The following is a 72089-nucleotide window of genomic DNA, read 5'->3' as shown; positions in this document are numbered from 1 at the left end:
AATTAATTAATAACATTGATGTTTATATTAATGTATTTAATCCAAAAATGAACACCATCAGATTTTGCCACAAAAAAAAATTATTCTAAAGATTTTTATGTTCTACAACATTCCAACACAAGCTTTTACCCATAAATTGTCAAATACATTATCTTGAAATCTTAGATCTATTCGTCGCATTGAAAACCATAAAAATTGAAGCATTCAAGGATGGAAGTAGGATTTTTTTCAAGTGGGGATAAATTTTATATCAAAAAATTTATGGATGCTAGATATTCCAACATATCAAATATATATATATATATATATATATATATATATATATATATATTGTTTGACATATAAATTAATTTGGGTCATTAATTTATCATTTAATCAATTAAAAATTTTAATGATGGACCTCGGTGAATTAAAGCTTAATAAACTTACAAAAACTGCAAAGAATTGGTCAACAACTTTCAAGATCTATAATGTACGTAGTGTTAGAGTAGGTGTCCGTCGAGCCAATTGTTGGTCGTGGGTCCTTGAGATAACTCTTGTATGACAATCTTTATTTAAATAATATTTGAATTATTTAATTTGACACTTTTTTATTTGTATAATAATGTTAGTTACATAGATAAAGCCCTTGAATATACAAATAGTATAAAGAATATGAGATGATCATGTGATGATTATCATGAAACTCATATTTGGAATAATGCATATTCTAAACCGTTACTAGTCGATTGAGCCGCCACAAAGAAGAATAAATGATGCTCGAGCTTGAGACTAGTTTTGCGATATGAGTACCACATTTCATTAGTAGAGAACATGGTGATGTCTAAGCATGCAAATAAGTGCTCCTTATAGTGCACTGAACAACCCTCTCTAAAGAACTTTTCAAGTGGTTCTCACTTATCGAGTAGAAACCTCCTAGTTTATGGTTGTACACCATTAGTCCTTATGACCCGGGACAACATAAGGACTCTATATGCTAGAGCTTCACGTTGACTTGTTTACCAACTCTACTGGGGTCATCAGGTGGCAAGGTTGAGTGTTGTATAGAAACATATAGGAGTCGATGCATTGTAGTTGGGGATTCACTGCTTACTTTTGGGTATGGATATTCTATGTGATCACATGCATATGTATCTTGAGATCTCTGATCAGAGTAGGTGGTAATTAAGAAAGGAGTTTCTTGAATTACACCTTAGATGCAACTACGTCATGAGACATAGTTATCGATTCTATGACAACTCTCGATAAACCAATGATTGTTGAATTTTTCGGGATATATGAGTTGAAAGGACCGTACTGTACGCTAAGCATAATTGAATGATTCTTGTAGGAATTATCATTTGATACATAGGGAGTCATGTGAGTGATGCTGCTGGACTTTTAACATGACTGGTTGGGTACCATCAGACTTCAGTTTTCTGACGTTCTTATTATCAAGGAGTTGATAAATAAGAATGGAGCTATATAGGGTATGCTCATATAAGGGACTTGTTGATCCCGAATCACATGAAGATGTGAATCCACTGTTAGTTGTATCATTGAACCATTGAGGGTCACATAAGTACTAGATTTCTAGAACCCGTTGAGAATAAAATTAGTTCAATGTATTGAACGGATTATAAATGATTTTATAAGTGAAATAAATTAGAAGTATGAATTCTAAAGGGGAAATTAATTTATAATTTGTGAATGTGTTTCAAGATTAACAGTTGACTTGAATAAAATAATTAGTTTTGAAAATGGTGATTTTTGAAACTATTATTATGAACTTAATTAAATTAATTCAAGAGTTGAATTAATTAAACATTAGTGGACCTAGTTAAGTCCAATTAATTAAATTAATTCAAGAGTTGAAGTAATTAATTAAACACTAGTGGACCTAGTTGAGTCCAAGTAATTAAATTAATTCAAGTGTTGAATTAATTAAATACTATTGGGTCTTGTAGAGCTCAAATATAAAATAGTGTTGAATAATTATTCTACTAGTGGGCTTGAATGAGTTCAAGTTGGATTTAATTAATTGATTAGACTTGAATGAGTTTGAGTTTGATAATTAATTAAATATTAAGTTTGTGGGTCATATATATATATATATTGACATATAAATACATACAATATATAATTGAGAGTGAATATGAAATGTTAAAAGATAAGATGCACATTTTTCAATGCATGCTTTACATTTTTCAAAGCATGCTTTAATTGCATGTTTTATCTTTGACCACGATACATATTTTAAGTACAAGAAAGAAATATTGTCACGCCCTCAACTGATGGGGACGTTACTCAACTAATATGACTTTAATTATAACGGAAGCGCGGAAAATAAAAATTTTGAAAGATGTATGCATACATCAAACCTCACTTAAAATATTTCAAATAGTTTACAAACCAAATCACGACAATTTGAAACATAAAACTTGTTTTCTTCAATCAAACATAATTACATTTAATTAGTTTCATTAAAGTCAACACAAACACACTCATGCATCTTCCGCCGGCTCGACTCTTGGCACCTCCTCATGTCCGGAATCAAAATCATTGACATATGAATAAATATCATCTTCATTACCTGCACCATTCAAATATAGTGAGTCTAAAGACTCAACAAGACAATAAAAATCATGAGTTTTAAAATGTCTTTTGAATATAATATGACGTAAACATAAACATAAACTCATTCTTAATTGATGAATTATGTGAAATTTGTGGCAACCGTCTGATAGGCCTGATCTCATTATTCATGTTGATCAACAATTAATTGGAAAAGCCCCTTCGGATCTTATCCTGAAGTGCCAGTCCCGTGTCTTTCCGTTGCTTAACTCATAATTGGAAAGGCCCCTCCGAAGCTTATCCCGAAGTGCCAGTCCCGTAGATTTGGAAAGATCCCTCTGGCGCCTATCTCGAAGTACCAATCCCGTATTTTCCACCACAAAAGACACATAAGACATCAAAACTTTTCATGTATCATCATAATCATTCTCATCATCTTAACATATCATTCATTGTAACAATGAAACCTTTTCATGAACTTATAAAACCTTACATGCTATAAAACTCCCATTTCATGATATGAAGACATTGCTTAGCACCTTTATGCACGATAAAGATTGCATTTAAATATCGAACATAGATTTCATGAGCTAACATAGACATATATATGCACATAACATAATCGATCCACGTAAGTTGTTCTTTTCGTTCTTGACATAAAACTTGAAACTTTTTGCATATGAACTATTAAACATACTTAAAACACTTTAGTACATCATAAAGATGCATTTAGAACTTAAAAACTTGCAAGTAAAGGTTTTGGGAAAGAACCATCCTCGCTCGAGCCAAAAGATATCGCGCTCGAGTGAGAATGTTTTTGGAGTAACATGTAGCAGGCACTCAAACTCTATTTTGCCTTCAAAATTTGGAAACGTGGTAAACATTAAAGTTTAGCCCTTTGTCTTGGCTTTAAAATTCCTTTGGTGTCACCCTAATTGGAGTAATTAGTAAAAAATTATGCTCATTCTCCTGAGATTGGTCAGTGTAGGAAATTCAAAACAATCGATGCCATTCGGGGAAATTTTGGCCAAACATCCAAAATGATATGAACAAAACTCAAAACATGAAAGTTGAATATATTTGAACTAGATTTCAAATGAAATTTATTTCATGTCAATTGGATTAGTACACAAGTCGTGATCCTAAAATTTGTAACGGTGTTGCTAATCCGATGCCACCGAATACCACACTTCAAACTTCAAACATAAAATTCTTTTACTTAAAATCCTAACTTATTTTGCATCAAAAGCTTCAAAAACACCACATGGTTTCGAAACATTAACTTCACAATCATCATCAAAATTTCTTCCAGGAACGTCAAGAACAACTCAAGTTTCACGAATACAAACAAACAAACATATAACATGTTCTTCAAAACTCATAAAAATCATGGAGATATACACATAATCATACATTTTTTTTATATCAAATTATCTATATCCTTGAACGATGGTTTCAAAATATTTAAAATACTTGCCTTGAAATGGACATGGAGTTGATCCGGAGTCTTGGCAACGAGCTAACCATGACACAAACGAGATTTAAAAATTTGGCTTACCTTGGAAGATGCAATTTCGTGAAAAAGATCATGGAAGGAGATGAGGAATGTGGTGTAGGGAAAAAGAAACGTGTAGTGTATGGGGAGGAAATGAGGAAGTCAATGGGGAGGGAACAAATCATTAAAGTGTTGGGGAACATGGTAGATAGATAATATAATAGAGGATTTGATACAACGCGTGTTTTGAATACATGAAACATAGTTAGTCCAACCCGTCACAATTCGGATTAATAAAATTTCTCCCTCTCGATGATTAAAATGAAACTATGGCAATATTATACTTAAAATTATCGTAAAAACATTTTCTATCACCTCGTTCCTAGGTTAACCTCATTCCGCGAGTCCAGAATCAATCTCACCCTGAAACCATAAACTTACTCAAAAATGTTTAAAAAAAAATATATATAGACATGAAATCATATTCATAACTTAAAATAATTTAAATGCACAACATCATAAAAATCATCTTAAAAGCATCATGAGTGAGTTAGTGGATTTTGTACTTTACAAATATTCACTCCAACACTCTCTCCTCTTGGTTGTCCCTTTCAACCCCATTTTTCTCTCAATTTTTGTCTTTCATCTTGGGAGAAGAGACAAAGAAATTCTCAATGAAAAATGCTCTAAATATTCTAGTGCATATTTAAAGGGATCTAGTTTGACTAGTCGTGAATCTAATTTGAAGAAAAAAGTCCATTTTCAAGCAAGGTGTGCTCTTGGAAGTTTGTTCCATTTTCGAGCAATGTATGCTCTTGGAAACTTGTAGATAGTGTCTGCCTTTTCAAGAGCTAAGTTGCTCAAAACTTGGTTGGAGCCATAATCAATCTTTTAAAGATTGATAGGTGAAAGTTTCTTAAACACCTTATGGATGTTTAATCTTTTAATGCTACAAAAGTTCTCGATTTTTACATAAAAATTTTAAACTTCAGCTGCATTTCTGGAAACAAGGGAACCGATCACCAACAAGTACAAGGATGCTGGAGGTGGAACTCGGAGAGCCGGCTCGACTATAGAGGAACCAATCAGAGAAATAAAAGAAGACCAAGTCAAAACAAATACAAGTAGTGGGATGGTGGAGTTGGGCACTCGAGGAACCTTCAGCATGAAAACCAGCAACTAATCAGAAAGAGTGAGAGGAAGACCAATATGAGATGAGTCGATTGCGATGAGTTGGCTAACGACCGCTGTGAGTTGTGATGTTACTTCGACCGATGATGGTCTTGGAACTTCCTCAACTAATTGGATTTCCGAAATTGGTTTAGCTTGATGTTTGGGCAAGGATGAGATATCAGAGATGGATTTAAGCTTCTTGGTTCGAGTTCCCTCAGCTTTCTTGGTTGCGGGGAGATGTTCCGAATACTTGAACAATCGGAGCATGATCCAATGTGTCTTCTTCATCCTCAACGACAACAACCGCTTTTATTTTGAGGATTATTGATAAGTGAATTTTGTGTGCATTATTTTGTGTTATTTTTAAGTTTATTTGGCATGCATTCATATGGTTTCATGTGTGTTTTTACATATTTTATTTATAATTTATTTCATGCATGTGCATTTCACTCTCCGGATTTTATTTATAGTTAATATTGAAGAAATCAAGAATTTAGAGCAAGAGAAGAGCCGAAAGAATGAATTACGGAGCAGCAATGGTAAAAACATTATTTTTGATGCTAGAGAGATCCAGATCCAATCTTCACCATTAAAATTAAAGTTCAAGATATTTTGAAGCTGATGTCCAAATTTCGGCTCGATCCGACTACTAGAACTCCAGATATTAATTTTTTAAAAACTCTGCGCGCTGGAAAAAAGTGAGCTCGCCCGAGCCGCAACTTATGCGGCTCGAGCGAGACTTGTGCCGCGAGAAAGAAAAATATTGAGTAGAAAGTTGCTCGCTGAAATTGCCGCACGAGCGATCGATCGCGAATAAAAAAAATTAAAGATTTCGGAACTTAAAATTCTTAATTCTTCGGGCTTTATTTTATGGGAATTCAAAGCCATATAAAAAGGAGATAAAATATCAGATGGAGGGGAGAGAACGCAGAGACAGAGGCGGCGGCTAGGGCGTCAGAGATTGAAGAATAGGAAGATAGCTTCATTCTAGTTTTTCTTCTTTCTTCTTCTTTATTTTATTTTTGAATTATATTTTTGATTATTTATTAGTTCTTTTCAACCAAGACCACAAGATTGAGTCAAAACTAATTGATGTTTGAAACTTGGTTTCATGTTTGATTATATTTTGGATATTTTCAGTTATTGATTGATGTTGCTTAATATTTCGTGTGAATATCCTGATCATCTATTTACATGTGTTTTGATTAATCACGAATTGAAAGAGGTTGATTAAAGCTTCAAAGATATCAATCAACATGTGGTTAAAAATACTAGAAATAGTATTTGGTTTCAGTATGCGATTTTAAGTGAAAACTGAATTTTCATAAATATTGAATGCGTTTGAGTTTGATTAGAACTAATTAGAAATAATTAAACCATCCAATTTGAATAGGTTTAGCAATTCTAGAAATAGATTGTTGAATAAGATAGGTAAATTCACCTTGATTGAAATAAACATGATTTTTAGTCTGTGCGATGTGGATGCATAAATTAGTTCGATACCTGCGTGTGTCTGAGTTGTCTCAATTTATTTGAATTTATTCTTCTTATATTTTAATTTTTATTATTTTTAGTAATTAAATTTTTATTTAATTCATTGCACCCCTTTTTATTATTTTTGTCTAAATTAAGTAAAATAATTAAATCTTGAGAATTGACTACAGTCTCTGTGGGATCGATACTTGAACCCATTTTCCACTTACTATTACTTGATCTAGTATACTTGCTAGTCATAACCGAATTAAGCGGTCAAGTTTTTGGCGCCGTTGCCGGAGACTGTTTAGTTAGTATTAGTATAGATTATTTGCTTCAGGCTTGACATTTTTTTCTTTGTTTAATATTTTTTTTGTTTTTTTTTCTTGTGAGGTACTTGAAGATGGATAATCGACAGGTGTTCACAAGATTTGGCCAAAATATTCAGTTCATGCCGAGTATTGTTGGACAAACGAGCTTCCCATGTTAATATCACGCCAAGCTTGAGGACGTAGGAAATCAAGACCCATACGTAGAGTCATATGATTTTTACGATGGGCGGCAGCCGCTCTTTTATGGTTGCTTCTGTATAGTCGGGCTATAGACTATAACTTTAGCGTTTACTGGGAGGCAACCCAGTGTTTTATTTCCTTTATCTATTTTTGTTCTTTTCTTTTCTATTATTATTATTATTATTATTATTATTATTATTTTTATTTTTATTTTTTATTTTGCTAATCCACTGCCTTACCACTCGCCTTTATATGTGCAGTATGTTTCCCCGCTAAAAGAAGTTGATGTTCCTGCTCTACAGCCGGAGGAGGATGAAGAATCATAGACCAGGGGAGTGTTGTTTTATTTTTCTTGTGTTTATGTCGTCTTGAATGTGTTTTTTTGTTTTTTCATTTTGTTCATTGTTTCTGAAGCATTGAGGGAAATTCTTTGGATAAGTAGGGGGTAGGCTAGTTTATTTTATTGTTTGTCGTGTTTGTATTGCATTCATCTTGTTTTAGTCACATGCATATAGTACATTTTATATTTCATGGTGTTTCGTTCGTTTAGTGTTTGTTTTTTCTTGCATGAGTAGGATGAGGAATGGTAGCCGATGATGATATGAAGTTTTGAATTTTTGTGAAAATTTTTGCTCTTGATTGGACATGAGAAACCGTAGGTTGAGTAGTGAATATTTTAAGCGCACATGTTAGACCAGTGAAGTGTAGCGATATCATTGATGATGTTAGTGTCTGTTTGACCTTTCACGACAATAGGTGTTTGTTGATCTTGATAGTGTTTTCTAAGTTCCAATAATTTTATGACATTGCACGTATGATCTTGGGTGCACCAAATGAATTTTTATGAAATTTTTTTGTGAATAATTTAACGCCAAATGAGAAATGGATTGAAATCCTAATCACCTTGTTCTTGACTATGTATGAGGATTAAATGGAGATAAGAATTTGAAAATTTAAAATTTTAAAATAAAATCAATAACAATTCCATTCGGGCCTGGAAAAGGATTGAAATCCTAATCACCAATCCATGGCTAAGTTTGCGGGTTCAATGGGATTGTAGCTTCATCCGGGATATAGACGAGGGGATTGAAATTCGAATTCTATCATAGTTATAACTAATTATGCGGGTAATTATTGGGGCTTAAGAAAACCGATTGTAAAATCCGAAGGTATGTAACATATCTCATGGTAGTTGTGCTTGTAAGAGATTGTTGGGAGGAAGAGACACTTGATTGTGAAACATGCACTGAATTGTCATAGGTCGCTAAGCAGTTGTAAAATGGATTCTTTTTAAGTTGCATGTAGCTGAAATAACATGGCACACACATACACGTTCACACTAAACTGATGGTATATTATGGAAAATCAAGAGAATTTTTGTGATTTTTTTAGTTGACAATAGAACTTTTATGAGGCTGACACTTTCCATGAATCGTTCCTACTTTTGTTTGTGTTTTGTGTTTGTTTGTCACATGTCTTGCTCGAGGGCGAGCAAGGTTTAAGTATGGGAGAATTGATAATTGCATTTTGTGTGCATTATTTTATGTTATTTTTAGGTTTATTTGGCATGCATTCATATGGTTTCATGTGTGTTTTTACATGTTTTATTTATAATTTATTTCATGCATGTGCATTTCCCTCTCCGGATTTTATTTGAAGGAAATATTGAAGAAATCAAGAATTCGGAGCAAGAGAAGAGCCGAAAGAATGAATTAAGGAGCAACAATGGTAAAAAATTTATTTTTGATGCTATAGAGATACAAATCTGATCTCCATTGTTCAAATTGAATTCAAGATATTTTGAAATTGCTGTCCAAATTTCGGCTCGATCCGACGACTAGAACTCCAGATATTAATTTTTTTAAAATGCTGCGCGCTGGAAAAAAGTGAGCTCGCCCGAGCCGCAACTTTTTGCGGCTCAAGCGAGATCTGTGCTGCGGGAAAAAAAATATTGGGCAGAAATTTTGCCACTCAAGTGAGCGATCGCGAATCAGAAAAATTAAAGATTTTGGAACTTAAAATTCTTAATTCATTGGGCTTTATTTTATGGGATTTCAAAGCCATAGAAAGGGAGATAAAATATCAGATGAAGGGGAGAGAACGCAGAGACAGAGGCGGCGCCTAGGGCTTCGAAGATTGAAGAATAAGGAGATCGCTCCATTCTAGTTCTTATTCTTTCTTCTTCTTTATTTTATTTTAGAATTATATTTTCGATTATTGATTAGTTTTTTTTCAACCAAGACCACGATATTGGGTCGAAACTAATTGATGTTTGAGATTTGGTTTCATGTTTGATTATATTTTGGATATTTTTAGTTATTGATTGATGTTGTTTAATATTTCGTGTGAATAGCCTGATCACCTGTTTACATGTGTTTTAATTAATCACGAATCGAAAGAAGATTGATTAAAGATAGCTTCAAAAATATCAATCAACATATGGTTAAACCGACTAAAAATATTATTCGGTTTCAGTATGCGATTTTAGGTGAAAAATGAATTTTCATAAATATTGAATGCATTTGAGTTTGGTTAGAATTAATTAGAAATAATTAATCCATCCATCTTTAATAGGTTTAGCAATTCTAGAAATAGATTGTTAAATAAGATAGGAAAATTCACCGTGATTAAAATAAACATGATTTTCAGTCTGTGCCATGTGGATGCATAAATTAGTTCGATACATGCGTGTATCTTGGTTGTCTCAATTTAATTGAATTTATTATTCTTATATTTTAATTTTTATTATTTTTAGTAATTAAATTTTTATTTAATTCATTGCACCCCCTTTTATTATTTTTATCTAAATTAAGTAAAATAATTAAATCTTGAGAATTGACTACAGTCTCTGTGAGATCGATACTTGGACTCATTGTCCACTGACTATTACTTGACCTAGTATACTTGTGAGTCATAACCGAGTTAAGCGGTCAATTATGGAGCGTTTCTTGGTCACAGCTGCTTGTGCAACTTGCGTGGCTCCGATTTTTTTTCTTGATCTCTCGAAGGGTGTCAACAGTTATATCGTTTTTATTCAAAAACATAAGAATTGTGGTTTTATTCAGCCATTTTGTGGCATGGAGGGGTTTTGTGTCAGAGAAATCGACCCCTAGACGATTGAGAATATGAAAAATTTGAAGAGCAAAACCTTCTGATTGTCCTTTGCCCTTAAACATATCACAAAGAGTTGTGTAAAGAATGTCAGACCAGTTGATGTTGATCTTTGAGGCGATGGCAGCCATATACTGAAACTTTTCAAGCATAACTTTGTCATAGGATCTAGCCTTGGCAAGGAGAGTTTTGGCCACAATATTGGCCAACATTTGGTATGGAACTTTGATGTTTTGTTGGAGGGTCAGAATTTTGATCAGGGCTCCATCTAGTGAGAGTTTCGTGGCCTTGATAGAAGCATTTCCGTCAGGAAGCTCGGAGCATTTTGTCAAACCATTGGTGCGCAGGTCAAAGGCGTTTTTAAAGAACTGTTGATCAAACATATGTTTGCTCCCTTTGACAACAAAGATGATCTTCTCGTGGGCTATTTGGGCAGATGCAAATAATTGTTTAAAAATTGGGTGACTGAAAGTTGAACAACCACCGAAAAATTTTCGAAGACCGGAGGATTCCAGCTTGTTGAAGATCTCTGATATGCCCGCATTATTCACAAAATGAATAGCTTCGAAGTTGATTCCAAAGCAAGTCTTCTTGATAGACATGGTGATGATCTAAAAGAAAATCTTGGCAAAAGATCAAGTGATTGTATGGGAATACAAGATAATTAGGTTGCAAAAAGTTTGAACGTGTAGTAACCCATACCCAAATATGGTGATTAAGGGAATAATCACAATTAATTAAAAAATGGGATTTATGGCAGTTTGGAAGCTACGATCAGAAGATCGGAAGCTCCGATCGTGGTTCGGAGGCTCAGAACGGTGCCCGAGGATGGTTTTCATGCATGAGGTTAGCATTGATGACATCAGGTGATCGGAAGCTCCGGAGGGGTGATCGGAGGCTCCGATTGACTATCGGCAACCAGCCACTGGATGAGACGTGGATAGCGAGGAGAGATCGGAAGCAGGGGTTCGGGCGCTTCGATCCGATCGGAAGTTCCAAACGTGCGATCGGAGGTTCCAATCGCGGTCTATAAATAGAGGTTCCGAGTCTCATTTCTCTTCGCTCATTCCTTTCTTCTCTCTCTAGTTTTTAGCCTATTATAGTTAGTTTTTAGGGTTTCTAGGCGTCCTACTGTAGGGCCGGAAGTGGCTAGGCGCTACGAGGATAGTAGCAAAGCTATGCCTAAGTTTTGGAGGCAATCGCCATCAGCGGGCTAACAACGGACCTAGGTATAGCTTATGCTTCCTAAAAATTTTTAGGAGTATGCAATAGCTTAGTTAATGCTTTTAGAGCTTAAATATTGATGCATGAATATTTTGCATTGTAGAGCTGATGATAGGCTTGAAACCTAGAGTGAGACTTCTAGGACTGTCTTTAGTAAGGTACGTAAGTACTGACCGAGATAGCCAGCATGATATATGATATATGTGTTGCATTTGTATGTGCTATGTGTTTGCCATGTTTTACTGCTTTAACACATGCATGATTTTACACTGGACTGCATCTGGTATGATGTGAGTCATGACAGTTTTCATATGCGATGAGTTTCTCTTTATGGATTCGTGTCTGGTTTTGGGGAGGCTCAGACCCTAGTTTTGCTATCACTAGGAACGACTATGACAGTGGAGTAGACACTATAGTGATAGGAGAATATACGAGTGCCCCACGGACTAGCTATCCAGCACGGTGCTGTATATTCATGGCGCCCTGAGCAAACTGATTTACCCTTGTTTTAAAGTCACATATGTGCTGCATATATGTAATATATCATTGCTTCTGTATTGAGCGTAGTCGCTCACGTCCAGTGTTTTTGTATGTCTGGACACCTCATTCGACGGGGCAGGTGCAGGTAGTGCGCTCAGTAGCTTGGAGAAGCTAGTGACCAGAGAAGATAATAGGAGTAGCTGTAGGTGTTATTGTTATTTGATTGTGTTGTATAATCGAATTTATTTAACTGGTTGTATTCTGTCGGTCTGCTTTTATTTAAGTTTTCCGCAGCGTATTTCTGATTAGAGTTAATTGCATGCTAAAGATAGCTCTAAACTCTGTTTAGTAGTGAATCCGGATTGGGTCGCTACAGAACGCAAGATATATATATATATATGTATGTATCTATAGTAATATTATTTTGGATAAATCAGAGAGATGATCTGATGTGGCAGAACTAGAGATACGATTTTGAATTTTGAAATTTGAAATATCGTGCCAAACAGTACTTGTACATAAAATGGGCGGTTGAGATATAGTTTTGCTACTAGTGCCACCTAGACCCTATAATTTTTATGATGATAGAAAATAGTCTTAGTGATTGCGTTCACGATTACCAATGTCTATTCTTGAGTGGTTATAGAAAGCGGCGTATCAGATACGTTATCAGACACATGATTTCAAAGGACGGTGTATTAAATGATGATGTGACAACTGATTGAATTATGACTACCATCGTGTGTGCTTATATATATATATATGTGTGTGTGTGTGTGTGTGTGTGTGTGAGTGATACAAGCAAACATTGAGTTCACTCCAAAAGAAATGACAGAACCTAAGAAAGATTGGTGTGAAGTGTTGTATGAAGCTGCCTTGTGTGGACGGAAGCAAAAATTGAAGATCGAGTCCTTAATAGTACGATGAATGAGTGGCAAAAGGTGAACGTGCTCCACTTCATCCGTTCTCCTCGAGCTCGTCCACTCTCAATTGCTGCTGCTAGGTACTTTTGTTCTATGGAGCGACGATTCAAGAGGGTTCTGGGGACTTCCGACACTCAAGATATCTTCAAGCCTGTAGGTATCCTGCTTCTGATGCTAACCCTGAAGAATTTGTCTTGGGGATGATCCGGTGGCTAAATGATTAGAATAAGTCGATAGATAGAGAAATAATAAAAGCAACTGTATACTTTATTCTTACTAGTATGATTCCCTATTTCTATGAATTATCTTGATTATGTATGTATGGGTGATTTTATATATGAAATGACTCGTTTTGCTAACCTGCATGCATCCCATAAAATATACATCATTAATGCAAACATACATGCATACCAAGTTAAATGTACTATTATTACGACTAGAGATAGAATGGCAGTGGAAATGAAAAGATAGATAGTCCTTCGCCTTCTACCGTTTGGCTATAAATACTAAAAAGTAAGTCCATAGATACCCATTTTGAGGTTTGAAAACCTTATGTACTTAATAAAAGAATGCCTGCTCAACGTGATCTTGAAGCGGAATTTTACTCAGAGGTTCTTGCATCTCGCAAGCAGGCGTACGAAGATCAGGTCTTCCATGTTGTTTTGGAAACATGGCTATAGGTAGATAGTCTGCAAAGCTTTATAGTTGCTCCTATCTTTCATGCTTCTTCAGCTACTATCCACCGCTTCAAGGAGAGGGAAGACCACTATAGGCAGCTGCTTAGCATCACCAACCGTGAAGACATCTTTGAGCCTGAAAATGTCCTTTGCCTCATGCTTTTCATAAATCGTGAGGAACTGAGAATGATTTGTATATCTGATGACTATGTAAGATCTGCCATCCCAGGGATTATCCTGTGGATGAATAAGTGGAAAGCGAGAGTGGAACGAGAGATTGCAAGTGTAGCAAGTGTTATTTAAATGAAATGGTTAACTCTATGTGCTGTACATTTTTTGTTGTTGTGAGATTGTGTTTTTACTTACACATATGTGATAATCAATAAGAACTAAATATATGCATAAATGAATAATGTGATAACAAGTGTCCCCTAAAAATGTGCATGTTAATTTAAATCAAATATGCCAAGCATATTTCAAAAATATGAAAACTTTCGCGTCGGGGAGTGTCTTGGTGAATATATCCGTTGCTTGCTGTTCGGTGGAGATATATTCCATCTTGATCTCCTCCTTCAACACCTGATCCCTGATGAAATGACGACGTACATCAATGTGCTTTGATCTTGAATGAATCACAGGGTGAGGGTAATAGCATTGAACTTGTGTTGTCACAACTCGATTACACAAATATATTTAAGGAACTTAAAATAGGCTTAAAATTCTTGAAGAATCGCTCAAATGAAGCTTGAAATGAAGAGAAGACTTGATGGTTGAGTTGTGTTTTAAATGACCTTGAAAATTCTCTATTTATAATGCTGAAATGGGTTAGATCGGATCATCTGATCCTTGCTTCGGAGCCTCCGAACTGCTTTAATTCAAATTCAAATATTTCCGTTTGTGGCACTGTTCGGATCGTCCGAACTAAATATCGGATTGTCCGATCGGCTGCATTAAATACATTTTCAAGCAAAAGTCTCCGGACAAATTATGTCATCATCGTAAAGATATTGGATCGTTCTGCGGCGGAGGATGTGACATGTAGTGATAAAAAAGAGTCTCCAAAGAAGCAATTCGAGAGGTTACCTCAGCTATAGAAGCACTCATCTCAGTATGGTTGATTGAGATGGTATGCTTAAGGCGGGTGAAGTACTCGATAAAACGATCAAAAGAAAATTGCTGAGGAGTAGGAGGAACATTTGGAGAAAAATTAGAAATATCCTCCAAAATTAAAGGAGGCGGAGAAAAGAAGAAGAGGAAGACGAAGAAGAAGAAGGAATATCTTCCTGACTAGGCCTAGAAGGAAATCCCTTCAACTGAACAGAGGGACGAAGATTTGAACAAAGAATGAAAAAATCTCTAACAGGATGAAATTTTTAAAAATCATGAGTTGAGTCGTCAAACCAACGAGATAAAATGGGATTCTAAGATAAATCCATCTTGGTGATAGTGGCATGGTTAAAGATATAAGAATCAGGAATATGAATATGCTCCATGCCATCAAAAGTAATATCGAAATGAGTCAAATTTTGATTAATAAAGCGAGCAAAAGGAAGACTTACTCGCTTCAAAGTTTTAGTTGTGTTATGCATAACCTACATAACAAAGCAAAGAAGATTAGAAGGGCGAGAGGAAATGATGTGAAAAAGAACGTAAAGATTGAGATATTTGCAGGTGGAGTTGTCTCCAATGCGAGGAACGATAGACGAAGTGATAAGTTTTTGAACAATTTGAAAATCAGGACAAAGATTTTTGAGAAGAAGACGATCGTCTATGGAAGTAGCAGGATGACCAATAATAGTATATAAATCTTCATCACGATCAAAATTAGGATCGTTTTGAGACCATTGCTGAGAAAATAAGGTACTTGGTCCGTTCCTAGGAAGGCCAAACTAATCAACAATATTAGCTGAAGAAAAATAAATATGCCGACCTTGAACTACTGTGTCAATATAAAGATCATCACTGCCTAGTTCGAGTTCAAGGTTGGCATAAAACTCAAAAAAAGTGAAGGAAAAATAAGGTTTGGAATAGAGGGTAAGAAAAAAGAAGCTCATTATTGAGCGTTGATAAGGCTCAACAATAGAATATGGGAGCTAGCAAGATAGTCGATGTCGAGAAGTCGACCGGGAAGGATTGGGCGAGAAGGGTAATATTTGGATAATATAGGATGAGTATCAGTGGGTTGGTTTGGGTCACAAAGAAGAGTCTCAATGCGGGTGGGTTGGAGTATTGCGACTTAAACCGCCAACTTCAATATTGCGACGAGGCATTTTAGAGAGGATTCTTGAATATATATAATAGAAAAAGAAGGGAATGTTGTGAAAGATTAGGGAGATCCAAAGTCTATTTATAAGCGAGGGTTCGGATGGTCCGATTGTGGATCGCATGGTCTGATCCTTGTTACCGAGGCACAAAATTTCTTACTTATCCGATAAAATTTGAAAATATTGGATGATCCGAAGTAGTTCGAATCGTTTGATCCCTGATTCTCTTCAGAAACCCTAAAAATATTAATAATTTTCGATTGAATTGGATGGGGTTTGATATATCGGATCGTCCAAAGGGGTTCAAAGCGTCCAAAGCTGGGCGGTGCATCTGAAATACGAGATAAGATGGTTTGGACGGACCGAAGAAGTTCGGACTTTTCGATCTGATTTTGGGGGTAAATTTCAAAAATTTTAACTAAATAGGTGGTATGCAGTTCAAACGATCCAAACTGGGTTCGGTGGATCCGAACTTCTATTGTACAGAATAATGAAAATGTCACTTAGCTTTTATAAATTGCATTTAATTCCTTAATAATGAATTCATATAAAATGTGAGCTCATAATTTTGAATTAATACAATTAATTTGTATTATCCAACATTAAATTGCTCAATTACTATTAAGGTTCCCCTCAATTTGACATTAAATTTATTTTATGTCTAAATGCGATTACAACTCAATCATTCCACGTTCACGACGCAAACGAATAAAAGTATTTTCATCTAGTGGTTTAGTAAAAATATCAGCAAGCTAATTTTTTTGTGTCAACATATTGAAGTTCAACTTGATTTCATTCGATGTGATCACGAATAAAATGATTTCTAATATCAATATGTTTGGTTCGAGAGTGTTAAATCGGATTTTTTGTAAGACATATGACGCTAGTGTTACCACAGAAAATAGGATTTTTTGAAAAAGATACACCATAGTCAAGCAATTGATGCTTCAACCAAATAATTTGCGCACAATAACTACTGGCAACAATGTATTCGATTTCGGTCGTTGACAACGCAACACAATTTTGTTTCTTTGAAAACTAAGATACAAAACAATTTCCCAAAAAGAAACAAGTTCCACTAGTGCTTTTTCTATCCACCTTATATCCACCAAAGTCGGCATCACAGTAAGATTTTAAATCAAAAAATAAATTTTTGGAATACCATAAGCCGATATTTGGAGTATTTGAAAGATATTTGAAAATGCGTTTTAAGGTAAATAAATGTGATTTCTTTGGACATGATTTAAATCGTGCACACAAGAAAACACTAAACATAATGTAAGGTCTACTACAAGTTGCATAAATTAGGGAGCCTATCATGCTATTAAAAGATTGTTGATCTACAGTTTTACCATTCTCCTCTTTGTCGAGTCTGACTGATGTGCTCATAGGTGTAGATGATGATTTTGAGTACTCCATGCCAAACTTCTTGAGAATCTCCTTAATATTTTCTTTGGTTGATAAAGAACACATATTTGCATTGCTTGATTTCCAATCCGAGGAAATAGTTAAGTTCCCCCATCATGTTTATCTCAAAGTGGTCTGCATAAGCTTAGAGAATTCTTGGCAAAGAGTTTCAATAGTAGAACAAAAAATGATATCATCCACATAATTTTTCACAATCAATAACTCGTCATTTCTAGATAAGGTAAACAAAGTAATATCAACAACTCCTCTTGAAAATGCATTAGAGATAAGAAAAGAGAAAAGTTTTTCATACCAAGCTCGAGGAGCTTGTTTAAATCCATACGAGGCTTTATCAAGTTTGTAAACATGATCGGAGAAATGACGATTGACAAAGTCAGATGGTTGATCAACATAAACTTATTCTTTCAAATCACCATTAAAAAATGCACTTTTAACATCCATTTGAAATAATCTAGAATTTCTCGACCAAGAAAAAGCAATTAGCATGCGAATGGATTATATTCTAGAAACAGATGCATAAGTCTCATCATAATCTATGTCTTATTCTTGACTATATCATTTAACTACAAGTCTAGCTTTGTTGATAGTACCATGCTCATCAAGTTTATTTCTAAACACCCATTTGTACCTATCACAGGTCTATCAACAGGTCTAGAAACAAGATTACATACATTATTTCTCTTAAATTCATTCTACTCATCTTGCATGACAATAATCCAAGAATCATCTAAAAATGCATCATCAATGGATTTAGGTTCAACATGTCAAAAAAACGCAAGATGATTACATAAATTATTAAGAGATGAACGAGTAGATAAGCCTTTTGATGGACTTCCAATGATAAGATTCATAAGATGATCTCTGTGTAGTGTCCATTCTTTTGGAATAGATGTGTCGTCACTCGTATCATTGTTATCATTCAATCTTGAGGAGGCCATCTCTTCTTCGAGTAATTCTACATCGTCATTGCTTTTAAAAGATTCTTTTGTGTGTTTGCCAAGCTGACACGCATCACAAATAGAATCTAATTTTAAATTCAGCTTTGGCATACCAACAAATAGATTAAATTCAAAACATTTTTAAATGATACTAGAACCAACATGACCTAATCGTCTATGCCAAACAATGTTGTCATCAACACCCAAGGATACAAGTCTTTTGATTTTTGAGAAAGAAAATATTTAAAGAAACCTTGCAAACATTTTCACTTCTACATCCTTTAAAATTTATGGATTTGTCAGACATGAGTGATACGGTGCAGTGTTGAGAAGTTAATTTGATTTCATAAACTCTATCGCATAATTGAATTATACTTATTAGGTTAGGCTTAAGTCCTTTCACAAGAAGAACATCATCAATAATAGTAGAGTTAGATATACCTATTCATCTGATGACCTCAATTATTCCTTTACTGTTGTCTCCAAAGGTAACCATCCCTTTTTCTTTTGGTTTGATTGATTATTAGCTCCTTGTTTCCCGTTATATGTCTGGGGCAACCAATATCAAGATACCATATGCTTGGTGGCATACTTATTTTCTGTACCTGCAATAAAATTTTTGGTACCCTTTAGTTCTTTGGGTTCATAATTGTTAGGGATATAACAATAGTCACTTGGTAACATAATCAACACTTTCTAAGAGTGCTCCCAGGAAAGGTAGGAAGGGCTCAGGTCTCTTTAAAAACCTATCTCCTTAAACAGAATAACGTTCATCAGGGAGACCAGTAACAAGTCAAGGAAGTTTAAAATGGTATGTGAAGAACTTCCTTAGTTTATGTTTTCATAATGTCACCTCATGATTATTGAGAAATATTATATCTCTATTTTAGATAACTTATTTCATTATACTGATGTCTTAGTTATCTACGCTTAGATCTAATATGACAATTTTTACAGCAATAAGTACAGATAGGGGTGATCTCATTTTAGCCTTAGCTCTAAGACTAGTGAAATCTATCGATTTAATATCATATCCTATTCCTCCTTTACCTAAGCTACATTTTTGCATGCTTAGAAGATTATTCAGTTTAATGCTACTAACATTGAATTTATCAGATGATTTTTCTAAGTGAGCTATATCATATTTTAATCTTAGGTTTTCGTGCTCCTTAGATTCTAATTCATTTTTCAAATTTCTATTTTCTTTTTTAAGTGATTTAGTCATGTCAAACATAAGTTTATAGGCATTTATTAACTCATCATAAGAAGGTACCTCATCATTGTCGTCGGACACGATGTCATCATTCTTAGCCATGAGATAGATGTTGACTTCCCCATCGATGTTCTCTTTGCATCCCACTCTTTGGGTAGTGCTCGAAGTGCTCTTATCCATACTTGCTTTGTTGAGTAGTTTTCACCTAGGTTGGCAAACTCATTGATGATTTGAGTGAGCTTTTGGAACATGGTATCAATATCTTCCTTGGCATCCATCTCGAAGGTCACGTATTTTTGTTGTAGAAGATCAATCTTTGTCTCCTTCACTTGATTTCTTCCCTCGTGGCAAATCTCCAATTTGTCACAAATCTCTTTTGCAGAGGATCACATAGATATCCAGTTGTACTCATTCATATCTAGAGAACAATGAAAAATATTCTAGCTTTAGCATTTTGAGAAATTAATCGAATGTCCTCTTTTGAAAAGTCATCCATTCCTTGTAGAACTTTGATACCACCCACTATTTTCATAGGGATGTAGGGACCTTTCACCATCACTTTACAAATATCATAATCAACGGATTGGATATATAGAGACATTCTATTTTTCCAATACCCATAATTTATGACGTTAAAAAGAGAAGGACGATTAGTTGATTTCCCTTGAGCATAATCACTCGCTAGAGCCTTTTTTAAATTTTTTTCAAAGTGTGGCTAATGGTGGGGATTAGGTTCTATTTGCAACTTTAGCAATGAAAAATGATTTTGCAACAACGCAAACGGAAGACTTAGAACAGTCAAGTATAAATGCAGTAAGTAAATAACGGAAAGTAAATCGGTAAATAAGAGAGGATATGTTTAGAGAAGTTCGACGATAAATCGTCAACGTCTCCCCTTCTTGGTTAAGGTCAATTAACCACGGTATCACTAGCACTTTGTCTTGACCTTGATGGCTCCAAGTAAGCCGATATAACAACAACACGATCAATGCGTCTCTTGGCTTTGAGGGCTCCAAGGATAGCCTCACAACAATTCGAAACACTTGGGCTTATAAGGGCTACAAGGACAACCTCACAACAACTCAATAACTCGGCTTCACACTTGAGTATACACAACTACGATTTTCAAGCTCTTATACAACTCGATTACACAAATATATTTGAGGAACTTGAAATAGGCTTAGAATTATTGAAGAATTGCTCAAATGAAGCTTGAAATGAAGAGAGACTTGATGCTTGAGTTGCATTTTAAATGACCTCGGAAATGATCTATTTATAGTGCCGAACGGGTGAGATCGGATTGTCCAATCCTGGATTAGGAGACTCCGAACTGCTTTAATTCAAATTCAAATATTTTCGGTTGTGGCATTGTTTGGATCATCCGAACTAAAGATCAGATCATATGATCGGCTGCATTTAATACATTGTCGAGCAAAAGTCTCCGGATAAATTCTGTCATTTCCGTAAAGAGAACGATCGTCCGATCGGGTCTTCGGACTGTCCGAACTTAGCCTTCTTTGCCTCCGAACATAGTTCCGAACAATATAATATTTGATTAAATACATTGGATCTTCTGAACTCCATCGGAACATCCGAACTCCTTTAATTCGCAGCATCCGAACTTGCTTCCGATCATTTAAATATTCTGGAATAATCTTTGAATCATCTGAACATTATCGGAGCATCCGAACTTGTAGTTTGCTTCATCTGAACTAGCTTCCGAACTATTAATAAATTATTGGAAAATATTTGGACCATCCGAACAGTGCTTCGGACCTTCCGAACGCTGCAATTCAAACACTTTAAATATTTTCTTCAATTTTGGTCATCGGTACTTGCTTCTAATATTTTTATTTCACGAGAAAATTAATATCTGAAAATTATTAACTTTAAAATAATAGTAACAATTATCCCAGTTTTGTAATCATCAAAAAATAATTTTTTTTAGACTTGTTATTGAATTAAAAACATTAATCTCACAACACAAGATTTGTATGCGTTTAAGGCGTAACAACTTCCATCAAAATTCGGAACACTCGCTCTGCGAATGGACTCATAATGCTGCTTAGTCCTAATGTTTTGTGCCGGAGGCGGTTTCTGGTAGGTATTGGGTTTATTAACCCTTGTAGAGTAGTAGCCACAATAATTGCAATGACCACCACTACTTCTTGGCTCAGTCTACCAATTAGTGGTGATGGTGAATCTCCATTGTTTTCATTTCGGTCGCGGTTGCGATTGTAGCATGGGTTACTATTGTTCCTTGGTGGTAAGTCTGTCATTAATTTCCTACAAAATGAAAATCTTACTAAGGTATGTCTTGATACAGAAAATTTGGAAACAAAAGAACAAGTAATTACTCACATTTCAAATATGAAATCAATGGATAATCACAAACTTTTTATTGATTTCAAATCAAAAGTGCAATTACAATTTAATTTCAAAATGTTAAGGAAAATGGAATAGTCCTTATTACAATACTACTACTAATTTCCTACCATTATTTCTTTTTGTTCATTCAACACCCCAACTGTGAGATAAAGGTCTAGCACTTGCTCCTTTAACGCTCCTTCTCTGCCTTTAAGGAATCCAGCTCAGCCTTAGTCTCTTGGTGTTTCTTCTGTTCCTCAAATTCAGTTTCCCTATTGTTCTTGAACTCAATTTCCCTACCGTACTTGAATTCAGTTTCCCTATAGTTCTTAAATTCAGTTTTCCTTAGTTTATTAAAATTGGTTAGCTCTGATACCACTTCAATGTCACGCCCAAAACTAGGCCTAGTTTACATTGACTTTATTTCACGTTTTCACAATAAACAACAAGCCTCGGAGTTCAGAATATCGGAATAACTAGTTTACTCATTCATAAAACTGAAATTACAAAGTCATTCATAAACTCGAAATTAAATTGTCTTTACAATCCTTAACTGAAAATGACTAAATAAATACACAGTGGCTTAACATAGGATCGCGCTACCTCTTCGTTTAGTCATCTATCCACACACTCTATTCATCTATCCACACAGTCCGCAACAGTTAGTATAATTCATTACTGTGCCCCTGATGATACACATCATCCCTGGAAAACACTAGAGCTCACTAGAATATTCTAAGAAATAAATCTAGAACTATTCATCTGAAAACATGCATAATTAAATCCCAATAACACATTTTAAAACAAATGACTGATCCTTTATTCAATATACCAAGATAATCTCAAAGATTACAATTACAATACTTGAACCATATCCCAGCTTCTACACAATCTTTATTACAACCTCATGTAATACACAACTTATTCAAAAGATTACACTTAAAGATGTACAATACAACAAAACTTAGTACATCAAATAACTGAAATCTTTTAATACACCTGATTTAAAATCTTACAATTGAAATATTGTTTACAACAAAACTTAGTACAGTATTTAAATTCTTGCGGAATTCTTTCATTCCGTCTACTGATCTTGAACGTGAAGTTTTGAAAAAGCATAAGCATGTCAACAGACCTCTTCCTTGGAAGATCTAAAATATCTTATGAATCTACCAGATCATTCCAATATTGTTGGGTTCTTATCTGGTAGATGAGACAAGGTCCTTCTGATAATCTCTCCAACCACTAGTGGAGCATCTTCCGAGGTCGCTTCCTTGGTCGAAGCTGAATGGATGACTACATGTTACACATTCCATTCAACCCTGAGAAGTGCCTGGAGTTCATAACTGGATCTTCTCTTCCAGCTCCATCCTGCTGGTATCCACATAAGGCGAAACTCTGATGCCAACTTTGGCAATAACAATCTTGGAAAAGCCTAGTTATCTTTCTAGTCCAACTCCTATTACTGCTTGTTGGAAAACGGTGATCAGATCAATCAGAATTGATACCCGGTGCAGCGGAAGTTTAAAAATTTTATATGGAACAATTCCATATCATGGGTATCAAAACTTTACGATTAAATTGTGCGTGTAAAAATTAAATAACATTTATAAATTTTTACCTTGAATCTCGAAACGAGATTATGGACACCAACAGATTACTCTGCTCTTGTTGTATATCCCAGGAACTGATGGACGAACAATTCTTCAATCAGGTCCACGAACAGAAGTTTAATCCCTCTGATAGATTGCACTAGAAAATCTATCAGAAGTTTTTACGAAGAAAATTAACGAATTTGATCCGTTAAACCAGACTGCAAATTCAAAATTCACAGGCTGGAATTTTTCGAGCAGAGAGAGAGGGGGCGGCGGCCACTATAAGAAAAACTAGGGTTTTCAAAAAATTTTGTGACCTCTGTTGTCTAATTTCTGTACTGCAATAACTTATTTATAATGTGGGCTGCTAACAGCTTAGGGCCCATTAGTCATAAGTTCAAGCCTGACAAGCAAAGCCCGCATGTTCAGAAATTAATATAAAATTCATCGTGACTCAGATTGATAAACCAATTTCACCAATGTGCACAGAAACCATTTCTGCATCTTTTAAAGTCAAGATAAATTTTCTGAATCCGAATTCAGTGATTTCCAAAAATGCCCATCCCTATGTCATTTTAGGAAATCTTACTCTTCTACTCTGATATAAGAAGTCCTACTTCTTTGTTCATTAAATTTAACTCTTTAAATTTAACTATCTCAACGGGGATTAGAAATCCATTACTTGTGTGACCCTCAATGGTTCAGGGATACAGCTAGCCGTGGGCTCACAACTCCTTGTGACTCGGAACAACAATTTCCGACTTGCCCATCGAATCATGGTAAGAGCGCCTAGCAACATCACCCCATGATTCCCTAGGTATCACTGATAGTGCCTGCAAGAACCAATAGATTTTGGTTAGCGTACAGTATGGTCCCTTCATCCATATATCCCGATCGAATCAACAACCATTGGTAAATCGAGAGTCGTTCGAGATTCGATAACTATGCAATGCATCTTGAAGATCAAATAGTGACATCGCATGTGCTACTAAGAAACCATTTCTTAAAACACATCATGTACTCTGGCCAGAGATTCGTCACACTAATATCTCCTCAGATTGCATAGGATATCCATACTAGCAAGTATGTGGTGAATCCTTGACAACAAAGCATCGACTCCTATATGTGTCGTAACTGTACCCAATCCCGACACCTGATGACCCCAATAGAGTCGGTAAACGAGTCAAAGTACAATACTAGCATATAGAGTCTCAATGATGTTTCAAGTAGTAAGGACTAATGGTGTACAACCAAAACCGCGGACTTCATCCACTCGATAAGTGATAACCACTTGGAAAGTCCGGATAGGGTAGTTCGATCATTCATCGTATGAATATCCATTTGCATGCTTTGAACATCTCTATGTTCCATACCAATGAAACGTGGTACTCGGCATCGCAAATGCTAGTCTCAATCTCGAGTGATCCTTATCCTTATTAACGGACGGCTCAATCGACTAGGAACTGTTTAGAATATACAGTGACTATAAGATGTGTTTCATGATAGCCATCCCCATGTGCCACCACATCTTACATACACTATAGTATATTCAAGGTCTTCATCTAAACATCTTATAATATGTCACAACATAATAATATGATAAAAGATAAAGTAAACGCCATTATAAAAGTGTAAATTATATTAAACAAAAGATTGTTTATACAAAGAGTCATAAAAGCCCTTAGCCACAAGTTGGCTCACCGGGCACTCACTCTTTCAATCTCCCACTTGCCCTAAAGCCAAATAGTCATACTACGCAGTCCCATTGCTTCGCGATGTTTGTCAAATAATAGTCCTGGCAAGGGCTTAGTAAGTGGATCAGCGATATTGTCTGCAGAGGCCACTCTCTCGACAGTGATGTCTCCTCTTTCCACGATCTCCCGGATGATGTGATATTTCCTCAGTACGTGTTTGGATCTTTGATGAGACCTTGGTTCCTTTGTCTGAGCAACGGCACCTGTGTTGTCACAGTACATCGGCACTGGACCAACAACTTCAGGAATGACGCCCAACTCTTGGACGAAATTCCTCATCCAAACAGTCTCTTTAGCAGCAGCTGATGCCGCAATGTATTCTGCCTCAGTGGTGGAATCCGCTGTGGTGTCCTGCTTGGAACTTTTTCAAGAGACAGCACCGCCATTGAGCATGAATACAAATCCAGAGGTTGACTTCGAGTCATCCACGTCACTTTGGAAGCTAGAGTCGGTATAGCCTTCCAATTTCAGTTCTCTTCCTCCATATACCATGAACATATTCTTAGTCCTTCGTAAGTACTTAAGAATGTCCTTCACGGCTTTCCAATGCATTTGACCGGGATTAGCTTGATATCTGCTCGTGACACTCAGAGAAAATGCTACATCCGGTCTGGTAGATATCATCCCATACATGATACTACCTATGGCTGACGCATATGGTACATGTGTCATTTTCTCTATCTCTTCATCAGTCTTGGGACACATGGACTTGGATAGAGAAACTCCATGACACATAGGTAGATGTCCTCTCTTGGACCCATCCATTGAAAACCTTTTCAATATGGTTTCGATGTAAGTAGCTTGAGTAAGTCCTATCATTCTCTTAGATCTATCTCTATAGATCTGTATCCCTAGAATATAGGATGCCTCACCCAAATCCTTCATCGAGAATCTACCTGATAACCATATCTTTGTTGACTGCAACATCCCTACATCATTCCCAATGAGTAAGATGTCATCAACATAAAGTAATAAGAATGTCACAGCATCCTTAACTACTTTCTTGTACACGCACGGTTCCTCCGGGTTCTTGATGAAACCAAAATCCTTTATTGTTTCATCAAATTTCTGGTTCCAACTTCTTGATGCTTGTTTGAGACCATAGATTGATTTCTGAAGCTTGCATACCTTATGCTCGCTTCCCATGGATGTGTATCCCTCAGGCCGCGTCATATAGATCTCTTCCTTAATGTTTCCATTAAGAAATGCAGTCTTCACATCCATTTGCCATATCTCATAGTCATACCAAGCAGCTATGGCAATAAGGATTCTTATGGACTTGAACATTGCAACTGGTGAAAAGGTTTCATCATAGTCAACTCCTTTTCTTTGAGTATAACCTTTCGCCACCAATCGTGCCTTGTAGGTCAATACCTTACCATCAGGCCCAAGCTTTCTCTTGTAGATCCATTTACACCCTATTGGAACAATTCCATCGGGAGGATCTACTAAAGACCAAACTTGGTTTGTATGCATCGAATCTATTTCCGACTGCATAGCTTCAAGCCATAAATTTGAATCCGCATCAGAAATTTCTTCCTTGAAGTTTCTTGGATCACATCCAACGTCAGGTTCATCTTGATCCCCTTCAAGAAGAAGACCATATCGAATAGGAGGTCTAGAAGTCCTCTCGGATCTTCTAGGTATAGGCGTGTCCATCAATGGTTCCTGAGGTGTAGGATCATTATTTTGTATCTTGGGTTCTTCTCAAATTTCTTCGAGTTCCATCATCTCGCCTTTCTTATCCAATAAGAACTCCTTCTCCAAGAAGGTGGCATTCCTTGAAACAAACACTTTTGTTTCAGTAGGATGATAGAAATAATATCCGATTAAATTCTTCGGATACCCTACAAAATAACATAAGATGGATCGACTATCCAACTTATCTCCCACTGTCTGCTTCACGTAAGCAGGACATCCCCAAATCCTCAAGTACGAATACTTAGGAGCTTTGCCATTCCATAACTCGTATGGTGTTTTATCTACTGCTTTGGTGTGGACGTTGTTCAACAACAACACCGTTGTTTCAAGCGCGTAGCCCCAAAACGAAGGTGGAAGCTCAGTGAAGCTCATCATGGATCGAACCATGTCCAACAAAGTTCGATTACGACGCTCCGATACACCATTCAGCTGAGGTGTCATAGGAGGAGTCCACTGAGAGAGAATCTCATTCTCTTTTAGATAGTCCAAAAACTCGGTACCTAAGTATTCTCCACCTCGATCCGATCGAAGTGCCTTTATACTTTTACCTAGTTTGTTTTCTACTTCAGCCTTGAATTCTTTGAACTTTTCAAATGCTTCAGACTTATATTTCATTAAATAAAAATACCCATACCTTGAATAATCATCAGTAAAGGTAATGAAGTAGGTGTGGCCAAATTGAGTACCAATTCTAAATGGACCACAAACATCTGTATGGATTAAATCCAACAGATTTTGACTAAGCTCAGGTTTCCCCTTGAATGGAGATTTAGTCATTTTTCCTTTCAGGCAGGATTCACAAGTAGGTAGAGAGTTAATATCAGACATATCAAACATGCCCTCTCCCACTAGCTTGTTCATCCTCCTTGAGAAAATATGACCTAGCCTAGCATGCCAAAGGTTTGCCGGGTTTTGACTATCGATTTTCCTTTTGTTCGTTGTTACCGGTTTATCAACATAATTTATTGGAACGTCTTTTAATTTTAAGTTATATAGATCGTTTTCAAGTTGTCCATTTCCAATCAAACATTCATTCTTGTAAATATTGCAAATCCCATTCACAAAATTGCAAGAAAAATCATCTCTATCAAGCATAGAAACAGAAATAATGTTTTTAATCAAATCTGGAACAAATAAAACATCTCTCAAAAGTAACTTAAAATCGTTCTGCAAAATTAAATAAACGTCTCCCACAGCTTTGGCTTCAACTCTAGAACCATTTCCGAGCCTCAGCTGGGTCTCACCCATTCTAAGCTTGCGACTTCTTGTCATCACCTGCAAATCATTGCAAATGTGAGATCCACATCCGGTATCCAATACCCAAGAAGTAGTATTAAGTGAAACATTTATTTCAATATAGAACACACCCTTCGCAGTTCGCAACTGCTCTAGATATTCCTTGCAGTTACGTTTCCAATGACCGGGTTTCTTGCAGTGATGACAAACGTCCTTGGACTTTTCCATGTTTGAAGCCTTTGTCTTGTTCTTCTTCTCGGGTTCGGTTTTCTTGGATGGGGTAGAACGTTTCTTACCCTTTGTACTTGGCCCCTTCTTAGCTGAAGAAGAGGAGCCCACCAAGAGAACTGGTTTATCCTTCTTTAAAGTGGCTTCATATGTTACAAGCATATTGACCATCTCTTCAAGGGAGGCCTCTATCTTGTTCATATTGAAATTCACCACAAAACCGTCAAACGATGAAGGAAGAGAGAGAAGTAATAAGTCCACATTGAGTTCATGCTCCAATACCAAATCAAGAGTTACCAACTTCTGAATGAGCCAAATCACTCGTACCCCATGATCACGGACCGAAGTCCCTTCACGCATGCGACACGTCATTAGCTCTTTTACAGTAGCGAACCTTTCAGCTCTCGATTGAGCCCCAAAAAGTTCCTTGAGTTGTACGTGAATGTCAGCAGCATTCACAGTATCCTCAAATCACCTCTGGAGTTCATCAGACATCGAAGCTTGCATATAGCATTTGGCCTTGATATCATGGTCCCACCATATATCAAGTTTGGCCAACTCTTCCGGACTTATATCAGCTGGTGCTTCCTTCGGAGGAGATTTTTCTAACACGTAGAGCATCTTCTCCGAGGTCAAGACAATCTTCAACTTACGGAACCATTCCGTATAGTTTGCGCCAGTCAGTTTATTTTGTTCGAGAATAGAGAATAGTGGATTGCGCGAATTCATCTTAATGAAATACTGAAAAGAAACAGACAATAATCAGTGATTGTTTAATTAATTTACTAAGACATAAAATAGGCGAAATTTATTTTATGAATCTCACTCCCACTATTTTAACGATTTCATTACCCTCTAGTGAAAACGGGAAACTGTTTTTCTTAGTGGGAACATGGAGTCCAATTGACAAACTATGGTCCCGAATAATATCAGCCAACCATAATTTTCAAAAGGTAGAGCCCAATTGCTTCCAAAGCAACCCCCATGTATTTACCTCATGTCCAATAAGGGCCCAATAATATGACGCCGTTTATTGTGACATGTCAAGATGACCCATCAATATTAAGTTGTGATGGACGGTCGCCATGTGGATTCCCCAATAATATGAGCCGATCCCATGGGAGTTCCACCCAACTTACAGCATTTGTCGATCCAATGTACAGCTTTCCGACGAACGGGCCCCCACAATAATATGAGCCGGACCGTATCCGCGGGTAGCATCTCATACATTGATCGTTGATGGAAGGTAGGAACATTTAAACAATATTTAAATTCCCTTTATTTATCTTGATATCAATTTTAAATCATATTTAAAATGAGGGATTTTAATTTTAAAAATTTGTCTCATCATTTAAAATTTGTATGCTTGCGGGATTCATACAATTTAGTATTAAACATGCATACAACGATAATATCATATATTATATTTTAGGATGATCGATTCCATTACTAATCGACCCGTGGTTGCCAATCACGAGTCTAAGTCCAATCCTAGGTAATATGCAGGTATGCAATGCAATCCTATTACATTGAGCTTCCAATTTACATTTCTTCAGTCTTTATTGTCTGCTGGGCCCACCTTCGTCTTCAAATCTTCATCTCCAACTAAGTATAATGTATTTACAATAAATAACTATGACAAGTAGGGGATACATTTTAAGGGGTGGGAACGGGCCATAAACCAGGCCCACTTTTATTACATATGACAATTCATATTGGGTCATGGCCCATTAATAAATCCAACAACAATAAAAACAAATGTAAATTCCCTAACATACACCTACAAAATTGGTCATGGCAATCGATCATCCTTATCCAATAATATTTAATTCAAAATTAATTTATTGGATAACATGCAATGGCAATTTAAATTAAAAAGGATAAAATCATATTCCATATATAAAATCTTATTTTACATACAAAATCATGTTTTATCTGTTTATCAAATAAAATCATATTTTACATATAAAATCCAATTTTATACATAAAATCATATTTTACTCAATATTTCCATAAGATCATATCTTATCATCAATTGTACCAAAAATAATTAATTTCATAAAATCTGATTTAACGGATAAAATCTATAAATTTTCCAAAAATTCAAATTTATCCATAAATCAATTTTAAAATTTTCGGACTCGAACAATTCGATCCGACGCCTCGTGGACCAATCAAAAACAATTTTCGATCGGACCAAAAATAGAATTTTAACATATTAAAATTTTAATTAAAAAAAATAAAAATTAATTTTCCTGGGCCGCCCGGGACGATCCCGGGCAGCCCGCGCCCCAAAGGGGGGCTCGGGCCGGGCAGCCCGTCGCTGCTCGCTGGGCAGCGATCACATCGCTGCCATCGCTGCCCCGGGTTTGCCCATTAATTTTTAAATTTTTAAAATCTTTTGTTTCAAAAACCAAGGCTTAAAAATTCTTGTACAATTGATTAATTTAATCGCTTGATCTGAGCAACCTGGCTCTGATACCACTGTTGGAAAACGGTGATCAGATCAATCAGAATTGATACCCAGTGCAGCGAAAGTTTAAAAATTTTATATGGAACAATTCCATATCATGGGTATCAAAACTTTACGATTAAATTGTGCATGTAAAAATTAAATAACAATTATAAATTTTTTACCTTGAATCTCGAAACGAGATTATGGACACCAACAGATTACTCTGCTCTTGTTGTATATCCCAGGAACTGATGGACGAACAATTCTTCAATCAGGTCCACGAACAGAAGTTTAATCCCTCTGTTAGATTGCACTAGAAAATCTATCAGAAGTTTCTACGAAGAGAATTAACGAATTTGATCCGTTAAACCATACTGCAAATTCAAAATTCACAGGCTGGAATTTTTCGAGCAGAGAGAGAGGGGGCGGCGGCCACTATAAGAAAAACTAGGGTTTTCAAAAAAATTTGTGACCTCTGTTGTCTAATTTCTGTACTGCAATAACTTATTTATAATGTGGGCTGCTAACAGCTTATGGCCCATTAGTCATAAGTTCAAGCCTGACAAGCAAAGTCCGCATGTTCAGAAATTAATATAAAATTCATCGTGACTCAGATTGATAAACCAATTTCACCAATGTGCACAGAAACCATTTCTGCATCTTTTAAAGTCAAGATAAATTTTCTGAATCCGAATTCAGTGATTTCCAAAAATGCTCATCCCTATGTCATTTTAGGAAATCTTACTCTTCTACTCTGATATAAGAAGTCCTACTTCTTTGTTCATTAAATTTAACTCTTTAAATTTAACTATCTCAATGGAGATTAGAAATCCATTACTTGTGTGACCCTCAATGGTTCAGGGATACAGCTAGCCGTGGGCTCACAACTCCTTGTGACTCGGAACAACAATTTTCGACTTGCCCATCGAATCATGGTAAGAGCGCCTGGCAACATCGCCCCATGATTCCCTAGGTATCACTGATAGTGCCTGCAAGAACCAATAGATTTTGGTTAGCGTACAGTACGGTCCCTTCATCCATATATCCCGATCGAATCAACAACCATTGGTAAATCGAGAGTCGTTCGAGATTCGATAACTATGCAATGCATCTTGAAGATCAAATAGTGACATCGCATGTGCTACTAAGAAACCATTTCTTAAAACACATCATGTACTCTGGCCAGAGATTCGTCACACTAATATCTCCTCAGATTGCATAGGATATCCATACTAGCAAGTATGCGGTGAATCCTTGACAACAAAGCATCGACTCCTATATGTGTCGTAACTGTACCCAATCCCGACACCTGATGACCCCAATAGAGTCGGTAAACGAGTCAAAGTACAATACTAGCATATAGAGTCTCAATGATGTTTCAAGTAGTAAGGACTAATGGTGTACAACCAAAACCGCGGACTTCATCCACTCGATAAGTGATAACCACTTGGAAAGTCCGGATAGGGTAGTTCGATCATTCATCGTATGAATATCCATTTGCATGCTTTGAACATCTCTATGTTCCATACCAATGAAACGTGGTACTCGGCATCGCAAATGCTAGTCTCAATCTCGAGCGATCCTTATCCTTATTAACGGACGGCTCAATCGACTAGGAACTGTTTAGAATATACAGTGACTATAAGATGTGTTTCATGATAGCCATCCCCATGTGCCACCACATCTTACATACACTATAGTATATTCAAGGTCTTCATCTAAACATCTTATAATATGTCACAACATAATAATATGATAAAAGATAAAGTAAACGCCATTATAAAAGTGTAAATTATATTAAACAAAAGATTGTTTATACAAAGAGTCATAAAAGCCCTTAGCCACAAGTTGGCTCACCGGGCACCCACTCTTTCACTGCTATCATCATTGTATCCATCTTGTAATCTACACGGATAACCCAAATATCAACACTATGTCCCAAAGAATCTTATTGCATGCTTTGATACCATAAATGTAGGGACCCACACCGTGATCACCTACAAATCAGAAATTAGGCATGCAATTTAAAATAGTAATCAATCATAATCAGACTTACACTGCGGAAACTTAAATAAATAACTTAATACCAGCATGGTAAAATCTAGTGGCTGACCCTACAATCCTGTCTTGGTCACCACCCAATCTCCAGATCCCTAAGAGAACTACCTGCAACTGCCCCGTCAAATGGGGTGTCCAAAAATAGTACAAAGACGTGAGCATAAAATGCTTAGTACGAGAGTATGAGTATTCAATATTATATGTGAATGTATGCAAGTGTACCAGATACCAAGACACTCAGTTCAAAAAACAAGCACAAAGACTGGCCCAAGAGTACATAGCACGCTGTGCCATCGCATCAAGAGGTGGCTTATATACCCAAGGGATAATGGTGACCTGTACTAGTACAAGTGTCCAACCATAACGGTGATCTGACAGAAGATTTACGTATCCAACCATCCACAACTCGTAGGGTGAGTGCCCTACTACAAGATAACTCAAAGATACAAGATCAAGATGCTCATGTATACAACATACAGTCATGACATGTTATACAGGTCAAGTAATATAAAACATGCAACGACATAATACATGTATACTCAGTCAGCATATCTCAAACAGTACTTTCGTACCTTTCTAAGGCAGATCCTAGAAGCTCCCATCTAGGTTCCTAGCCTACCATGCAGCACTAAAATTCATAATAACCATGCATTATCTAAGAAGCCAAACTTAATCTATCATGCTCTATAAACCTTAATTAAAATATGGCATACTCCTTATTTTCTATATGAAGCAAGAGCTATACCTTCGTCCGACCTCAGCCCCCTGATGTCGAATGCCCCAGAGCTTGGGCACAGCCCTGCTACGACCCCTGGACACCTCTCCAAAGCTGCACTACTTGGCCACTACTACGGACATTATTCTCTATAAGAATACTAATTCCTACTCAAAATCTTAAATAAAGAGTCCTGAAGCCCTTAAATAGAGCCATTACGGGAGAGGAGAGGATTCTGAACGATTTGAAAATGAGAAATCTATCCCCTATTTATAGACCTCGATCGGACGCTCCAAACCTCGGATCGGACGCTTTGATCTGCGCATGCATGCCAATTTCCGATCGGTCAAGATCGAACGCTACGATCTACAATTTGGAGGCTCCGATCTCATTCATGCAGCTATGTGTTCAAGTTTTATTGCCACGTGTATGAAACTACGTTCGGAGGCTCCGATCATCCCCCTAGCTTCCGAACTCCTTTGCTGGCTCTGATCTTGTTTGGACTCCTCGAACCTAGTTCGGATCCTCCGAACATTCCCGATCCCAATTAATCCCATTAACCATTTTTTAAACAACCCTCTAACTAACCTCAAATATTTAATAGCAATTAAAAAAAGTGCAAAATTTTAAGAAAAATTTCGGCATGACCTATTTAAAGCATTTACAAACCATCTGTCTCAACCAGCACACAAAAGATTGAATTAAACGAGACAAAGGACTAAACAAGATAACGAGCAAGAATTTAAAATGGAAACGATACAAGGTTTGTGAATACTAAAATTTAACAACAAATTCTTAACATGCCAACAAAAAATAACCGCAAGAAAAACACATCCTGCAACTTACAATGAAATTAAACGTAATACTGATTAGCTTACAAATATCTAATGCGGAACGGAAAGCATTGGTCGAAGGGTAGTGCACTGCCAGGTGTCGTCAGCCCAAGTAATCCTGCCCCTTGGTGCTAAACTCAATGTCACCTACACCAAGAGAACGTAATGAGTCTAAAGACTCAACAAGTATAAACTATGAAGTATCAAAGGTTTAAAAATACATGAACTATACTTAAAATACTAGTACTTATAATACCTTGAAACTTTCTCGGAAAAATCTTAAAGATAAAAGTATATGAGACTGGGAACTGTAAAGAAAGTTGCATGCAATGAACTCAAGCAATTTAACAAAACTCACACTTGAACTTTAACTGAAACTAACACTTGAAACTTTAACTGGAACTCGCACTTGAAACTTTAACTAAAATTCACACTTGAATCTTTAACATTACTCACGCCTTTTAACATAAACTTTAACTTTAAACTTTCCTCCATGAATTTAGATCCTCGATTGTGACCCTCTAGTTTGTTCGATCAATGACTACAGTACTATACCGGCAATGACGCCAAGATTTCTCCTGACGCCACATTGCCTCTGTATGGCAAGGACACCGAGATTTCTCCCGGCCCCACATTTCCCCTCTTGGAAAGGACATGAAAATTTCTCTTAGCCCCACATTGCCCCTCTATGGCGATGAAACCGAGATTTCTTTCGGCACCACAATGCCTCTCTATGGGTAGGGGAAACAAGATGTCTCCAGGCCCCTCCCAAAACTTCTGATTTGGCAAGTGAGCCGAGGCATCCCCCGACCGACATTGCCCCTCTATTGTCACAATCACCTCTCCTCATTCAAAAATTTTACTTAAACTAAAACTCAACTTTTACTTTACTCACATCAACACAAACATTCACTTGAATCGAAAATGCAAAAGGTATTTTACTCAACTTGTTTAAAACCTTACTTGACTCAAATGATTGAAGTAACACACTCGAATACAAAACTTTATAAGATGAAAAAATTATTTAAATCAAGGAAAAATAATGATTAAGTGGCTGCCCCCTAGCATATGAACTTCCCTTGTCCCTTAGACTTATCCCTCCTTAGACTCGTTACGGGCGATCGGCCCATATGGCTCTTAGCCTAACCCATCCTTAACCGAATAGACTCCCGCTTGAACTGACATATCCTACACTCCTTGTACTAACCAAATGACCAGTCCTAAACCTCCCATGCCAAACCGAGCAGCCCGAACTAAACAGATTTCTGGGCAGCAACTACGCTCCACAAAAATTAGTACAACCACTTTAACTTGATTTTCCCTTAACCTATCCAAAACATAAACGAATGGATCCCAAATTGAACCGACATGTTTACCACATCCTAATATGGACAGACCACCCCCTGTCCAGACCACTTTAACCAGCCCCTAAACCACGACACTAGGACAGCCCCCAAAAACCCGTAAAATTTCTGCACCGACCACTCGATGCTAAATTGACCTTAACTTTACCATCCCCTATCCGAAACGACTCCAAATTGAACCGACACAACCCTCACATCCTATGCTCAACCTAGTACCAGCCCACAATCATATGAATCCTCTTGAGAATGATAAGAAAACACGATTATAAATTAAACCGCACCCTCAAATCAATAAACAAAAGATTCAAAGTATTTTTTCCAATCTTTGAAACAAGTAGAACTGACTGACAAATATCGAAGACAAACAAAAGATAAAATTTGGATTTCCACCTAATCGACAAAACTATTAACAACAGAAATCACGAACAATCGAAACCCAAGAAAACCTTCAGATAACTCGTATCTGACAATCTTTAGTGAGAAATCAGTTGACAAACATTTCAAGTAATTAAACTGTGAAAAGTTTGATTTGAATAACCAAAGCAAAGCTTTGAAGAAAATTCTTGAGAGAATTTCAATATTTTGTATAAACTGAATCTGGATTATTATTAACGAAAATAAACAAAGTATTTATAGTTTACAATAAAAAAATAAAATATATAGCAAAATATTGCCTAAAGATATCAAAGATATCATCTAAAAAGTTTTGTAGTAGGTCTAAAACACTTAAAATAGACAAAAATATCAAAAAATATGACTTAAAACATGCACACACACAACATGCCGAAGTGTGTGTTTTTTTCTAGGAAATTCTCGCTCGCTCGAGCGGAATGAAATCGCACTCGAGCGAGGCATACTATATCCCGCACCGTCTTTTGAGCTCGCTCAAGCGGACAAAACCCGCGCTCGAGCGAGAACTTCTCTGCCCGAATTTCTCTATGTGTCTAGCTCGAGCAGAAGAATGTGGCGCTCGGGCAGACGTATTCTGTTTGAAAATTAATTTCTTCTCTCTTTTCAACTTCTAACACTTCAATGACGCATAGGCAACTCCCAAACTGATCTACAACTATTCCATTTCCATCTTGATAATTTAACATCAACATTTCAAGTGTCTTTTTGAATTTGTTAGCTCGGTTCCTCGTTATTGGTCCATGTGGCAACTCCAATGGATCTCGAACTCTCATTGCCACTTGATCCACTTGCGAGCTATCCATGATCGCATCATCCTCCCCTTCTTGAAAAGGATTTGTCCTCAAATCTCGCTCAACTCCTAAATCAAACAAAGATAAGTCAGAAACATTAAATGTAGTACTCACATTATACTCACCTGACAAATCTAGTTTTTAGGAATTGTCGTTGATTCGCTCCAAGACTTGGAAAGGACCATCTCCTCTAGGTAACAACTTTGAATGCCTCTTACCCGAAAATTGTTCTTTTCTTAACTGCAAGCAAAACCAATCACCGGGTTCAAATACAACCTTCTTTCTCCCCTTGTTCGCTTGCTTAGTATACTGAAAATTCTTTTTCTCGATATCTTCTCGTACTTTCTCATGCAAGCTCCTCACAAATTCAGCTTTCTTCCTCCCATTCATACTAACCCTTTCACTCATAGGTATTTAAATTAAATCAAATGGAGTCAATGGGTTAAAACCATAAACAACTTCAAATGGAAAATAACTCGTAGTAGAATGCACACTACGATTATAAGCAAACTCAATAAATGACAAACAATCTTCTCAATTTTTCAAGTTCTTTTAAATGATAGAGCGCAACAATCTCCCTAAAATCCTATTAACTACCACAGTTTGTCCATCAGTTTGAGGATGAAAACTAGTAGAAAATAACAACTTAGTGCCAAGTTTACACCACAATGTTTTCCAAAAGTAACTCAAAAATCGAGTATCCATATCAGAAACAATACTTCTAGGCATGCCATGCAACCTCACAATTTCATTAAAGAACAAATCTGCAACATGCGAAGCATCATCTGATTTTTTACATGCAATAAAATGTGTCATTTTAGAGAACCTATCAACCACTACATAAATAGAATCCCTCCCCTTCTTAGACCTTGGTAACCCAAAAACAAAATCCATAGAAATATCTACCCATGGTTCACTAGGTACTGGAAGTGGAGTATATAACTCATGTGGTTGTGATCTAGATTTTGCTTTCTTACAAGTCACACACCACTCACACATTTTCTCAACATCATGCTTCAAATATGGCCAATAAAAGTGTTCATGCAAAATTTGATATTTTTTAGCCACACCAAAATGCCCTATTAGACCACCACTATGCAATTCTCTAACAAGTAATTCTCTAATTGAATACGTAGGAATGCATAATTTATCTTCCTTAAACAAATAGCCATCATGCATATAAAACTTATCCTTTGGACCATGCATACACGACTCATAGATCTCAGCAAAATCAACATCACTCGCATCCAACTCTTTCATGCTCAAACCCTAAAAATTTAGAATCTAAAGTAGTTAAGAGCACGTATCTTCGTGACAACGCATCTTCTACCACATTCTCCTTACCTTGTTTGTACTTGATTACATAAGGAAAAGTCTACATGAATGCTACCCATTTGGCATGTCTTTTATTCAATTTTTGTTGCCCATTTAGATGCTTCAAGGATTCATGATCTGTATGAATCACAAACTCCTTTGGCCTCAAGTAGTATTGACATGTCTCGAGTACCCTTACCAAGGCATAAAACTCTTTATTGTAGGTCGGATAATTTAAGGACTCTCCACTCAAAGTCTCGCTGAAATACGCTACTGGTTTTCCCCCTTGCGTCAAAACGCCTCCAACTCCTACACCTGATACATCACATTCAATCTAAAAAATGTTAGTAAAATCAGGCAAAACAAGTAAAGGAGCATTAATAAACTTATGTTTAATGATATTAAAATACTTCTCTTGCTCCTCGCCCCAATAAAATGAAACATTTTTTAGGATAACCGCAGTCATGGGTGCCACCAATGTGCTAAAATCCTTCATGAACCTCCTATAAAAACTCTCAAGCACATGAAAACTCCGAACTTGACCAATTGACGTAGGCGTCGGCCAATCTCGAATGACGCTTACCTTTTCTTCATCAACTCTCACACCTTGTGCACTCACAACAAAACCAAGAAATACGAGTTCGTTTGTACAAAACACACATTTCTTCAGGTTAGAATATAAGTGTTCATCACACAATGTGATTAATACACCTATAATTCCCCACATGATCATCCAAGTTTTTACTATACACCAATATATCATCAAAATACACCACCACAAATTTTCCAATGTATGCACGCAAAACATGATTCATTAGAGGCATAAAAGTACTAGGTGCATTAGTTAAACCAAAAGGAATAACCATCCATTCATACAAACCAAACTTTGTTTTGAACGCAGTTTTCCACTCATCTCCCTCTCTCATCCTAATTTGATGATAACCACTCTTAAGATCAATCTTGCTAAGCACACTAGCACCATGCAGCTCATCTAACATATCATCTAATCTAGGAATAGGATGCCTATACTTGATGGTAATGTTATTTATTGCCCTACAATCATCACAAATACGCCAAGACCCATATTTCTTAGGTACTAACAACACAGGTACATCACACGGAGACATAGAATCACACACAAATCCTTTATCTAAAAGCTTACTTACCTGCTGGTGTAGCTCTTTAGTTTCCTCCGGGTTGCTCTTATAAGCTGGACGATTCGGCAATGCACTTCCGAGTACCAAGTCGATTTGGTGCTCAATACCCCTCAAAGGTGGTAATCCTTGAGGTAGTTTCTTCGAGAATAAATCATCGAACTCCTGCAAGAGAGAAATAAAAATGCTCTGAAGATTTTCAGCTATATCACTTGTGTTAAGGAGTACCTCCTTATAAAACATCAACACAAGTGGAACATGAGAATTCAAGACATCTCTCAACTCACTCCTTTGGGCCATGTATTTTTTTTCGGCCTCTTTCGCTCAATTTTATTTTCATATTTTTTTATCATTTTTTTTCTAAGGTCATCTCACTTTTTTGTTCACTCTTTTTTTCGGCCTCATCTCTCTTTTTCTTTTTCATTTGATCCTCCAACACTTGATTTGGATTCATAGGAAACAATACAATAGATTCTTTTTTCATTACAAAAGAATATTTATTTTTAAAACCATCATGCACCACTCTCCTATCAAACTGTCACAGTCTCCCCAATTAAATATGACACTCTTGCATAGAGACTACATCACACAAAACCTCATCAACATACTTGCCAATAGAAAATGACACCACAACTCGCTTGTTAACTCTCACTTCCGCACATTCATTAAACCATTGCAACCTATATGGTTGAGGATGCTTTAAAATAGGCAACCCCAATTTTTCTACAAGCTCTCAACTCGCCACTTTCGTAAAACTACCCCCATCAATAATAAGACTGCACACCTTCCCATTCACAAAACAACGAGTATGAAAAAGTTTTTCCCTCTCGCTCACTTTCTTCTCCTTAGGTTGTGCATTTAATACTCTCCTAGTCACCAATAATTCACCAACAACAGCCCCAAACCCATCCTCATCATCAGGATCTACCAACGCAGGCATACCATCATAATTTTCCTCTCCCTCACCACTTTCAGACTCCACATCACCACAAGCTTTAATAATCATCAATTTCTTATTTGGACATTGGCTAGAAATATGGCCAATACCTTGACACCTAAAATATTTATTATCTCTAGACCGATCATTAGAAGTTTTAGATGTACCTTTTACTATTTTCTTTGGCGCCTCCAATTTGGTGTAAGATTTTTTTCCTGGACACCGGCTTGTTATCCTCCCGTTTTGCAATGTTCGGACACCAAGAAGTCGACGTCCCCCCAGCAGTAGGTAATCGACCAGCTCCTCTCCTCTTGAGCTGTTGCTCCACCTTCATGGCCATCTGCACCATCTCATCTAAATCAAAACAGTGACGAAGCACCACTTGGTCTTGGATTTCTCTATTCAAGCCACACAAAAATCGAGTCATTGTAGCTTCATTATCTTCCTCAACATTGGTCCAGATCATTGTGGTCTCCAAGTCCTTGTTGTAATCTTTCACGCTCCTAGACCCCTGCTTCAAAGTCTGCAAACGCCTAAACATATCACGATAATATTGGTTAGGAACAAACCTCTTCTTCATGACACATTTCATCTCATCCCACGTCTCAATAGGCTGCTCTCCACACCTCCTTCTAGTGGTCACTAATTGATCCCACCATATTAATGCATAGTCAACAAACTCAACCACTGCCAACCTCAATTTCTTAAGATCAGAATAGTAATGGCAATCAAACACAAACTCCACATGCTTCTCCCATTCCAGATATGCCTTCGGATCAGAATTCCTATGAAACGTTGGAATTTTCATCTTAATGCTACTAATATTCTCATCCTCTCTATTCCCCTCGGTGTATTTTCCACGCACTGCTTCTCGCCTATTCCTACCCCCATGTACTCGTCTATCCCTATCCCAATTTTCATCAAAATTCTCTTCACCATCCCACTATTTTCCTCCAACTTACTCATCCGCTCATGGAGAGGTTCTAACTCCAACCTCATCATCTTAGTCAAATGCCCCATGAACACATCCATTTGAACCTTGAAAATTCCTTGGTTCACACTCTTACTAGCATATTTATTAGGATTCATTGTACCTGCAAGAAAATGTTAGTAATAAAATTTCCTCACACAAATCCTCACAGTTCACTCCAAACGAATCACTCAAACACTCCTTTTTTCACTCAAATTTGTGGTAAGGTTTTGCTTTGTAGAGTAAAGGATCAAACATTCAAGTTTAAAAACTCTTATGCCTGAAAATTGACTCACAAATATTGCACAAACAAGGAATTTTATGGACACTGACTTTGACTCGCACCCAAGGATGAACAAAGACAAAAAAATTGGCCACAAGTTACTTTTTATTCACTTTTTTTTTGGACAAATTTTGGCCCTCTCAAATTTTTTTTGACCGATTTTTTTTTTAAAAATAACTTGTAGCAAAAGAAAAATAATCTTGGGCAACAAGACTGAAAAAACAAACAAAAGAAAACAAGAACGGACGAAGAAGGATGAAGAACAAATAGAGAAGATTAGAAATTATTGAAACGATACTTATTTGTCTACAAACCTTCACTTTGATACCAAATGATATGAATCCTCTTGAGAATGATAAGCAAACACGATTATAAATTAAATCATACCCTCAAATCAATAAACAAAAGATTCAAAGTGTTTTTCCCAATCTTTGAAACAAGTAGAACTGACTGACAAATATCAAAGACAAACAAAAGATAAAATTTGGATTTCCACCTTTAATCGACAAAAAGATTAGCAACATAAATCACGAACAATCGAAACCAAAGAAAACCTTCAGATAACTTGTATCTGACAATCTTAAGTGAGAAATAAATTGTCAAACGTTTTCAAGTAATTGAACTGTGAAAAGTTTGATTTGAATAACCAAAGCAAAGCTTTGAATAAAATTCTTGAGAGAATTTCAATATTGTGTATAAACTGAATCTGAATTATTATTAATGAAAATAAACAAAGTATTTATAGTTTGCAATCAAAAAAATAAAATATATAGCAAAATATTGCCTAAAGATATCAAAGATATCATCTAGAAAGTTTCCTAGTAGGTCTAAAACACTTAAAATAGACAAAAATATCAAAAAATATGACTTAAAACACACTTACACACAACACGCTAAAGTATGTGTTTTTTCTCCGAAATCCTCGCTCGCTCGAGCGGAAGGAAACCGCGCTCGAGCGAGGCATACTCTATCCTGCACCTTCTTTTGAGCTCGCTCGAGCGGACAAAACCTGCGCTCGAGTGAGAACTTCTCTGCCCGAATTTTTCTATGTTGCTCGCTCGAGCGAAAGAATGTGGCGCCTAGGCGAGACGTCTTCTGTTCGAAAATTAAATTCTTCTCTCTTTTAAATTTCTAACACTTCAATGATACATAGGCAACTCCCAAACTGATCTTCAAGTGTTCCAACTCCATCTTGATAATTTAACATCAATATTTGAAGTGCTTTTTGAATTTGTTAGCTCGGTTCCTCGTTATTGGTCCACGTGGCAATTAAAATGGATCTCAAACTCTCCTTGCCACTTGATCCACTTGCGATCTATCCATGATCGCATCACACAGCCAGCCCAGGTAGCCTGAACCACTCTCTTGAACCGAAGAACCACAGACCCTGCGCACGAGCACAAAAATCTGCACCACACCCTTAAGAGAAAATCACCCCTTTGCACCCCTTAAACTCAACCGACCATCGACCATCCCCTACACGCACACCATGGACCATCCCTAGGATAAGCCCTAGCCCCCGGAACAGCCCATGGTTCGACCAGCCCTTCCAAGACTCGAACTAACCCAACGACACTAACGACCAAAAACTAAAACGTAGCTTTCACAACTCTTCTAATGACTAGCCCCTGAACCAAATTCAATCATCATCAATACACCAATATAACATACCAAAAACAAGCTCAAAACTCATATTAGGGCGGTCCTTAGGCATTATTCAACCAAATTTCAGAAACAAGCACAAACGACGCATGTAGTGGGCTGAAATTTTCGAATTCAAGCAAGACCTTCAAGATTCAATCAACACACAAAACATAGCCCATTTTAACATCAAGAACACACATAAATTTATAATTTGTGGCATGAATCTACTGATTTTCAAAGGAAATCACATCACAAATGCATAAAAGTCCAAGATTTCAAAATATGACACTAGGCCCTTCCAAGTCTCAACTCAAGCACAACAAATAACTCATTCCAACATCAAACATACATGAAAATTTTGAAATAAATCAGGGACCCTACTGAAATTTTTCTGAAATTTCGAAATCCCCATTCAAAAATTCTCAAAACCCACAATGCATAAAGAAAACAAGTTACACAACATAATATCTTCACTTGGTGGCCAAAAGCGTGATTTATACTTGCCTTTAACCTCAAAACACACAAGAAAAAAGGGCTGGAACTCGACCCAAAAAGGATGCCCAAGCTGCTGGACGTGAGCTCCGGACGGTTGGAGGTTAACGGCGGTGGTTGGAGGTTTCAGCAGTGGTCGAGGGAAGAGCCAACGGGTTGTGAAGAAAAGAGGGGAGAAGTGACGGCTTGGAGGGGTTTTAGGGAGAGAAGGGTTTTTTTTAATTAATTGATTTAGAGTTTGAAATATACATGTGTGTATGTATATGTGTGTGTATAGGTAGGAGTTTAAAAGTTGCTACCCAAATTTGAAAAAGTATTAAAAAAAAACTCTATAATTTCGTAAAAATAATTTTGGCCACCCAAAAAATCTTAAAACAAAACTTTATCTATTTTCCTCAATTCCTCATAAATCTAAAATCAGTAAAAATAAAGGTTACCACCAAGAATTTACCGTCTCCTCGCGCCGGGCCCGAAACCTTTGAACTAAAAACTCAATAATTTTTTTAAATAAATATTTAAATATTTTGATGTCGCAAAAATTATAAAATATTTAAATAATAAACGAAACGATTAAAATAATTTAAATAAACTAGATGAATGTTTAAAAGTCATTTAAATAAATATACCAACGGAATTAAAAATCTTTAAAATTCATTGGGCAATAAAAAAGTATTTAAATAAGTAATCTAGACATTTAAAATAATTTAAATAACTAACCGATAAAATTAATTTATTTTAAATAAATAAGTTGGACAATTAAAATCATTTAAATAAGCAAGCTTAAACCTTTTAAAATCATTAAAGCAATAAGTTGTACAAAAAACATTTGGATAAATAAATAAAAATTTTAATAACACATAAATCAAATAAAGAATTTAAATCAATTAAACTTTAAAAAATAATATTAATAATATTTATTTAATTTAATGCATGCGATTTAGTAGATTGAATTTTAGGCGCTACAATTTTTCGGGCGTTTTGGACCCAATTTCCTTGGTCCGTTAGATTATATAAAAATATTTTAATCATGATTCATTAAATCTAAACATTATTAGCAATTAATCTTGTAAAATAGAACCGGGTTACTACATTCTTCCCTACTTAAGATATTTTCGCCCTCGAAACAAATCTTAAGTACTGAATACTGAATAAACATTCTTTATTCGAACTGAAAATTTTATAAGATACAACTAAAATACAACATAATCGGAACAACTCTGGATAGTCAGTACGCATATGACTCTCAAGTGACTTCTTCAGTGCCTCGGCTCTGCCACTCAACTAGAACAAGAAGAATGATCTTGTTACGCAACACCTTGTCCTTATAATCCATGTTACGAAATGGTTTCTCCACATATTTCAAATCGGTATTCAGTATTTCAGACGGCTGTAAGATATGATACTCATCCACCAAATACCGTCGTAGCAGTGATACATGTAACACATCATGGATACTTGACGAATACGCTGGTAATGCCAATCTGTAAGCCAAATCTCCTACATTTTCCAGAATTTCAAACGGACCAATGAATTTAGGAGATAACTTATCCTTGAGACTAAATCTCAGAATCTTGCTGAATGGAGACACTCGCAAGAACACCTTCCCGTCCATATCAAACTGCAAAGGTCTGCGCTTAACATTCGCATAGCTAGCCTGTCGATCCTGTGCAGTCTTAATTTGCTTCTTGATCTGTCCAACGATATCAACAACCTGTTGGACTAATTTTGGTTCCTCTATCTATCACTCCCCCACTTCTTCCCAGAACAGTGGAGTACAACATTGTCGTCCGTAAGACACCTCAAATGGAGCCATCCCAATACTGTTGTGATAACTATTGTTGTACACAAACTTAAGCATTGAAACTTGATTTTGCCAAGCTGGTCAAAATTCATAGTGCAAACTCATAACATATTTTCAAAATACAGTTATTATGTTCTGTCCGGTCATCATTTTCAGAATAATAGGTTGTACTCACATTGAGAATAGTCGTGGAGACATGTTGAAAAACTCCCTTAAAATCTGGAAACATCTTTAGAATCTCCATCACTAACAAAGCTTACTGATATACCATGAAAACTCATAATTTTGTGAATGTATAATCAATCTCTACTGTCAAAAGTGAAGTCTCGATTACACAGAAAGAAATGCGCTATCTTGGTGAGACAATACATCACAATCCTAATAGTATCATAGTTTCTCAAGAGTACCGGCAAATGGTTCACAAATTCCATCGTAAACACAATCTTAATTTTTTGTAAAATTTGTACGTTTTACCCTTTTACTACGACAGTTTTTGCAAATGCACGCGTTGTTTTTTTGTTTAACTAGTAATCATTTTTTGACAATATTACATCTATGTTATAAAAATTCTTTTATATTATTGTAATATTATTCAAATCTACTCAAATACATCACTCACATCACAATATTTTGTTGAGAAAAAAATGTGTATTCTGATTTGAACGATGTATTTGAGATATCTGAAAAGTGCTTCAATATTAATATAAGACAATTTTTGTACCATATACCTAATATTAATATTGTTTCAAAAAAATTGTAACTTAGGAGCAAAAAACAACGCGTCGGCAACAAGTCAGAATGGCAATACTTTCTCATAATATTGCTTCTACATCATCCTTATAATGAGTATGTTAAATTCTTGATTAAAGAGCAAAAAAAATTAATGGGAGAGATAATCAATAACAAATGGAAAATTTTATCGATCTTGCGTTCCAAGAACATGTTTAATTGATTTTTTTGGATTCACGTATACATAATAATTTTCAAAGAAAATAATTCTCCGCATTCATCGTCTAAAATACACACAACAAACGCAGAAAGAATAGTTAATATGCTTGATCATCCGTAATTCTTTTTTCCGTCTCTTCTCAGTATTTTTTCTCTAATTTTTGAATTTCACAAAAACAACAACAAATATGCATAAAAACCACTCGATACATCATGAAATTAAAGTCAAATCACATATAAATTAAGTGCATAAAATGCACTTCAAAAATTCATTGAAACAAAAATTGTGAGATTGAGGCTTTTTTAAATTAAATTATATAATAAAGAAAAAAAAAAGGTGAATATGTGTTAGTTAATAGATGGGAAATCAGAAGACCTTTTTTTTAAGTGTCAACACGTATGGTTCTTAGCGGTGGGATTTCGATGGCATTTGATAGGATTTGGAATAATAAATACCTTTTTTTGTGTTTGGTAAAATGAAATTATAAAATAGGATTGATATTTGATGAGATTTTATTTAACTGAATGAAATTCTTATGAAATTAGTCGGATTTCGTGGGATTTCATAGGATTTTGGTTTAAAAAATAATTTATTTTTTCAAAAAATTATATTATATTACTTACTCGTAGATTTCGAGTTCTCTTTACGAATTTTACAAAATACCATTTAATATTAAAAATTTTATATTATCAATTCACCTTATATTTTAAATTTTTACCAGACAACAAAATGGAATTTCAATTCCATGGATTTGAAATCTAATTCCAATTTCAAATTCCAAATCCGATTCAAAATTTCATTTTTTAGGCATCCAAACACACTAAAGCTTCGGATTCTTTCCTTCAAATTTCTCCGTTCAAATGAAGCCTTATAAAAATATTAAATGCAGTTTCGAATTCCATGGAGAAACAAAACCAAAATCCATTTTTGAATTAAACCAATGCATTTAAAACATCGAAACCAAGTTAGAATATCAACTAACGCAAACTCTTATTTATACTAATGACGAAAAATCTAACTCGAATATATCGTAACGAATCGAATAAAATTCAACTCAATATAGAATCGTTAATATAGTTGATTTACTAACATCTCTTCCGAAAATAATGACGATTCGATGGTCCGATGCGAATCACGAATGGGAAAGAAGTCAAATTTCACAATCCAAATGCTAAAAATGTGATAAGATTATTCTTGCATAAATTAATGAAACTGAAACACTGCCCTCCCAATGCTTTCTCATGGATGTATATCGGATGATGTAAAAACAAAATGGTTGTGAAGGTTATTTCATTGAGGAAATAACCATTCCCTCCAAGAAATTCAAAATAATTATTTGAATGATTTGGGTCAGATCAGTCCTCAAGACGACCCGTTAACCCATCAATATCATTTCTTACATTGTTAATTTGCGGGAAAATGAGAAGTTTTATGTGTAGAGCTTAGAAAAGAGAGTAATTAGGTCATACAAACGCACAATTCATAAACGACGTGTAAGACAATTGTTAAAACTTAAAACATGTATGTGGGATGTCAAAAGATATGGGTAGAACATGTATCCGACCCGAACCCATCTCGTTTCCGTATTGTCAAATTACACATATATGGGTCGGATATTAAGCATTCAAATCTTGTACTCAGACATGTATTATTCTCTCAATCCTAAACAACACTTCTCTCCTATATTGAATTTTTATACATTTAGGATCTTCTGGTTTATATATATATTTTTATATCCAATTAATAGTTTGTGGAATTAATTGGATTGCATAGAATTGGAATTTTTTTAGGATGTTTGAAAGTACTGTTCTATATACTTTTTTAGATGTTTTTTTATTCAACTTGTAGAAGTTCAAAATATTTTTAAAAAATTAAAAAAATATTTTGAATATAATGATTTTTGACAAGTCCAACTAGTTTGACGAGTAAAAATTAATCATTAACTTTCACGTAAGAGTTAGGATTAGATAGGACAGATCTCAAGTTCTTTAAAATTAAAACAAGGCTAGATTTTGAGTTCGACCCAACCAACACATTTTCATTCTCATTAAAAACAGAGGTTATGAACCAGTCTGTAATTAGGGATCCATTAACTGTGTGATTGAAATTCACAATTTAATAATTTCTTGTTCTTGCATTTTTTCTATGTTTATTAATTCATTTTGCTTCATTGATGGATTAATTAGTTCCATAGTATTTCTTGTATAATATTATAATTCTTTTCGATATGGGTGTTTTTTGAGCAATTCTATGATGAGTTGAAATATAAGATAATAGATATCAAACGAACAAATGAATTTATATTTTGTGATCAAAATAAAATTACTAAAAGCACTTTTATCTTATTTATAAATTAAATTATTATTTACATCTCAATTACGACATGAATATATATAAGGAAATTATTACATAGATGAACATATTTAACTTATCCAATAATTAACTTCTTGCGATGAAATTAAGTGCTTAATGAATCAGTGCATGAACACCGATTTCCCAAAGTATGAAATTAAAACAGATTTTTAAATTAAAAAAAGAAAAAAAAAATTGATTTAATATGATCACTTGACTTTTCTAGTTTTCTGTCTATGAAATCCGTTGAATCACAGCATAACGACTTCGAGTTTAATTAATCTTCTCTCGAATCCAACGGTTAGGACATTTGGTCTAACATAATTTGCTATAGTTTTCATATGATAATGTAAATATCGCTTCTCGAATCCTTAACTTATCTAATATAATAATGAGTATGTTAAATTCTTGATTAAACAGCAAAAAAAAATAATAAAAAAAATCAGGGGAGATCGAATGCACAATTTGACCGATCTTGCGTTCCAAGAACATGTTTAATTGATTTTCTTGGATTCACGTATACATGATAATATTTGCAAAGAAAATAATTCGTCATTTCATCATCTAAAATACACACAACAAAAGCAGAAAGACTACTAGTTAACATAACATGCTTGATCATGATCTGGACTACGGTGCTTCCTTTTGTGGCGACCCAAAGCCCGACGAGAGTCGTAAACATCGCCGCATATGGAGCAGTCGAAAACCTTCAAAGGTTGATTGAGATCCAGGATGATTGGCTTGCGGCGATGACTGGTTTTGTGTCCTCCGAGTGCTTGAGACGACGAAAACTCTCTATCGCATATATCGCACTTGTACGTGATTTGTTTTGCCGGTTTGGAACCCAGTTTTATACGTAGCACCAGAGGATTTTTCTCGTCTCTTGATATCTGTGTTACGGTTGATTTCTCAGTACTATCTCCCGACTTGATATTTGATGTAGAACCGGAAGAGGATGAGACGGAGAGGCCGCCACTGCTGAGGGAGAGCGATATCAGGGCATCCGCCGTTTCATGTTCGTCTAAAGAATAACAATAATAATAATCTCGCCGCCCTTGCTCCGTCCGCCGACGAACACTCCGATCAGAAATCATAAACTCTTCCATTAAACTAATTGGAATCGTCGCCATGTACGTAGAAATCTAAAGATCGCGTGGAAAAGAAAACATGCACTGTATGAATTAAAATTAGCTACTTTGCTGACATGCATTATAACATGGCCGAGAAATATATGGTGAGGGTGTCACAATAGAATTATAATTACGAATGCAAATCACAAATTAATCAATCCAAGAAAATCAATTTGGAGATTTTCTTGAAACCAAATTATTATTAATCAATTGGGAATCTTTAATTTACATTACGCTTGAAAAGTCGATCGAAAATAACTATTATCTTAAATAATAACTTTTTCGATTTCAAAATAATTATCCATTATTTTTTTTATTTTTCCCCTTAGAATATGCCAGCTGGACAAATATTATGAAATTTTAATGTTTTAATTAAAAAAAAATCTTTCCAGTTTATTATAATAAATATATATATATGGTACGTAAAAGTATTTTTGATTTGTTAAAAAAAATAATTAATTGCGAAACTTTTAATCAATAATTGAACATATTTAGTACTTAGTAGCAAATAAATCAAATTGGCATGCATGTAGTAACCTTATCCTCGAGCTTACGATAAGCTCGCCATCATCAACAATATAGCAAGTCGGAAAAAATGTTTTCACCAAATATTTTATTTTGAAATATATATATAGACACACGAAAGCTTGGGTTATCACGATAACCTCACTACAACAAAAACGTCAAAATTTTATACGTTGTGGTTGATTTCAAAGACAATTGATAAAATTCGTTGTCGTTGAACGTAAAATCCGTTGTCGTTGCTTTTGAGATAAAATCCATTTGGTCGTTAGATTTTCTTTTAACATCATCATCAATTACAACAGTTTTAGTCCACCTACAATTTATCCCTTGTCTTTTTTCATATAAAAAACTAAAAAATAAAAAAAATTAATATAAAATTTCAATTTCAATATTATAAATAAACCAAAATTTAAAATTTCAAAAATAAAATTTAATATATAATTTACCACAGAAAAATACAAGAAAAAGGGTTAAAAAAAACTAGAAAATTCAAAAAGGGTTCACAATTTAATGCATATCTGCAATCACTCGGCAAACTAATAAGACAGATTTAGAATCTATTCTAGGAGAATACAAGTTTAAATTCTCTAATCCTAAATAAATATCATCATCTACCAATAAGATTAGTATCGCTCCTGTGGCTTGTCATGTGAACAGATTAATTGACACCACGAGTAACACGATCTCCAACATTGTCTCCGATCGACCTTTAAGTTCTTAATATCCAATCACTAAACAAGTAAAACACAGGTATATATGTAACATAAAAATGCTTTGCATGATTGTATTAAATAGAAAACATTGATTATGACTAACTGAAGGTAAAATATCAATCCAAAGAAAAGGAATACCTTATGATATATTCCATCCCTTTGACATGCTTGAAGAAAGCAGCTGTGATAGGATTTTTAAAACATCGATCGGATGCACAAAGAGTCCATATATCTCAAATGACGAGCATTTAGCAACATGCTTGGAGGAAGCAGAGAAGCAAGAACTAACGGGTCATCCATAGAAGCAACGTGATTGCTGACCTAAAACAACATAAATGTATAAATTCCCACCCTCATGCATATAAAGATGAAGCCAGTAGTATCAACAATTTTTAGCAAGTACAAAACAAAGAAAATATATTTGTACTAACAGTAACCCTAAATGCATCAAGGTGTGATTTATGCTATATATGAATAATACCTAGAGTTGATGGGATGTTGAATACCAGAAAATCCTTCTGTGCCAATCATGTTAAAAATTTAGAACTGGACAGACCGCCGGAACATTGCACATAAAAAACGAGCACGCATAATTCCAAAATCAAACCTTCATGAGGTAGCTTTGGAGGCCTTGACCTCTTCAGTGGCGGAGCCACATATAGCGGCGCCCGGGTGACACGAATATTTTTTACAATTTTATATATATTGATTTTGGGAAAATTTTAGATTAATTTGATAGTAGCCCGGGTGGTTCGATTCAAAAGTTTAGAATGGACAGACAGCTGGAACATTGCACATAAAAATTCTTTTCGTAATTATGGATCCATTAACTGTTTGATTGAAATTCACAATTTAATAATTTCTTGTTCTTGCATTTTTTCTATGTTTATTAATTCATTTTGCTTCATTGATGGATTAATTAGTTCCATAGTATTTCTTGTATAATATAATAATTCTTTTCGTTATGGGTATTTTTTGAGCAATTCTATGATGAGTTGAAATATAAGATAATAGTAGATATCAAACGAATAAATGAATTTATATTTTGTAATCAAAATAAAATTACTAAAAACACTTTTATCTTATTTATAAATTAAATTATTATTTACATCTCAATTACGACATGAATATATATAAGGAAATTATTACATAGATGAACATATTTAACTTATCCAATAATTAACTTCTTGTGATGAAATTAAGTGCTTAATGAATCAGTGCATGAACACCGATTTCCCAAAGTATGAAATTAAAACAGATTTTTAAATTAAAAAAAGAAAAAAAAATTGATTTAATATGATCTCTTGACTTTTCTAGTTTTCTGTCTATGAAATCCGTTGAATCCCAGCATAACGACTTCGAGTTTAATTAACTCTTCTCTCGAATCCAACGGTTAGGACATTTGGTCTAACATAATTTGCTATAGTTTTCATATGATAATGTAAATATCGCTTCTCGAATCCTTAACTTGATCTAATATAATAATGAGTGTCTTCATATCCCTATGAATAAAATTTTATGAGAAAGAAGAGCAAGGTACAGAAAGAAAGATCATGACTAGATGAATAAAAAAAACAATTACCAACAAACATCTTGCTATTCTATACTCTAAATTATGACCGAAAAACACAGTAGTAAACTGAAATACTGATCAATTTTACCTGGTATCAACATGGAATTAATAAATAAATAAACCACATAAAAAAGTAGATTGTACCTGTTCAGGTGCACCTTTACTGACCCTGTGCATATTACCTTCGCCATCTAAGTAAGTCAGTGTTGTACGCTTGTCTGTAGGGTTAAAAACAAGGAAGTGTACTTCTCGTATTCCAGCACATGCCTGTTTCAAGACAACATTTCAAGAAAGTTGAAAATTGGAAATAATTATGAGTTATCACATGTTAAGACTTGTAAACTAGAAGAGAGTGACCTCCTTCGGGTTAACCAGCATCCCAACCATAGCACAGTCTATGGAATCCTGATTTTCTGTACGAGATGCTCGAGCTGCCATTAGCACGACAGTATCTGCATCAACGCCTATTTCAAAAACCTGTAAACAAGAAATGCTCAACGTTTTTGTGTTGATCTTCACATCAATATTCCGATAAAAATGACTAAAACATGCAAATCATATGATCATAATTATAATTTGACTGATGTATGTATATAATTAATTATTCACATATAGAAACTTAAACTATGGATATATGTATCTCAGATAAATGTAACTAATCTTTTTAACCATAAAATAATGACATGAGATGAACACGTAATATATAGCTAGCTAGATTAAAACAAGGTTTCAAAAACGGAAAAATCCGTCTCTAAAGCCCATTTTTCTGTCTCAAACAAAAGTTTGAGACGGAAAATTCCGTCTCAGAAATCCGTTGTTGAAGGTGTCGTCTCTGATTTTGAAACAGAAATATTCTGTTTCTAAATTTAGAGACGGATTATAAAACTGTTTATGAATCTGTCTTTAATTTGGTTGAATGTCATTAGTTTCAAATACAAATTTCGTCTCTAAATTTGTCTCAAATTCATCATTATTAGGTCTCAAATAACATAACAAATATAATTTTATTTCATTTCAAAATCTGCATATAAAAATTTTTTTGTTTATGAATCGTTTACAATTCTGTGTACAAATTCATTCCTCATTTTATTACTAATTTGTATATTATTATCAATTCCTATATTTCACATCCACATCATTTAGTGAAAAACAATAACATATACATATTTCTCAATCCGCAAAAGATATAACATAATTAACATTTATATAAATAAATATTGACATAATCCATGTAAACCGAATCATTGATATTGATAATTAATAAAATCATAAAAAACTGAATAAATTTTCAAAAATCAAAAGCATCAAACTAACTTATATAAATTTCAAAAGCACGTACGTAAATAAATTTGAAATCTCACAACTAATCTAACCTTCACATCATTCATAACGCCATTCACATAAGTCAGATCCTCATGCAAAACATGATTTGTATATCCCACCTCTTGAATCATTTTACGAACCATCTCTTCTAGATTTTCTTCTCTCTTTCTACTTTCCTCGATAAGTTTCTCTTCTATCTGTCTACTTTCTATGATAGCAAGTTCTAATTACTTCTTACCCTCAATGATTTCTTGCTCCATTCTCTTGGTAGCTGCATTGCTTCTACAAATTCTTCAATACTTTGCTTTCTTTTATGCATCCGTTCAAAAACTTCAAAGTCATCCGTCTCTCATCCCAAATCTTTCATCTATAGTTATATATAATATATATATATCACATTTCAATCAATATAATATCAAATAAAAAAGAAATTGCATTTTATGAAATATGAATATCAAATAATATATGTCCAAGTAGATTCTTATCACCATTATACACCATTTTCCATGTTGGCCAAGCTTCTGTAATGGCTCATTTGATATCGTTTGTAATATCACAAGCAACCTCAATCTCATCTCAACAAATCTAAATATATGAAAATAAAAACAATGTATAGCAATAAAAGTAACTAACCCAAAAATATCAGTACTTATAAAATTTAAAAGATGAGAAGTTTTACTTATTCATGACCACATGAGAATCTTAGTCCGTTGTTCTTCATCGTTTGGCGGAATCCGAGACCCTAGATTAGGTCTTATTCGATGAACAATTGATAAATTATCTTCTTCATAACAAGCATGACCTGTGTTGGAAATTCATCAATCAACGGTTTTCAAATCTAGTTCCTATTCTGAAAATATTATAGGATTTTTTCCTTGTATGTTTAGACAGTAAATACTGTAAATAGGGTAGTAGAAATCTGTCAAATATTCAACCCTAATTTGTTACCATTTATATTGTATTTGCTCTTCTATAAGAGCCCCTTTTGACTCGTTCACAGGAATAAGAGTATTTTTTCTCTTCATATATTTTCCAAGATGGTATCAGAGAGGGTTTGATCCTCTAACAACCCTCTGTTCACTTTTCCGCCTGCAGTTTCATTGTTGCGCTAAACACAGCCGTGTTTTTTCTCCAACAAATCCATCGGCATCCCTTTCAACTTTGCGCTTGCGCAGAGTTATTTGGTCTACTGGGCAGTGAGTGGTTTGGGCCCTTTATTTTCTGATCAGCCCAATCTATTCATTGGGTATTTGGGCCAGCCTCCATTCCATACCGCTTTCATCGCAAGATTTTTTCTTTTACAACCAATTTTTTTCTGCAGCTATGTTCGAAGTTCATTCTTATACGAAGTCCACTTCTGCGGCTACGATTCCAATTAAAATTTCTGAGCCACAATCTGTCAGAATCACGACCATCCGATTAAATGGCGACAACTTCCTCCGTTGGTCCCAATCTGTCCGGATGTATCTCCGCGGGCAAGGAAAAATCGGGTATATCACTAGTGACAAGAAGATTCCTGTTGTTGATGATCCATTATATACTACTTGGGATGCTGGAAATTCTATGGTTATGACATGGCTGGTCAATTCAATGGAAGAAGATATAAGCTCCAATTACATGTGTTATCCCACCGCAAAAGAATTGTGGGACAATCTGAACCTGATGTATTCTGATTTGGGCAACCAATCTCAAGTTTTTGAATTGACCCAGAAATTGGGAGAGATCCGTCAGGGAACTGATCCAGTAACAAAATACTTCAATTCATTGAAGATATTGTGGCAAGATCTCGACCTTTTCAACACATATGAGTGGAAATCTATTGATGATTGCAACCACCACAAAAAATTGGCGGAGGACAGCCGCGTCTACAAGTTTCTTGCGGGCCTCTATGTTGAGTTTGATGAAGTTCAAGGAAGAATTATTGGGAGATCTCCTCTCCCATCCATTAGTGAAGTTTTTTCAGAAGTGAGAAGAGAAGAAAGTCGAAGGAATGTCATGCTTGGAAAAAAGAACACGGATGAAACAGTTGAAACTTCTGGATTTGTTGGAGATGGTGCAGCCTACAAGGCTAAAAATTATCAACGCCAGACAGACGAAAAGCCACGGATTTATTGCGATGCCTGCAACAAGCGCTACCACACACGTGAGATGTGTTGGAAAATCCATGGAAAACCTGCCAATTGGAAAAGTCGCAAGCAAGGAGACCAGAATAAGCGTGGACCTCCTACTGCCAATGAATCCAACTCAAGTCTATTCAGCAGAGAGCAGATTGATCATCTCTTACAACTGATAAAATCCAACTCCTCATCCGGTATTCCTAGTGTTTCTTTGGCACAAACAGGTAGAAAGCCTAAAGCCCTTTCTTGTTTAAACTCCTCTCCGTGGATAATAGATTCTGGAGCTTCTGATCACATCAATAGTTTTTCTCATCTGTTTAAGACATATTTTCCTTGTCCCAGAAATGAGAAAATTAGGATAGCTGATGGTAGTTGTGCTCCCATTACAGAAAAAGGACTTATTAAACTAACTGAGAAAATTAATCTCAATTCTGTTCTTCATGTCCCTAGATTAGCCTGCAATCTCTTGTCAGTCAGTAAACTGTCCAAAGATTCTAACTGTTGTATTACTTTCTTTGAATCACATTATGAATTTTAGGACCGGAACTCGGGGATGATGATTGGGCGTGCTAGGATGATTGAAGGTCTTTACTACTTTGATGAATCACCCGCAAATAATAAAGAAGCTCGGGTCTTTAGTAGTACTAGTTCAATCTCTGCTCGAGAAAAAATCATGCGATGGCACCGTAGATTAGGACATCCTAGTTTTATTTACCTAAAACATTTATTTCAAGAATTATTTAAAGGTTTGGATTGTTCCTCATTTCAGTGTGAAAGTTGTTTTTTCGCAAAACATCATCGTTCTCCATATTTGCCAAAAAGTTACCAGGCCTCTAGACCTTTTTATTTGATTCATAGTGATGTTTGGGGTCCTTCTAAAGTAACTACAATTTCTGGTAAACGTTGGTTTGTCACATTTATTGACGATCACACACGTTTATGTTGGATTTATCTGATGCATAAAAAATCTGATTTGAAAACTTTATTCAAAGATTTTTGCATGATGATTGAAAATCAGTTTCAAGCTAAGGTTGGTATTTTACATTCAGACAATGGAAAGGAATATTTTAACGAGCAATTAGGTGATTTTTTGAAAGAAAAATGTATTCATCATCAATTTACTTGTCCCAATACCCCACAACAAAATGTCATTGCCGAACAAAAAAATAAACATTTACTTGAAGTAGCACATGCCATAATGTTTTCCATGCATATACCTAAATATTTATGGGGTGAAGCAGTTCTCACAGCTGCTTATTTGATAAACAGGATGCCTACTAAAGTGTTACAGTATAAATCATCTCTTGATTGCTTGAAAGATTTATTTCCAGAAACAAGGTTATATTTTGACTTACCTATCAAAGTTTTTGGATGTACTGTTTATGTTCATATCCAAAGTCAATTTTGTTCAAAACTAGATCCACGTGCTGTGAAATGTATTTTTTTGGGTTATTCTTCGAATAAAAAAGGATACAAATGTTTTGACCCTCAAAAAAGGGTATTCCATGTTAGTATGGATGTTTCTTTTGTAGAAACAGACTTCCCAATGTTGTTGGTCTTACACAAGAACCAAATGTTTCTGGTACTATTCCTTTAGGAAAACCAGAATTTGTGGTGCCCAGTAAAGAGGTCTCTCATGCAGGGGGAGAAAAATTATTTCAACTTGATTCTGAGCTTCAGGTTTATACTAGAAAGAAATTTCATTCAAGAAATAAAGACTTGACTATCAATCCTGCACAACACCAATCAAAAAATTCGAGTTCTGGCGCTGAAAATTCAGGTAATCCTACTCCCACTCAAATTCAAGATTTGACTTCCTCTACTTTCACTACAACAAATATGCTAATTAGCAACACTAAAAAGACAACGGTTTTATACACAAACTGTTGTCTTTTGGCCTTTAACAATGGTTTTTACAAAAACCATTGTCGTTGACCGTATTTTTAATAATAACGACAACGGTTTTTAAAAATCCGTTGTCTTATATTGTTCAAAGACAACGGTTTTTAAAAACCGTTGTCAATGAGCGGGTTTTTTATGATCTACGACAACGGTTTTAATTAACCGTTGTCTATTAGAGTTTTTTTGAAGGTCTAAGACAACAGATTTTGTAATCTGTTGTCGTTGTTATTTATTTATTTATTTATTTTTAATATTTTAAAAAATATAATACTATTTTAAAAAATATAATACATATAATAACCCATAGTACTACACGCCTGCCTTAAGAAGAAATGAGAGAAACCCAATCCCTAGCCAAACCCTTCGCCCCCTTCAACCCAGCTCACCTCCGGCGCCGATCGATCGCCGAAAAATGGTTGTCCGACCTCTTTGCATCTAGCCCAAGCCTTGGCAACGCCAATCGTGAGTTTAAAGCTTGGATCAGAGCTTCAGTGTCGCGACTTTCACTGTGTAAGTTTCGTTGCTTTCTTCTCTTGCTTCGGGCTCATGCTTCGTGGTATTTTTAGTAGATGTTGAGGGTCTAGATTTATTTTTGTTTGGGTTTTCGGTGAATGTCGAGAAAAGGGTGAAAAACAAGACTCTGTTTTGTGTTTTTTTTTTCGGGTTCTTTCATTAGCTCATCTGTTTGGGCTTATTTTTTTTTTGGGTTCCTTCTTGTTTGGGCACCTCCGAATGTCAAAATGTTCATAGCATAGACGAAGCACATAATATTTGTGCTTTACTCTCATTGAAAATAAGCCAAAAAAACTCAGATAAAGAAGCGACACTGAGAAGGAGATGTAGTTGTCGTTTATGATTCTCTAGGGTTTCCGAATATTTCCCCGAGGCAGTCACGATTTCAATCTACCGTGAGCATTTTCTGAATTTTGTGTGATGAAATGAAATAATTTTAATACGGATTTCTTGCATAACTGTTTTTGATTTGTTTTGTTAGCAGGAATTTACAGCGAATCGAGCTACCTCGTTGAGTATATCTACGATAAAGCTGAATCTTTATGTAAGTATAAATAATCAACTTTGGCATTCTGCTTATCATGTTTTTTTTTATATTAGTTTAGTGATGGTGTTATCTTATTCCTCTTGTGTGCATCTGAAATTCGGGGATGGTTTTACTGCCTAAAATTATGGCTGTTTGTTTATTAGTTTAATTTTCATATGGATTTGCAATGTATTCGACAGAGGCTTTTGCATGGACCTTTTTTTTCCTTGCATAGTTGATTGGATACTGTACGAAATAAAGGTGGCTTATTGGTTTTTATTTTGGTATATTAAATTTAGAAAGTTTTTGCTGTCAAATTTAAACAATATTCTCTTTTATATATTAAATTTAGAATTTTTTGCTGTCAAATTTAAACAATATACTCTTTTATATCTAGATTTTGTCAAGTCTTGTTTGAATTAATTTAATTTGATTTTTTTTCCTTTTTGTTAAATATCTATGCTAGTGAGGATATATGTGTAGTGACCCTACCCGGATCCAATACCTAATCAGAGTTTAAGAGCATAATTAAACATGCATTAAATAAATCGCTGCGGAAGACTTGAATAAAAACAGACCGGCAGAATACAACCGGTTAAATAAATTCGATTATACAACCAAATCGAATAAATAGCCTAAAGGCAAAACCTACAGCTAATCCTGCTGTCTTCACTGGTCACTGGCTACTCCCAGCTCCGGGTGCTCAATCCTGCACCTACACTTGCCCCGTCGAATGGGGTGTCCAAATACACAGAAAAGACTGGACGTGAGCTCTAAGCTCAATACGAAAGCACTGGGTACAAATATGATGCATGCAAATGATAGGGTATCCATATCTGGGATAACTGTATATAACTGCTCAGTAAAGGCGCCTATGACATGAGTGGTACAACCCGGGGAGCAAACCCTGCGTACATTGCTCATTCCTACAGGACGTGGACTGTGTCCCCAGATGCTAATCACTCATGACCCGTCAGTCACTGAGTGCTAGACATCAACCATCTAGACAGGGCTGAGCGGCCATACGTGGCTCATCTCACAAGATGGACAGGCACAATATGATATGCACATGCTGCATAATAATATGACACACAAATGCAACATATAAGCATGCAAAACCCGCTGGCTATCTCAGTCTGTACTTACGTACCTTACTACAGGCAGTTCCTAGTAGTCCCACTCTAGGTTCCAAGCCTATATCAGCTCTACAATGCAAATACCCATGCATCAATAATTAAGCTCTAAAATCCTTAACTAAGCTATTGCATATTCCTAAATAATTTAAGGAGACCATAGCTATACCTGCGTTCGTCGTCAGCCCGCTGATGATAATTGCCTCAAAACTAAGCCACAGCTCCGCCTCGACGCCTGGATCGCTATGCCACTTCCGGATTCCCAATAGGATGCCTAGAACTCCCTAGATCTGAGTTAGAATGCTTAGGAATCAGAGAGAAGAGAGGGAAAGGTGCACTTGAAAATGAAATCTCGGCCCCCTATTTATAGACGGAGTTCGGAGCCTCCGAACCCGATTCGAAACGTCCGAACACGATCGGAACCTCCGATCCCACCTTCGGAGCGTCTGATCGCCCAATATTACGTCAGCCATGATGTCACCTTGCTGACGTAAGCGATGAAGTGTGCCCTGGTCCCGATCGGAACGTCCGATCTTGCCGACGGAGCTTCCGATCTCGATCGGAGCCTCCGATCCTGAGTTCGGAGCTTCCGAACCCTCCGGACCTTCGGGACCTTTTCGGCTACTTTCGAGTGTCCTGAATCCATTTCTGGACTCCGTTAACCCATTTGGAATTTCCTTAATCATATTTTACTTAATCTAAACATGATTACTCGATTAATATACTCATTAATCGCTAATTCTGGATACGGGTTACTACATTCTCCCCCCCTTAAAAGATTTCGTCCTCGAAATCTAAGGTAATACCTCGAGAACGTACCAGAAACCCTTGCTCGAGTGTCTGATCGAAATATCCTCCGACACACTCGGACTCCCGTCAAATTCTCTGCAAGCTTCATTAATGCTGAAACGCATTAATATTTTCCCAGCTGAAAATTACTGCGCTACTGTTCGACAATCGAACTTCTCTAGCACTCGCATATCACAACATTGATACGTCTTCCAAACTGACCCCGATCTCTCTGGTCACGAAAGATACAATACCCGCTTGATCAAGATTATCGTCTCAAAGGAAATCTTATACTGATGAAGACCAAGTCATAACCTGACCGGTTTTACTGCATTCGTCGAATCACTAATAAAAACTAACCATCTAATGGTTCCAAAGTTCTCGGTACTCAACACCTCTAGTTAGGAAAACACTAATCCCAACATTGTGCTAACACATTCTAACATGAATCTCGCTTTAAGATAATCCAGTGGATTCAAGTCTATACTTCAACGTAACTGCTCACAATGTTCCCTAGACTGGTTACCCTCCCCACTCTCCCTGAAACACAACCGTCTTTCCAAGGAATACTGGGAACTTAAACCATCATGTCTAGTACATTCTGCTGTCCACGTTTCTTAGTATAACCTCAACACTGTGCCCTGATGATAACTATTATCACTTGCAATTCATGACGCTACGTCATCTCCTAGCCATTGGCCTGCGAAATCACACATACTTTGCAATATAAGTCATTACGCCTCTGATGATTTACATCATCTCGATCATAGGTTATTCACCTCATGAATTTAATCGATGAACATCCTCTGGTTAGTTATACATACTCGCAATCACTGTATACACATCAAAACTAAGGCAAGTTCCCACCAATATGCTCGACTGGGACATTCCACAGTGCACAGACATATGGAAATGCTTCCTATTCCGTCTCGAACTCGACAGTCATTGCACCTGGTATAACTCAACTCAGAGTCTCTGATAATACCATCAGCTCAAACCAATCTCCCAAGGTTGAACATACTGATCCTGGAACAAATCTCAACGAATTCTCAATAGTCAAATCGCTCCCTTGTCGAACGCATCAGTCTCGGCACTGAACGATCTAATTCGTCGATTCCCTAGTCAATTCTGGGAAATACTTGTGCTCGAAGTAACTTGCCACACAATGCGTCTCTGATTATCGTTCATTGTTAACGCGCAATATCTTTGACAAATAGTCCGCACGGATGTGACTCACGACTTGAAAGAAATAACTTGATCCGTCACGATCTTGCGAAATCTTTCATCCCAAAGGCAAACCTCGTTGGCTACTAAGTCGATCCTTGACTATCTCTGTCATTTCCGAGACATCGTTCTTCACACACTAGAAGACTAGTGACACATCCTGCTAGATCTCGAGGATCAGATCCTAGCGAATGTCACACAGATCAGACAACTGATATTTCCTTGCTAATGTCCATTAGCATTCCCAACTACTCGTCGGATCCAAACACAATGGTACACATAGATGCCCTCACTTAACCGAAATGTCCGGTCAACAATCTTCACTATTGTTTGTTCAATGGAAAACTTCTCACATGAAACAACAACATGATCCTTTCATGACCTATTGCTATCTAAGCAATTGATTGAATCAATATCAGCTTCTTTCATAACAAGAATGCACTATACTGGAAACTACCAACTCACTTGCTTGTCTCCACTGTCAAGTTAGCACCTAACTTGATCATACAAGTCCACTTGCAATCGTTCCCGATTACAGCAATCCCAGAAGATTCATCTCTGGAGATCATTGAGACTAAATAACTCAAATCTCCGGTTTCTCTGAGATGGTATTCAGTACTCTTCCCATAAGCATTATTCGACAAAATACTATCCCAAGTATATGATACATCCTGATCAACCTTGATTGGCTCAACCAATCGAATTTGTCGATCTACTTAAGCTCGCACTTATCAGATCAGACCACCACTGATCATCCAACTTACATGGCTTGGTCAATAACCATGACTTAGCTGCCACAAAGAACCATTTCCAAACGGTGTCAGATCACGGTACATAAGTAGTTTTCTTGGCATAAGTCCTGCGCCTTTTCAGCACTACTAACCGCTGCTTCGTATTCTGAACTTAATCATCCTAACTCTGACAGAGTTACCCAATAACCACTAGTAGTCACTAGCACAGATCCCGTGCCATCTTAGCACTACTAATCGTTGTCTTGTTTACCCAAGGAAAATATCAAGATAAACTAAGCCCATTTCCATCCCATGGAAAATCATACGCTCAACCTCTGAAAATATCAGACAGTACTTAGCGCAACCACTGGACTCACTATCCTTACCTCGTTCATTCAGAATGAACACCACGGCTCGTCAAGTCCAAGAATAATAACTAAAGAATCTCCAAGATTTCCAAAATCTTCGAACACTCTCCTGATCATATTCCTTGTTAAGATTGTGCAACAGTTCAAGATTAAGGTAGCTTACCTCAATAACCCACCTGGACAATCACCAAGGTTTCACGGGTATAGGCCACGCTTCCCTCACATCTCAATTAATGCTTATACAATCCTCAACGTCTGATATAATCCAATACTGATGAAGCCAATCATCAAGGAGTAGTCCTCGTATTCGAGTCTAAGTCTTAAAAAAAAATTCCATCCAGTATCTTGGATAATTCCTCTCACAAGAAAATTCTCACCACAACTCTGATGACAACCCCTAGTCATTGCTGGTAGAAATCCGTCCACCTACTAAATCCACACGTCTAGCAATAACCCAAAGGTTAATACCTATCTGCTTAGAGTATACGCTTGTCAAGAAAATCCCTCCATGACTGGCTCCCACAGCAGAATACTCAAACTATATCTCTGGCACACCAGACGATATCGAACCATCGATATCAAACCTGATATCTAATCTAAGGTCATACCTCGTAGTGACTGTCACCAAATCCCTAGACTGAGTAGCCTTCCCACCGCCATCTCCTGAAGCACCAAGGCTCCCAGATAACACTGGCATAGGGTCGCGCCCCATCACGTCTAGTCATGGTCATAGTCAACAACTCTCGGCATATATTGGACCTGATATCCCTAATGAAAACCCATCATCACAAGCCTCAACCTAACAAAGGTTAGACAGCCTACTGTTCTCAAGGAAACAATCTAGAACAAAGTCCAATTGTTCTAAATCGAACAATATCCTTAATGCCTCTAGATGAGTCCACTCATCGCTGGCACTAACATAGTCCACTGACTAACTAGGTCAATCCTAGGAAAACGCCTAGACTAATCACAAGTCAAACAGCCACAGTCGGCCCACTCAAATCTCATGAGCTACAGCAGTTAAACACTAATCAACTAAAACTAAGCCAATCCTAGCAAAATCACTCGCAATCATTCACGAATTGCTGGATAAATAAAACATGTATTATTGCTTCCATTTATGTACAATTTCTCAATTATAATCCCATGTAATACATACAGTATGAAATGTACAATCGAACTTGAAATGATACAACTAAAGTATGATGATTCTTTTACAACTGAAATACTGTTTACAACTACAACGATACAGTATTTAAATCATCGTACTAGTCTTCGTTTCTTGAGCATGAAGCTTCTAATCGACACACGCATCGATACATGCATACTCCTGACCAAGTCTCTCTACATGTCCTCCTACGAAGAACTCCGGAGAAATGGCTCGTGATAGCTAACCAGCTATGCTCTGCGTCGGTGCATGTCAGTCGACTCCTTCTGCTCACGATCTACCGTCAGCTTTCTTCTTGTGACCAAATCATGCTTCTGAACATGAAGTTTCCCGTGTGCCTACCGAAAGGGCAACCAAGCACTAGAGGCTTAGCCGACGCAGATTGTCCCGTAGGATTAGAGACAAAAACCACTGTGTCTAGAGAAATGTATGGTAACTTATGTCTCTTAACAAAGCGTGGAGAAATAAAAGAATGAGATTCACCAGTGTCAATTAATACAAAATCAGGTATATTAAATAGCAGAAACGTACCCTCTATGACCCTCTCATTCTCATGCAATGCCTGATCATGCCTCAAGGCAAATACCTGACTGGAAGTTTGTGGTTTCAGATTAAAACCTCTTATCGACTGTCCCTATGGCCTCTGATGCACTGACGCCTAAGAACTAGAACCAAAACCAGCTCCCCCGGCCTGTGGACAATCCTTATTCAGGTGGTCAATCTCCCTGAAACAAAAACATGCCCCTGAAACTCTGGGAATCTATTATTAGGATGACTCCCACCACAATGATTACAAGGACCTTGATTATTCTTCCCAAAGAGCGTCACTCCCCCTAATCTTGAGGAAGAATAAATAGAACCATACTTCTTAAAAAACTGAGCACAGGGACCCAACGAACTCGCGGGTCTAGATGAGAAGAAAGATCCATTACGGCGAATGATGTCCTCTTCCTGGTGACATCGATTAACCAATCTCTCGTAAGTCATTTCATCCCACACAGCAACTCGGTCGTGGATCTCCGGATTAAGGCCTTGGAGAAACAGAGTGTAATTCATCTCATTGCTATCAGAATTCTGGGGACAATAAGGAAACAACTCAAAGAACTTCTACTAGTATTCGTCAATGGTCATCGAACCCTGCCTCAAACTCAACAGATCACTAGCCTTCGCCTGTCGGAGTGCTGGAGGAAAATACAACTTATGAAAAGCAGTGCGAAAATTAGCCCAGGTAGCAACTCCTCGTGCTACAATGATAGGTGCGGATGCAGACCTCCACCATTTTCGAGCATGCCCCTTGACCAAAAAATTGAGTGTCTCCATCTTCTACTCCTCCGTGCAATGGAATTCTCGAAAACAATTCTCCATGCGTTCGAGCCAATTCTCAGCATTTCTCCTCCAACCAATGGCTTAGGGTGTATCTCATGAACCGATGCATACTGAAATGCCTGCGATCATCATGGTAATGGTGATGATAGCCTCGACGATGCTCTCAATCGTCCTGATCACCCCAGCATCCACCCACGCTATCAACCATGGCTACTCTCATCACCATGTCCCGCCATCTACACGATGATTAAAGTTTAATCCCAATTCAACAATCTAGATCCCACGATTACTATGCATGCTATGATACCATAAATATAGTGACCGCACCGTGATCACCTACTAATCAGAAGCTTAAGCATGCATTTAAATTAATAAAATAATTAATCATAAATAACAGCGCAAACCATTAATAAAATCATCAAGAATTATAATATTATACAACCATATCAAAAACAAAAAGTATTAACCCAGATACATTAAAACCAAAAGCTTAGACAAACATCCCTGCTGGTCAATCAGTAGCCTAAGCCCTCCTGAAACCACCCGCCTCATCCAACCGCAAATCTTCCCCATGGTATAGGGTGTCCATAAAACAACAGTACGAGGACGTGAGCATAAAACATTCAGTACGAGAGTATGAGTATACGATATTATATGTGCATGTATGCAAGTGAACGGGGTACCAAGACACTCAGGTCAAGAAACAAGCTCATAGACCAAGCCCAGGGTATATAGCGCATTGCGCCGTTGCCTCAGGAGGTGTCTCCTATACCCAGTGGATAATGGTGACCTGATACTTGTACAAGTTTCCAACCATAATGGTGACATGACACAAGACTTACGTATCCAACTATCCACAAAATCGTAGGGTGAGCGCCCTACTACAGGATATCTCTAGAATAAAGGATCAATATTCTCATGTATGCAACATACAGTCATTACATGTTGTATCATATAAAACATGCAATAACATAATACTTTCAAACACATAATATATGCATACTCAATCTGGATATCTCGAATAATACTATTGTACCTCGTATACTAGGCAAGCTAAACCAGCTCTATGTCCAAACCTACAGTCTGCACTACAATGCTAAGTCATCGTGCATTATAATCTTATTCTAAAAGCCTTAATTATTGTAATGGACTGGGCCCTCATCTATTCTCAGGCGGCCCAGTTGAGGTACTAGACTTGAATGGACTTCGTACTTATCCTGGAGGTACAAGGTTTGAGTCTGGGGAGGGCATGAAACTCCCTGATCCAGGGAGGAGAAGACCATGAGTGTGGCTGGGCCGCCTGAGAATAGGTGAGGGCCCAACCCATTACAATTATGTTATAGCATACTCCCTATTTACTATAAAGAGCTTGAGCTATACATGCGCCCGTCGTCAGCCCACTGATGGCGACTGTCCCTGAATTTGGGCACCTCTCCGCTGCAACCCCGGAGCGTCTCGCCAACAACCGGACCAAGCCTAGAAAGGCTAGAAATCACCTAGAATACACTAGAACCAAGAGATGAGCTTTCAATTTTGGTGTGAAATTCTGATTCTCAGAGGGCCTATTTATAGGCGGAGATCGGATGCTCCGATCGGGAGTTCGAATGCTCCGATCCTTGCATGCGCAACACGTCACTGCATGCATAGTTCGGACGCTCCGATCCCACTTTGGAGGCTCTGAATTGCTGCGTGTCCAATAAGTGTTGAACCTCAACACTTGCATGGCCTAACTGAGATCGGACGCTCTGATCCTTGTTCGGACGCTCCGATTGTTCTGTAGCCTACGATCCTTGGATTTAGACGCACCGAACTTTCCTTGGAAAAAATTTCATAATTTGTCTTATTAAATCCAAATTAAGCCTCTAATCCATGCTTAACCATTTTTATTCACTTAATCTTGTAAAATGAAGTCGGGCTGCTACAGTCACCCACTTACTGTTGTCAACCAGGAACTGTGATGTGATTTGGGTTATTGTAAATCGGTTTTCTCAGTCTACACACTTTATTCCATATAACCGAGACTTCACTTTCGATTGGGTGGTGCGACTGTACATTCAGGAGATTGTACACCTTAATGGGATTCCATTGAGTATCATCACTAACAAAGATCCGAGGTTTACCTCCAGGTTTTAGGGTAGTATCCAACGTGTCTTAGGTAATTCTTTGAGTTTGAGTAAAACTTATCATCCCGAGATTGATGGTCACTCCGAGTGGATGATTCACACCCTTGAGGGAATGCTCGGAGCTTTTGTGATGGATTTTGGGCTAGCCTAGCAGGATCATTTGTCCTTTGTTGAGTTTGTGTAGTATAGGTATGGCACCTTTTTAGGATTTGTACGAACGTCCTTGTCACACACCGTTGTTTTGGGACAAGGTTGGCGAGCATCAGGTTGAGGGACCAGAGTTATTCCAGTAGATATCCGACAAAGCAGAGTTGATCAAACATAAATTTAGAGCTGATCAAGATCGGTAGGCCAGTTATCCAACACGCAACGTAGACCTCTATAGTTACAGCCTGGTGAGCATGTTTTTTTAGAGTTTCACCTTCTCGAAAGGTGATGAGGTTTGGATTGAATGTTAAGCTATCTCTGAGGTTCATAGGTTCGTTTGAGATTCTCGAGAAGGTTGGGGATGCAGACTATCGTTTGGTTTTCCGCTCTATCTCTCCAGCATTCATGATGTGTTACATGAATCCTTGCTGAGACAGTACGTCGCGGATGGGTCACATGTATTACATCCGATGGAGGTTCAGTTAGATCAGGATCTGTCATACATGGAGAGACCCCTTATGATCATTGGCAGGAAAGAGAAACTAATTTGGAACAACAACATACCTCAAGTCATGGTGCAGTGGCAGCGTCGAGGCACCGATGAAGCAAATTAGGAGTTAGATAGTCGTATGTGTTTAGGGCATCCTCAATTGTTTTGAGTGATGTATCTTCTTTTGATTTCAGCACTTGTACTTGTAAGATGCCAGATGCAATAAAGATATTTTACCACTTTTTTTTAGTATCCTCGGGCTTGTTTTCGAAGAAGAAATCTCCTAAGTTGAGGAGAATGTAATAACTTGTACCCCATTTTTCGAGCTTAATGGTTAAACATGATTAAGGGATGCCAAAATAAATTATCCAAGTGTTTAATCGGAACAGAAATGTGAAAGCAGGACTTTGAAACCACCGAAGAGATTGGACCTTCCGAAGTAGGTTCGAAAGCACTGAACCATATCAGCTGAGATCGGAAACAAAGGGTGAGTTTGGACATTCCGAACGTAGGATCAGAGCTTCTAAAGGTTAGGCCATGCGCACTGCTAACAGGTCTCTAGCGTTCAGACATGCAGACACATGAATGAGATCGGAGCTTTCGAGCTAGACAGTTTGTAACGTTGAATGCATCCAGAGATCGGAACTTCCTAACGTTTCCTATAAATGGGAATACGAGGCTCACAATTTACTTTCCAATTCACAAGTTATTTCTCTCTTTTGTGAAAGAGTAGGTGCCCGGTGAGCCAACTTGTGGCTAAGGGCTTTGATGACTCTTTGTATAAACAATATTTTGTTTAATATAATTTACACTTTTATTAATGGCAATGACTTTATCTTTCTTCATATTGTTATATTGTGATATACTATTGTTGTTTTGATAAAGACCTTGAATATACTATAGTGTATGTAAGATGTGGTAGAACATGGGGATGTCTATCATGAAACACATCTTATAGTCACTGTATATTCTAAACTGTTCCTAGTCGATTGAGCCGTCCGATAATAAGGATAAGGATCGCTCGAGTTTGAGACTAGAATTTGCGATGCAGAGTACCACGTTTCATTGGTAAGAAACATAGAGATGTTCGAAGCATGCAAATGGATATTCATACGATGAATGATCGAACTACCCTATCCGAACTTTCCAAGTGGTTATCACTTATCGAGTGGATAAAGTCCGCGGTTTTGGTTGTACACCATTAGTCCTTACTACTTGAAACATCATTGAGACTCTATATGCTAGTACTGTGCTTTGACTCGTTTACCGACTCTATTGGGGTCATCAGGTGTCGGGATTGGGTACAGTTACAACACATATAGGAGTCGATGCTTTGTTGTCAAGGATTCACCACATACTTGCGAGTGTGGATATCCTATGCGATCTGAGGAGATATTAGTGTGACGAATCTCTGGCCAGAGTACATGATGTGTTTTAAGAAATGGTTTCTTAGTAACACATGCGATGTCACTATTTGATCTTCAAGATGTATTGCATAGTTATCGAATCTCGAACGACTCTCGATTTACCAATGGTTGTTGATTCGATCGGGATATATGGATGAAGGGACCGTACTGTACGCTAACCAAAATCTATTGGTTCTTGCAGGCACTATCAGTGATACCTAGGGAATCATGGGGCGATGTTGCTAGGCGCTCTTACCATGATTCGATGGGCAAGTCGGAAATTGTTGTTCCGAGTCACAAGGAGTTGTGAGCCCACGGCTAGCTGTATCCCTGAACCATTGAGGGTCACACAGAGTAATGGATTTTTAATCCCCGTTGAGATAGTTAAATTTAAAGAGTTAAATTTAATGAACAAAGAAGTTGGACTTCTTATTTAAGAGTAGAGGAGTAAGATTTCCTAAAATGACATAGGGATGGGCATTTTTGGAAATCACTGAATTCGGATTCAGAAAAATTTATCTTGACTTTAAAAGGTGCAGAAATGGTTTTTGTGCACATTGGTGAAATCGGTTTATCAATCGGAGTCATGATGAATTTTATATTAATTTTTGAACATGCGGGCTTTGCTTGTCGGGTTTGAACTTATGACTAATGGGCCCTAAGCTGTTAGCGGCCTACATTATAAATAAGTTATTGCAGTACAGAAATTACATACAACAGGTCACAAAATTATTTTCGAAAAAACCCTATTTTTCTAAGTGTGGCCGCCGACCCCCTCCCCTTTGCTCGAGAAAATCCAGTCTGTGAATTTTGAATTACAGTCTGGTTTAACGGATCAAATTCGTTAATTCTCTTCGTAGAAACTTCTGATAGATTTTCTAGTGCAATCTATCAGAGGGATTAATTATCCGTTCGTGGACTTGATTGAAGAACAGTTCGTCCATCAGTTCCAGGGATATACAACAAGAGCAGAGCAATCTGTTGGTGTCCATAATCTCGATTCGAGATTGGAGGTAAAAATTTATAATTGTTATTTAATTTTTACACACACAATTTAATCGTAAAGTTTTGATACCCAATATAGAATCGTTCCATATAAAATTTTTAAACTTCCGCTGCACCGGGTATCAATTCTGATTGATCTGATCGCCGCATTCTCCAACAGTGGTATCAGAGCCAGGTTGCTTAGATCAAGCGATTAAATTAATCGATTGTACAAAAATTTTTTAAGCCTCGGTTTTTGAAACAAAATAAATATTTTAAAAATAAAAAAAAAATTCGGGCAAAACCCGGGCAGCGATCCAATCGCTGCCCGGGGGGGGGGGGGGGGGGGCAGCGATCGTCGCTGCCCTAGGGGCAGCCCGGGAACGTCCCGGGCGGCCCGCGAAAAATTAATTTTTTAATTTTAAAATTAAATTTTAATATGTTAAAATTCTATTTTTGGTCCGATCAAAAATCGTTTTTGATTGGTCCACGAGGCATTGGATCGAATTGTTCGAGTCTGAAAATTTTAAAATTGATTTTTGGATAAATTTGAATTTTTGGAAAATTTAAATATTTTATCCGTTAAATCAGATTTTATGAAATTAATTATTTTTGGTACAATTGATGATAAGATATGATCTTATGGATATATTGAGTAAAATATGATTTTATGTATAAAATTAGATTTTATAGATAAAATATGATTTTATTTGATAAAAAGATAAAATATGATTTTGTATGTAAAATAAGATTTTATATATGGAATATGATTTTATCCTTTTAAATTTAATTTGCCATTACATGTTATCCAATAAATTAATTTTGAATTAAATGTTATTGGATAAGGATGATCAATTGCCATGACCAATTTTGTAGGTGTATGTTAGGAATTTACATTTGTTTTTATTGTTGTTGGATTTATTAATGGGCCTGGTTTATGGCCCAATATGAATGTCATATGTAATAAAAGTGGGTCTGGTTTATGGCCCGTTCCCACCCCTTGAAGAGTA

General features: G+C 36.4%; 1 protein-coding gene across 1 annotated transcript; it reads right to left on the bottom strand.

Annotated features, from left to right (window-relative positions):
- Positions 1-37113: 37113 nt before the first annotated feature.
- On the bottom strand, positions 37114-40957 carry LOC140862525 (uncharacterized). Its single transcript, XM_073265554.1, has 7 exons — positions 40545-40957; positions 40225-40468; positions 39453-39605; positions 38870-38950; positions 38486-38620; positions 37961-38241; positions 37114-37369 (listed from the first exon to the last, which is right to left on the bottom strand). Exons 1-7 carry the CDS (start codon positions 40955-40957, stop codon positions 37114-37116), a joined length of 1563 nt encoding a protein of 520 aa, XP_073121655.1.
- Positions 40958-72089: the final 31132 nt, after the last annotated feature.

Source organism: Henckelia pumila, chromosome 4 (genome assembly GCF_033568475.1).
Source record: "Henckelia pumila isolate YLH828 chromosome 4, ASM3356847v2, whole genome shotgun sequence".
In the NCBI taxonomy this organism is placed as follows: Eukaryota; Viridiplantae; Streptophyta; class Magnoliopsida; order Lamiales; family Gesneriaceae; genus Henckelia; species Henckelia pumila.
The sequence above is the reverse complement of the archived record's forward strand: the minus strand, read 5'-3'. Positions and strand labels throughout refer to the sequence as shown.

What these genes read in the sequence shown, in the direction of transcription:
- LOC140862525 (XM_073265554.1), bottom strand. Translation starts at nt 40,957, where the DNA reads ATGAAGAAGAGGTTTGTTCCTAACCAATATTATCGTGATATGTTTAGG. An exon ending in ATAAAGAGTTTTATGCCTTG is followed by an intron (nt 38,242 to 38,485) that starts GTAAGGGTACTC and finishes CTAAATTTTTAG; the next exon opens with GGTTTGAGCATGAAAGAGTT. An exon ending in GTTGAGAAAATGTGTGAGTG is followed by an intron (nt 37,370 to 37,960) that starts GTGTGTGACTTG and finishes TATGAGTGAAAG; the next exon opens with GGTTAGTATGAATGGGAGGA.